General features: G+C 33.3%; 5 protein-coding genes across 6 annotated transcripts in view; all 5 read right to left on the minus strand.

Annotated features, from left to right (window-relative positions):
- Nucleotides 1-7,618, minus strand: part of LOC132760401 (uncharacterized) — a 7,950-nt gene extending 332 nt beyond the window's left edge. Inside the window, exons 1-4 of the mRNA XM_060752375.1 lie at nucleotides 7,386-7,618; nucleotides 1,976-2,136; nucleotides 1,086-1,174; nucleotides 1-322 (exon numbers count right to left, since the gene is read on the minus strand). The exon at nucleotides 1-322 is cut by the window's left edge and continues 332 nt beyond it. Coding sequence (XP_060608358.1) covers nucleotides 124-322; nucleotides 1,086-1,174; nucleotides 1,976-2,110 — 423 coding nt within the window. The 5' untranslated portion in view covers nucleotides 2,111-2,136; nucleotides 7,386-7,618 and the 3' untranslated portion in view covers nucleotides 1-123. The remainder of the gene's footprint in view (nucleotides 323-1,085; nucleotides 1,175-1,975; nucleotides 2,137-7,385) is intronic.
- Nucleotides 7,619-12,507: 4,889 nt separating this feature from the next.
- On the minus strand, nucleotides 12,508-19,091 carry LOC132760403 (calmodulin-like protein 5). The gene is made up of 4 exons (XM_060752377.1): nucleotides 18,934-19,091; nucleotides 15,027-15,188; nucleotides 13,874-13,962; nucleotides 12,508-13,219 (listed from the first exon to the last, which is right to left on the minus strand). Exons 2-4 carry the CDS (start codon nucleotides 15,159-15,161, stop codon nucleotides 13,021-13,023), a joined length of 423 nt encoding a protein of 140 aa, XP_060608360.1. The 5' UTR covers nucleotides 15,162-15,188; nucleotides 18,934-19,091; the 3' UTR covers nucleotides 12,508-13,020.
- Nucleotides 19,092-20,017: 926 nt separating this feature from the next.
- Nucleotides 20,018-25,138, minus strand: LOC132760404 (calmodulin-like protein 5). Its single transcript, XM_060752378.1, has 4 exons — nucleotides 24,985-25,138; nucleotides 22,672-22,831; nucleotides 22,165-22,253; nucleotides 20,018-20,819 (listed from the first exon to the last, which is right to left on the minus strand). The coding sequence occupies exons 2-4, from the start codon at nucleotides 22,807-22,809 to the stop codon at nucleotides 20,621-20,623; spliced, it is 426 nt and encodes a 141-aa protein (XP_060608361.1). The 5' UTR covers nucleotides 22,810-22,831; nucleotides 24,985-25,138; the 3' UTR covers nucleotides 20,018-20,620.
- A 5,061-nt stretch (nucleotides 25,139-30,199) lies between these two features.
- Nucleotides 30,200-41,662, minus strand: LOC132760405 (uncharacterized). 2 transcript variants are annotated; one of them, XM_060752380.1, is made up of 4 exons: nucleotides 41,509-41,662; nucleotides 39,224-39,377; nucleotides 32,410-32,498; nucleotides 30,200-30,949 (listed from the first exon to the last, which is right to left on the minus strand). In XM_060752380.1, the coding sequence occupies exons 2-4, from the start codon at nucleotides 39,356-39,358 to the stop codon at nucleotides 30,748-30,750; spliced, it is 426 nt and encodes a 141-aa protein (XP_060608363.1). In that variant the 5' UTR covers nucleotides 39,359-39,377; nucleotides 41,509-41,662; the 3' UTR covers nucleotides 30,200-30,747. The 2 variants fall into 2 exon arrangements, with proteins under 2 accessions (XP_060608363.1, XP_060608362.1); XM_060752379.1 differs by lacking the exon at nucleotides 41,509-41,662 and adding an exon at nucleotides 41,332-41,488.
- Nucleotides 41,663-58,858: 17,196 nt separating this feature from the next.
- Nucleotides 58,859-59,613, minus strand: LOC132760406 (sarcoplasmic calcium-binding protein-like). Its single transcript, XM_060752381.1, has 2 exons — nucleotides 59,504-59,613; nucleotides 58,859-59,327 (listed from the first exon to the last, which is right to left on the minus strand). The coding sequence occupies exons 1-2, from the start codon at nucleotides 59,602-59,604 to the stop codon at nucleotides 58,865-58,867; spliced, it is 564 nt and encodes a 187-aa protein (XP_060608364.1). The 5' UTR covers nucleotides 59,605-59,613; the 3' UTR covers nucleotides 58,859-58,864.
- Between the last annotated feature and the right edge of the window lie 2,458 nt (nucleotides 59,614-62,071).

A 62,071-nucleotide genomic window follows, 5' to 3' on the forward strand; every position in this document is an offset into this window, starting at 1 on the left:
AAACAGATGCATTTGCATACACTAATATGAAAAAGCTAAGCCTGTGGGAAGTTAAACAAATTCCAAGTATCCGAACACTCCTCACTTTTAATGAAATCTATCCGAATATATCTGTCCGAATTTTTACCCGAAAAACTCTTTGAATTCATTATAGGTGATGACTCCGTCGCCATTCTTATCACTGTAATTGAGAAATTCACCGACGACAGAATTCACTCTGTCCTCTTTGAAAGAGTCCTTTATTAACTGGATGAACTCCCCTCTGCTCAGCGTGTTACTATTGTCTTTGTCATATTTCTTGAAAAGCCTTTCCATAGCGGCCCTGAAACAATATTACATAAAATGTATGATACAGCATCATTGATCTCTGAAATATGATTTACGTTTTCTCTGTTTACACCTCTGAATTCCGGTTATCTTATAAGCCCTTTTATAGCTAGTCATATATATACCAAGTCAATTCAAGTCAATTCATGAGATCTTTAGTCGTAAACAAGTAACGAGACGGATTTTTGTCATTGCGAAATCCATTCTAGAGTTATGGGTCTTGGTCAATGAGCTACAGTTAACGTGCTGAAGACATTGGTGAAGATTCGAATAAATACCTTGATAAAACTTGCTTGCAAAGCCAAAACCAGAAATTATCAAGTTTCAAAAGGGAGATTATTCTGTAAGTCAGGGCTATAGAGTGATATGCCTTAATCAGTGGCCAACAGTTACGTTCCCTGACAGGTAACGTGCTGAAGATTCAAGAAAGTGCCTTCCGTAGTCATATACCTATTACATGATGAATTTTATAATTTCACTATGGACTACAACTCAGTAATTAATCGTGCTAGAGTCTTGAACATTAACTTGATCAATGAGATCTATGTAATTGACACAAAAAGCCATTGCTCAGCATTGCCACAACAACTCAAGTGACGTCGGGATGTGAAGATAGACGCATTCATGAACTTTCATGACTTTGTCTATAAAATGCTCTGCTTCTGTACATCTTAAATAAAGGTTTTACATTTGGTATATTTGAAAGTTAATATTTAATAACATGTGTTGATTATAAAAGAGTTGAAGAAATCACTTACGATCGTTTTTCTCTTTCGTTCATGTCATTGTAGAACTCATTTTTGGATATAGTCTTGCTCTGATCTTTATCAACGCCACAAAACATACCCTGTATTAAAACAATAACAAACAAAAGTTAAATGGACTTTATTATTTCTGCAGCTTTCAAAATTACGGGTAAAGAAGTTAATGAGCGCCGTTGTGACTAAGAGCAACAGAAAGTCTTGTTAATATGACGCTTTCCATGTGGATAATAGACACGCGGAAAATGACGATCTTTATCGGAGTTACTTAAGCCTTTCAAATGTGTATGGTAAAGTTACATAAAGACATATTGCCCAAGTGAAAACTTAATAATAAACTTTGAATTTTTAAGAATGTGTTAACAGAAACATTTTAAGCAAGATAGGGGGTGGGGTAACCGAACTTGTTTTCGAATTATCTGCCCTTGAGTTTATAATTTTTGCTCATATTCAAGGGAAGATAATTTATAATGTCTGACAACTTATAAAGTTATGGTGTATAGTAAGAACTGGTAAAGAATTATCTGCCCTTAAAATTACATAAAAATGGCAAGAAAAAAGAAACCAAATGATAACGTGGCCATCGATATCCTATTTTCTTTCTTTTTTTGTTTTTGTTTTTCAATTTACATATAATTCATTAATTGGTCAAAATGGGTACTTTACTATGACAGTATAAGACGGCGCGGTTGTAAGAGAAAGAGGTCTAAGAATATCAAAACATCGAGTTCGTGTTCGATTCCCGGTCGAGGTACTAGTATTCAGAAATGACTTTCGCAGACGACAATATGTCGAACTTTATTTATCTTCCATTAAAAGTATTCATTTGAGAAAAAAACATCTGTAACAGGTATACAGTGAATAGACAACGACAACAAAATACTCACAGCAATAGCAGCGTCTGAGACATTTTTGTCATACTTTCTGACAGCGCGTGCAAGCTCCTGAACTGTCAGTTTGCCATCATTGTTTGCATCAGCTAAACGCCAGAACTCATCTATTTGTTTCGTGGTCAATGCCATCTTTCTTTATCAGCAATATCTATTCCCTGTAAACACAAAAGATGAATGACTAAATTATGACAATATTTAGTTCATAGAACAAACGTGGACGGGTGTATGTCGAAGGAAGACTGTGGGGTGGAGATGGCAAAAAAGAAGGTATGAGGCAAATATAAGATGACAAGAGTCGAGCTTTGGGTTTAATGACGCTTGATAAAAAGATTTTGATATATCAATCACATTATTAAAAAGAAATAATAAAAAGATTTCGATATATCATGTTTAAACTATTAAAAAACGAAGATGGCTGGACACTTTTTAGCATTAACGGTCGTCAGTTGTTAACGGAAAGAGCCGGGTGCTGTCCATTAGAAATAATAACGGTAAAGTCATCGTATTCAACACTTTTAGAGCTTAGAACAAGTAGTTATAGTCTGTGAATAACTTATAAATGTTTTGATAGATATGGAAGGATTATCAAATAAATGTCATGAGTAGACAGCCATGATAAGTAAGTTTATGATTTACATACATATCGATAACATGTATATATTATCATACAATTAACTAAATGACGATAAAGGCGTTCCATAGAAACGACGTAGAACTTGAACTTGCTTAATGATGCGTTATAAAAAAACGAAAACGAGATATACAGTTTACACCATCGCTAATGCATTAAAGTTAACGGACCGATAAATAAATCATAAAAATGTCAGTAGTCTCCTACAAATAAATCAAGACTGTGTCAGTAAACAGAAATGAAAACAAACATTTTAAACCCTTCCCACTCTTATCTTGTAACTATTTCTCAATCTGGATGATACGCGTACCATTTAGCATTTTAAGAGAAAATTTGAAAATAAGTATTAACTGAATACCGACCAGCTCAGGCCTTGATCAGATGGCATGAACGTGCCTGCTAATCTGGGTAGATTTGGGCTAAAAGTTCAGAAGTAAACTTTAAGTTCAAGAACAGAACAGAACAGATATTTTATTAAGACTTGTACAAAGTACATCATCTACAATACATTATATTCCTATATGTAATAGCTGCATGAAAATAAACAAACAAAATCAGGATATTACATTTTACGTATACAATAGCTTCCTGACAACAAACAAACATGCAATCAATCAATCAATCAATCAATCAATCAATCAATCAATCAATCAAACAAAAAACATGTAGCTATGGAAAAATGTGCATTTAATTTCTACTTTCATAAATGAGATGCTTTATGGATATTTTTGGAATCAAAACAAAACATTTGGAGAATAAACATTAATTGTTATCAGACAGTATCAGATGAAAGTGCATGGAAAGAGCTTCTTTAACAAATTTAGATAAACGTATAAGCTCATTTTTATTTTTCGAGTTTAACAGTTGAGTGAATTTGTAAACTGATGGATTTCTGTAATAGTAGGCTTTTAAATGTTGTTTTCTTATAACATCATAGCATTTACATATACAGTTAAAATGGTACTCGTCTTCAATATCTAAGTCATTGCAAAACAAACAATATCTTTCTTCACTTTTTACTAAATCTTCCTGTTTGAATTCTTAAAGGAAGGCCATTCATTCTTAATCTACAAAAATAAAATCTAAAACACCTAGGTAGTATACTTAAATAATATTCATATTCAAAACAAGATGTAACATTTCTATATATTCATAAAGGCCGATAATGACTGACGTATGAACTAGAATGGAACCAAACCACTCTTCGCCTCATTGTCACTTACAGTTTCAGCCGCTTAATCATATAAATTACTGTATCGTCTTGTAAATGAAACAAGTACGGTACCAAAATTGGATGCAAGAAAATTAATACAATTCCCTTAAAGTATTTAAAAAAAAATATTTAATCTATTTTCCCAGGTTAAAACTTTAAGATAATAAAGTTTATTTGATAAGATATGGTGCCTGATTTGGAACGCCTTTGTGCCAAACGGCGCGTTGTCGGACTTTCGTCTTGTCGTCCTAGCGCGTTGTCGTGCGGCGTGTTGTCGCGATGTCACATTGTTGCAAGATTCAAATCGAAGGATTAGCTTATAAGCCAAGCGACAGGGCGACATCGGAACAACGCGCCGCACAACAATGCGCCGTTTGGCGTGCTTCGCTAGCGACAGGACGGCAAGACACAGCGCGACAACGCGCCGTTTGGCGCTTTGTCCTGTTGTCGCTAGTGACAAGACGAAAAGGCGATAATGATATAGGTTGATAGCTAATGTAAAGTACATTGTTATCGCTAGACTGTATATAATTAGCTACAATTTCCCCGTTTATGCAAGATAACAAATTGTCGTCTGCATAATATTTAGAAAGTAATCGGACGCCAGATTCGTTCCAAAGCTTGCACAAATAGTTATAGTTAAATACAAAAAAAATATGTTACATAAAACCAACGAATATAATTCTGACAACAGATTAACAATCAAAGTGCTGCAGCACTGAATGCGACGGACATGCAACCGAAGAGACATATTAAGGCTTCTTTTAGAAAAAAAAAACAAAAAAAAACAACACAAAATATATAACAGAGAAAATTTGTTCCATACAAGTTCGAGATTTGTAGAGCAATATATTTTGTGTCCCAAATTGATATAATTCAGATTTTCTACTTTCAAGCACTTAAATACAGAATGAAATTTATGCCTAAAAACTCTGGTCAAACTTGTAAATCAGTGTCCTTATCGATTTATTCTAAGAAATGATATGTAAATAGAAAAAAAAAAACGAAATATTTCTAGAATAAATCCAGGCAAATAAACTTCAAACATAATACATTATACATTTGAGAATGCTATTTAGAATTGCTTCGTGTTATATCATAGTGGGCATACAGACAATAAAATATAAGTCATTTGTATTTTTATTTCTCTTGAATATGTCTCATTAAAAAAAATTGGTTAAACATCATCAGCAATTAATAGTGTATTCCTTAGATTTTTTTATATTTACAAGGTAAAGATGTAGAGGCCAGAGCACATCGTTTTTATTTTAATTTAAATGTCACTTAAGCACTACAGTGTTTAGTTGTCCTTTTCAACTTCACACTAAAATTCCATTTTCAACTTGTTTGCTTCTTACAATTGTATAGCATTTCTAAAAGTATTGCATTACAATCCGCTGGTTTATTAACTACATGTTTAATGTGTACTTCCTAATCGCCTGTCAAAAATCAGAAAAGGTGATGCAGAATCTATTTTTAGAATAGCGAAGGTTTAACTCATATCGTGACCTAGTTAAATATGTAAACAAACCACAAGAATCGGAAGTAGAACTGATATTATAACTTCCTTACCATGAAAGATACATGGCGGTAAAGTGTCTTACATGCATTTTCAAAAATAGATATTTATACTAGCCATTGTACTGTATCTAATATATTAATAACTGCTGAATATTCAGCTAAACCCGCGGTATGAGTCACGAAAATAGTTCTTCTTTTATTAATGCGCGAGATATCCTAGAGTCACGAAAAAACTTTTGATTTGTTAATAATAATGTTTTTGTATAATGTAGAAATATTTATTTCCTACTAATAATGTCTTGGAACTCAGAGGTTACACCTTTATTGTAGTATAATTTGCTGTCCTACTTTTTCGACAGCGGTAAATCGTTTCAGCAGTAATTTGCATATTGCGCAATAATACTACGGGACTACAACGTTTTTATCAATAATATACGTTCATATTTTAACTTGGATAACTTAATTTGAAATTGAAAAGGCTAAATATGGAAGACATTAAGATATCCAGACAAAGTATGGGAGTTTTGAAGGATCAAATTCATGTACTATTTCTTGGGCTGTTAATTGGTTTAGGACACATTGCGCGAGTGTAGCCAACGAAATCCCATGTGTAGATGACTTAGCTCTGAACGCGCCTGAGGGCGCGTCCGTCGCAAAAACATGTGTCCTTGAATCGACAGTTTCCGTCATTTTCCGTGGGAGTTAAATATAAGAAACGTCTGTATGACTTTAACGGCGCAATATAATTAAAATGAATTATTCTTAAATTTTCATTCATTTTGCACGGTTACGCGAAATAAATTGTCATTAGATTTGCTGATATTTCATGAAAGGTTTACGTGCATGTGTTCGGTAAGCAAGAGGGCATTTTTAGCGGTATACTAGAATACCATTGTTTCTAAGTGCTTCTAAGCCATAAAAGTTCGACTTTATTTGCAGATTCATAGATAGTTTGTTTCCCTGTACAGGAGTGTAAAGAAATATTTTCTAAAATTTCTTAAATAAAAAGTGAAATACTCCTTCAATTGTTCCGTCACTAAAATCTAAATCTATAATCTCTCTACGTTACTGTCGGTTTTATGTGGCAATTTTTGTTAGGGGCATTCTTGTTATAAAATCTCTTCTTTTCTTCTGAAAACTACATTAATTGAAAGAAGAAATGTTGTTATTCTATTGTACAAAATAACCGTATTAAGATATTAAAATGTAATTGTCCGTAACATAAGTGCACAACCAGTAATCCTGTGATTACCTTGGGGTGGCATGAATGGAACTTCCAATAATCTTAATTTTGTTTTTAAAAAACGGTACACATTACATTGTGTTTCGGTCAATAACATATATTTTCAATAAAAAATAATAATACGTCAGTTGAAAATGTGTATTCAAAACCACTAAAGAATGGAACATGGTTTAAATTACAGTAGTGTGGATTTTGTCAGACCTTGAATCTAGACATGAATATTGCGCCCAAAAACTGTGATCCTCGGCCTGTCTATATCCCGAAAGCTTAGTACCGTGAGTAGAAATGACTAAAAGACAGTATCCGCTATGCAACCTTCATTCTTTAGGTAGCCAATTTAAGCAAAGGAAGTACAGATTCTACTAAAGATGTCATACTTATCTTAAGTTATAGAAATAAGAAATATATACTCTGAAAACTGACTGGTATTGAAATGTAAAAAAATGTTATTTTATACAAGATTTGTTTCAATGAAAGCAACAATAGCGTTATTCCTGCGGGAAGGAAGTGGCAATGAAAAAAAAACCTCAAACTTCTTCAAAGACACCTTCTTTACCCTTAAAAAGATTGAATTTTTGTCTTCTTCTTTGAAAGTGAATTCAATAATGAAAGAAAGAATAAAATATATACAATTTGATGACTGGGTATTTGTAGAGAGAGAGTTGCATTACTGCTTGAAATCTGCATTTTGATTCAAACTAGAGCTTTTATTACGCTGTTAAATAACGCTGCATCATGAAAAAAATACCCATTAATGAATTATTCATAAATATTTTGTTACAAAACTAAAACTCACTGTTTTCCCTTTTCTAGCTCCGCACCGTCGTTTCAAATTGTAAGTCCGTCACAGCTTGCTAAATCAACTGAAGTCAATTGCACAAAAATCAGGCCGCGGATGGAAATTTATGTTTATTTCTAGTTATAAAGTGTATTAAATACCACTTTTTTTCTTGTGCTCACTCAAGTGAAGAGCTTACTTTGATACCTATGTGAAAGTAAACCGTCCACAAACTTAAAGTAACGATTTTTTCTCAAGGTAATTGAATACTTGATAGTGGTTAACCCTGGTTGACTTTAGGCTATATACAGTTGTTATTATAGTAAAACGGAAAGGTCGAACATGGTGTTTATGTCCTTATGTCAATAGGTAAAAAAATGCCAAAGGCGGAAAAGAAGAATCAAAATTAAATAAAGCACACAGCAGCCTCACAGAGGGGAGGGTGAAGGATGACCTACATAAAATACTTTTTCAATTCATTACAAAGTTTTAGTACTAATTGATTCCGATTTGTTGTTGGTAATCAGAAGATTATGGTAAAAAAACGTTAATGACAAGCATAAGTTCGCTATATACGGCCTGTTTCCGTGTCTTATAAAGCTTCAATAAGACAAATACAAAGACCAATATCGACGCATTCTGATGCACCAGTCATTTGTGATAAGGTGAGTTGTATTTTAATATTCCCGCTTGTGGGGACACTACCGAGTGAACGCACAAAAAAGCTGGAGATATAGCTTTATCCGCAAGATGGGCGTGGTTACGGGATTTTAGCACGGATATGACGTGGTCACTATCTCCCCAGGGATAAAATTTGCATTAACCAAAATTCAATGTTGTTAGTACAATATTTGTTGTTGTTGTTATTTTTTTTTTCAGTGCTAAATTTTGCAAAGTTACCTCATGGTTGTATGCTTTGTAAAACTAATCATTGTACATATAGATACCCCTTGGCGTTAAATAAAGACATAAAACATTAAATGTCTCTTATTATGTAATACCTTACAAATGAGAATGTGTTTCTTTACTTGTTTAAGCTGACCTGAACCTTTACCTGACTGGAACCACCCTTATAGAAGCCAGGCAAGCCTTCATAACCTAGCAATCTCACAAGCTCTGTACTGTTGGCGGTCTAAATAAAAAACTTTCATATTATTATCCCCAATATTAGTCATGGACAATTCCGAAAATGCAAGCAGGACAAGTCCATGTTATAAATAAAGCAGGATAAGGTTTAAGAAACTGTAATTTTCAAAATGACGTCAGCTTAAAACAACCTTTTGTTGATGCACAAAAACTGAGTGGGTCATACACGGTTGATACGTTTTACATACACGAATATTATGGCAGTTAAAGCTGAAAAAAAAATTCTTTAGTTTTACTTAAAATACTGTTGTTAAAGCAATACAATTCCTTTCACCATGAAAACGCTTTCCGTACAGGTTGTAGAAATATGTCAAAGCACGCCTCTACACTGCTGCTCACCTCCGAGCGTTAAAGAGACTCCCCGGTCAGCCTTAAACGATGAGCCAATCTCACTCAGGCTTCGGTCAGTGGAATATTTATGAACTAATTTGTGGGTTCCTATAATGTATGCTATGATGCCCTCGGTAGTGATTACTATTTCTGAAATGTTATGCTTTTATAATATCTACTGTACACGTACATATCAACTAACTTGCCGACTCTTTATTTTCAGTACATTTCATTTGAAATCGGCTGTTTCCGATTTACCTTGTATTTTTCGACATTCGACAAAGACGCGTTGCATTGCCTAAAACCAACAGAAACTTGTTTTACAAGGACATTTAATGTTGCTTTTTAGAATGAATCATTTCAGTTAAGTTTTTTTATATCAAATACTTGTTGTTTTTATGTTATTTCTTTTTTTCCAAAATAATATTAAACAGCGTTACCACGCACAATACTGGCTCTTCCTCGCTACGCCCTAGTAAATATAATCTATATGAAAGACATTAAAGTGTCTCATAAAAATATACAGCCATTATCATAACAATTACTGACAATTGCTGGATGTAGTCTCGCGTAAATTTATATGATGTTCAACCATGTAAAGCAAATATTATAAATGAGCCGCGTCACGACAAAACCAACATAGTGGGTTTGCGACCAGCATGAATCCAGACCAGCCGGATGCGCAGTCTGATCAGGATCCATGCTGTTCGCTTACAAACCCTATTACAAGTAGAGAAACTGATAGCGAACAGCATGGATCCTGATCAGACTGCGCGGATGCGCAGGCTGGTCTGGATCCATGCTGGTCGCAAACCCACTATGTTGGTTTTGTCGTGACGCGGCTCAAATATAGCCTGTTCCCATAACCTTCATATTTAATCTAGAACATTACATACATTTTATTTCGGTGTATCTTGCTGAAAACTTGTTTAGCTTGTTTTGATCCAACGACATTGAATTATTTAACATTAGAACATTAAAATAGATGTTAAATAAAACCAGCAGCTTTGACTTATTCACGAATAAAATACAAGCCGAACACTCGCCTTTTTTTGTTTATTCGTTTTCCTTAATGATAGATTTTTCATCCGTCTGTTTCAGATGATATTTGTGGATATGTAGTAGTTATTGAGGAGGTGAACAATTAGCTATCGCAACTTTCCGGCCCTTTTCGTCAATCTTTGTTAAGTAGTATGAACAATCGACGAGGTGATCTGAAAGCTGTCATAATGTAGTTATTGATGGTAAGTTTATTTACTCTCGGTGCCGGAATAAACCATACGTCCGAGACGTTCAGTGTCATTTCTGGCTCTTTCTACGTATAGGTGGTAGCAGGAGATGGGAACAACATCAGGGCAACTTTTAAGGACCACACCCTTCCGAGTTAGTCTCCATGCAATTGCAACGGAGTATTAGACAAAGATATGAATTTTGTGCCAAAAGAAGATCACTGTACGGCGATTAATAAGAACCTAAATGTACAGTAACATGAGACAATATCAAAAGAAAGTAGGTGCCAAGAAAATTGGCCTGCCTTTCAAGTTGTCACTCTCTATGCAAGGGGCTCTCGCACACTTTCGTCGTCACTGCCACCTTTGTAGGGCCACTCCCCTCGGCTTTAGTTAAGATATCGGCAGCTGGTCTCCAGTCGTAGACGAAGTAGACGTGTATTGGAGTACTTGTAGTTTATAGATGTCTACCCGCCAAGCCGATGAACTGCGCTTTCTCTGCAAGAGAACGAGATGGCGACCCTCACTGATGTATAAGATCAGGGGAGATAACTTATGAATATTACTTATGACTTATGAGACAAGTTAATATGTTTCATTTTGTTGTAAGACACTGTCAAATTCATGAAAACTATGACGACTTTCTAGCATCACTGATAGAAGAGAAACTTCCGCGAGCTAGCTGGGTAGCTTCCTGACGGGATTCAAGCTCAGAGCGAGGGGTTGGGGGAGGGGGAGGAGGCGGGGTGGTAGTGATTTGAAGTCAGCAACTCGGTCGCAGAGACATGTTAATTAATGCTAAATGCTAAAAAATGGTCATCAAGTAGCTTGGATTTAAATTCTTTTGAAATGATGTTCTAAACTGGCCTGTGGTAACTCGCATTTTGTGAACTTTGTTTTTATCACATTAATTTAGGCTCATTTTATAATACGCTGTCATTCTTAATTATTAAACCGTCTTGTGAAAATGAGACCTATCTTTAACTTGGCTTGGTATTGTATCAGGGGATTATAGATAATCTTCAAACTTGATAACTAGAGGAGTTATCTCAATATCAATCTGTAATGATATAGTTTATATTTATTATACATGCACCTAACATGTTACCATAGTAACCTATAGAATACATTGGAATGAACATCAAATTTTGGAGAACGTTTGATTAATATATTCAATTTGTTGAAGTGATAAGTTATAGATGAGCAGTGGTGACACATTCAAGGTCATATTATGAGTTTCAAGATTAACAGGGACGCCGCCAGATTTGACCCCGTATGTGACACGGATGGACGGTCATTTAAATAGTATAATTTCTGACGACTTCAAAGAAAGTTATGAAGCCTTTTTACTCTAATTTTGTTTTAAGCTATGTGCAGCCAAAGATTTATTATACTTAACAAATGGTCATGGGTTCTGTTCCAGTGCTTCCGCAGCTTACCGAATTTATCTAAATTAAACAATGGAGAAATGTAATAGCATCGATCACAGCGTCATTAAAAAGATTTAACCCGTTGTAATCTAAAACATAGTTCTGGAGCATTTTGAAGTGCAAGACCTTAAGTTATCACTAGTTTGATATTGGTCATATTTTAAGTGTATTCATTATATTTATGTAGCTTTTGTGTTATGTGATGACTTTAAAAAAGATAATTTATGTATACATGTAGTATCAAGGACCTCGTTTCTGGGCGGAAGGAAAAAAGATGTACTACCCCCAGCAGACAAAACTTTTCAAAGTGGGCAATTTAAACTGTGTCACAATAAATTGAAAATTTATGAAATAAAAAGATGGTTAACATATATCTTTGACCTCTTTTGAATTTGATAGTGTTGACGTTATAAGTTAAAAACAGTATTCATCTCATTAATGAGTGGGAAATCAGAATTAAGCCTCAAATTTATATAACTGGTTAACTATAATATAAAATTCGAACTTTAACCATGTCGAATCAAGTCACGGCTTGCAGACTACATTGTACTAGGAATTACAAAAAGTCACATTAAAGCAACATTCTCGCTTACTTGCTAACTTTGTTGAGAAAGTTAGTAACGCTATATCGTATGGAATACCTTTTGTAAACAACAACTATTACTTTCTTGATACATTTTCTTTTATTATATTATAGTATAAACAAGATAATTGCTGAGTAAATATTGCATCCATATTTGAATCTATAAGTAGTAAGTACTTAAAAGTCCTATGTTGGGAAAAGGGTCTCCGTTCATGGTACATTTCTTGGCGTCATTTTATTGTATCCTACAGCAATGTAAGGTGACCACATAGAACCACGTTCAAAATAATACATCTATAAAGATAATCAACCGAAGTTATGTTATTAAATCTTTTTTCTAGTCATACATGTACCTAGCTACTTTTTTAGTTATAACTGCCTAATTTTATCATTGTTTGACAGATCGATTAGCCACCATTGTGGACAGGTCCATTTGCAAACACTGTGTGCGGTTCTATTTGCCACCAGTGTGGACGGGTTCATTTCGGATACTCAGCATGATGAGGTTGAATTTTTTACATGTTTAGATGAATGTTTATCACATATATTTTCTTCATAGCTATTGTTGTCAAGAGATATGCCCATATGGGCATAGTTGTAAAATAAAATCTTAACAATCTTGATATCCTTACCTTAGTAAAGAACTTGCAGTCATTTTTTTTTAAATATATCATACCGGTACTTTTAAACATACTTGAGTTGCTGTTATTAATGACAGTTATAAAAGGACCTGCTCTACGATCTCGCTATCATATGTTCATGTATTTACAAAACATAGCAGATTCAAAGCACGTAATGCTTCAATATTTTGAAAACATTTATGCTTAATATTTCTTTTAAGATAGCGATTATGAATATGCATGCATCATTTTAAATTTCTTGTAGCACCTTTTTATATGTCGGTATATAGTAATTAACTGCCAGCTTCACAAAAGTTAGCCAAAAAAGCTTTCAAACTCATCATAGGTGATTACTCCATCATTACTGGTATCAGCATACTTCAGAAAATCATCCAAAACTTCTTTTGGGTCTTTAGCTTTGTAGGACTCTGCAAGCAGCTTAGCAACTTCATCTCGGCTCAGTTTACCGTCACCACTGGCATCATATTTCTTAAACAACTTGCACATAGCATCTCTAAAATAAACATTATAATGGTATCAATTAAAAAATGATCACGGAAAATGAAAATATGGTGAATCTGTATTTATTCTAATAAGTTCAATGTAGAGAATTTTGTGTCCTCGGATTTTTGCTCAAAAGAATTGTCAGCAATTATTTTTTTAAAGCGGGAATTAACTTTAATCTTCTAAAGTGATCTTCCTTTCATCCTTGTAAATGAGAAAAACAATTAAGTGATCACCGTATGCAGTTAACTTGTTTTAATATTTTACGATATCTGCTTGCATGGGAGACATAAATTTGTCGTATTTCTGAAAGTTTCATCTATGGTTCTTTGTTTTTTTTCCAGTTAATTTTGTTGCTTTTAATTTATTTTTAGTCACACCAAAATGTCATGGTCTATGGCTAACCTCGGGTGTTGCAAACTTAAAGCAACACCAAGGATCAATCAAGCTCACCTGCTGGAGCTAAGAGATGCAGCGGCCCAAGGAATTCGAACCCAGTTAGTCGCCTCGTACGGTCACAAAGGGATTAACGGTGGCTGAAATGATGATGCCTCAACCCGTAAAGGCAACCACTCAGCCACTTTTCATTTATTTATTTATTAGTTTATTTATTTACTTTTAGGAATTTACAAATAAAGAACATTTGCCATTCAAATTGACTTACCCTCGGTTGACTTTATTTACCATTTCGTCTACGAACTCTTTCTTAGTAATAATGTCGTCGCCACTTTTATCAATGTCGCAAAACATTTTCTAAAAATAAAATTACTAAAAATACATGTATAAGATAAACCTATGGAATAAATAATATTGAATAGATTATATAATCATACAACAAATGTCATTTTTAAAAGCTATTTTTCTGTATTTTTCTTTACATGTAATTTAAGAGTATCGAGACATGGAACAAAGTTTTGATGTCGTATAAGAAAGAAGTGTTGTTGCTATGAATAGCTGCACAAGTTTTTTTATTAACAATTTCTAAAACTAACGACAAATCAATGTCACCGAAAGTCTGTTAACAAAAAATTATTATGGTCATAGTTTCACAATTAAATAGATAGTTAAAAAAATCAAATAATTTAAATGGGATCGTTAGTCATGGTTTGAGAGGATATCACTGGCGAAAACTGATGACAAAATAAAAAGATTTATTTTTGACGTTTTTTCTTTTAACTGAATAGAATATATATAAACCGCTTTCCATTTACCAATCGAAATGCTTTGTACAGTATTTATCACAATGTATCTACTGCCCTACTGCATGACATTAAGGTCTACTTTTGCATATTGTGTACTCTTTTTTGGTAATTTACGTGGATTGTATTTGGCGTTTATAATGTATAAATTATTTCTTTGTTCATTTCACAATAATTTTTCGTTTACTCTACTAGGTGCGAGCGGGATAATAATCCCCCACTGTGGTATATACTAGGTTTATCCCTTAGGCTCCGACGAGTTGTTCAATATGTACATGTAAGAAGATATTCAAGATATTGCAAACATGAATAAAAACTAGATATAATGTTATATCGAACTTCCTGTGTAAACTTACGGAAGACCGGTGGGGACATTTCAACTTCACGAATTCACGATTTCATCTCTCTGAATTCTCTGAATTCACAATTTTAACTTCGTCAATTCAGGTTTTAACATACGGAATTTCACGATTTCAGCTTCACGATTTCAATCTCATGAGTTCACGATTTCAACGCGCGAATTCATGTTTTGAGCTCTACGATACGAAATTCCTATAAATCCAAGAATTCAAGAAATTGAAATGTCACCACAGCTCTTTCGTATATTTATAAACTAACCGCGAGTTCCTTATCCGAAATTTTTGCACCGCATTTTTTCAGTGCCATATGGAGTTCGTTGATCTGCATCTGGCCATTTCCATCAGCGTCGGCAATGTTCCAAAATTCGTCAGCTTGTTTCTGTGTCAATTGCATGGTTTTGATATAAGTTGATACGAACACCTAAACAAATATACAATGTATATTATACACACGTAAAGAACTTGTTTTTATGTGTTGTTTCTGTCTTAGTTTGTGAATACTGTAAGTAGACAGGGTCTTGTTGTCTCCAGAGTGATTGGGAGAATTAGGAATACAAATTAACGAAAATTATAGAAGTAAATAAATGAGTTTAGATTGCATGTCAAAAAATGAAAATCAATCCAGTAACTTTATCATTTCGAGTCAAATTAATTAAATGAACTTGACAATTTTTTAAAATAAGATTTCGTTTTGCCTTTTTGGGGGAAATTCATTGAACAAAAACGTAATAAATTTCATGGAAATATTCTTTCTTGATTTTTAAGTGGTGACACTGTTAAATACTATACAGAGTGGTATTGATGACGTCAATGTTCAATGTTATTGCACACAGTTTCTCTCTGTACACCATTGTTCATATACGAATATCGTACACCTATGAGGGTTCTCCTCCAACAGTAAAGCTGGAAAGTCGCCATATGACCTCTACTGCGTTGGTGCTACGTAATATCCGAACCCCAAAAATATATCACCCTGAATATCACACACTTTTCACTACCCACAACACCTTGAATTTCACCCACTTACCATTACACTCATCACCCTCCATTTCACTCATTTGCTATTACAAACATCACTCTTAATTTCACTCACCATTACTCGCATGACCTTCTATATCACTCACTGAGCGCTCACACTATTACCCTGAATATAATTCATTCACCATTACTTATCACCATCACCTCTCACATTACCTTGAATATCATTCACTTATACTCACATCACCTTAATATCACTCACTCACTACTACTCACATCACCTGAATATCACTCTCTCACTCCTACTCACATCACTCTGAATATCACTCTCTCACTAATACTCACATAATCCTGGATATCACTCTCTCACTACTATACACATCACTCTGAATATCACTTACTCACTACTACTCACATCACCTTAATATCACTCACTCACTACTACTCACATCACCTTAATATCACTCATTCACTTCTACTCACATCACCCTAAATATCACTCATTCATTTCTACTCACATCACCCAGAATATTTGTTATAATTTTCGGAATCCTGAATATCACTAAACACTACTCACATCAACCCGAGTATCACTCACTTCGCTTGACTGACGTTAAGCTGCAGTCTCACTTACATCCTGGCAGAGCCCCGGAAGACGTCCGGGGTGATCCGGGTACGACCGGGAACAACCGGAGTACGGGATGATCCGGGAAATCCCGCATTCGACCCCGGATGAAATAAAATATTTAATATCACCGGGGTGGTCCGGGGTGATCTGGGAAGTATAGCTTTGCCGGCTTCATCCTTAGCTCTGCCGGGAACGACCGGGGTTACACCGGGGAAGCATTGTAGCTCTGCAGGCACAAACCGGGGATGATCCGAGGTATGATATAGCCGGTAGAGCCCCGGTAAATGCCGGCAGAGCCCCGGTGATTGACGGCAGAGCCCCGAAGGATGCCGACAGAGCCCCGGAGGATGACGATGGAGCTACGGTTGATCCAGGTAGAGCTCCGGCAAAGCCCGGTTCATTTAAGAGAATAATGACAATTTGCGATGCTTGCACTTGTTTGTATTAAAACCCTTCCCATTTCCCTTCCAATATCATCATGAATTACTGCTCTCTGGAAAAATAGATATTAAATATTATATATTATTATATTTTATAAATTGAAATTTATGTGTCAATGTAATCATTTTCGCGCGTTTTCAATCCATGGGGGTTCTACGGGGCTCTGCCGGGATTGTCCTGGGCTCTGTCTGGATCGACCGGGTCTCTCCCTGGGTCAAGCGTCATCCGGGAACGACCGGGGAAGCAACGGCATGAACCATAGCTTCACCTGGGCTCTGCCTGTATGGTCCAGAGCGCATCCTGGGTGGTTAGTTGGGAATTTCCGTAGTGGTACAGGAGTAAGTGTTACCGCAACAATAGTTTCATCCCGGATCGTCTCGGATCATCCCAGTAACTTACCGGGTGGTCCTGGGCACTGCCGGGAGTAAGTGAGAACGCAGCTTTACCTGTTTACTATAATATTCACGAAACGAGATAGGACAGTCAGTCAATGTGTATTGATTCAAATCTTTAAACCTATAATTTAAAGGTTATTTGCATATAACTTCATTTTATATTTGGTTCTAAGATGTTCGATTGATACAGTTTGAGTTCACACAACTTTGATCACTGATAAAATATTTCACCTGCCTTAAACCGGTTTATAGGTATATGCCTTTACGGGGTACTTTTAAGTTTACGTTTCATTTAGCAAAAGAAAATTCGAATATGGGCATTTGCCAAGCGTATATCAAATTTATCAAGGTATTAACTATCAAAGACACGTTGTGTTTTGAACGACGTAGAAAAGCGGACAGAAATGATGCGGAATTCATTATCTTGGTTCGGATCACGTAATTAGTTGTGCATTCCATATCTTTAGCCTTTTATACAAAAGTTTTTGTTCCGTTAAAATAAACTGATTACAAAGTACCTTAATTATCTTGGTATTTATACTAGAAAATAATTAAAGTCAGAAACAAATAGTTTTTTTTACTTCTTTAGAAAAGGCAAAATGATCTTAGAAAACAAATGTTAGATGCTTGTTGCCTGAAAAAGTAGTAATAAATGTAAAGTTATTTAACTAAAATTTGAGAATGCTTAGTATCAAACCCCCTATAAAGTGACAAAAACATGTATTTGTTTTAAGATTTAAAAAAAACGTATTAAATAATTAAAATCTAAAAGGAATGACAAATTAGCAGTGGTATTCTGTTTGTTTGAGGGAAGTCGCAATTCAGTAGGAATGTCCCATAAACATTGTAACATTTTTGTCATAAAAGGAATGTAGTTGTTCTAAAAAATGGAGTATTTCGTATTTCGTTTTTTATATTAGTTTAATAGAGGTGGGAAGTGAACAAAATCGTTCTATTTATTATTATGAATTTGATATTGTATCGTTTTGATTGATTTATGAACACTTCATATGTATCAATAAAATTGTACAATTTACACAAAATAATACACTTAAAAAGTAACATTAAAATTTATTGTTTACATGTAGATGACTATCTGTTTTTAAAACTGATAGAAAGAAAAGAGTTTTTTTTTCCCTTGTTTTTTTCCCAAGAGGATCTGAGCCTGCTAGTCTTGAGACCAGTTACGCAAAATCACTGTCCGCTTGATTGATTAGACATATTCGTAAGAACATCTTCATAGCAGGGTTTCAACTAAAAGAAACGGCAAACTGTGTTTTTGAAGTAAACTATCATAGAAAGAACACTATCATAGAAGTACAATATCTTGAGTTCACCTCGACCCATGCATATATACGTTCGGTTTGAGTCCATTCACTCTCTGGCTCAGGTTCATTACATTGGTTTATACAGAATTTATTTTAGTTCGATTGTGTAGGAAGCTATAAGCTTATAGACACACGTTCGAATCCGTTCCTGGAACCAACCAGGTTCATTACATTGACTTACATCAATCGATGGCTTAGACTACTACAGGAATTCTTGCATTATGTTTCTTTTTAGGAAGGAAATAGAAACAGTTCCATCTGTTTAAAAGCGCAAACATTTATTTTCAATGACATCACTTCACATTAACATAATTTTCATTAATTACATAAAGCCGTTCATACTGATGTTCTAATATTATCTAATTTTTAAAAATAAATATGAAAAAATAAACTTACCGATGTATTTGTATATACTCAAAAATATGAACTGGCGACTGATCAATAATAACACCTCACTCAAAACTGTGTCGACTTGCAAATAAACGGCAATATTACGATGGTGTTTATAAATGATGCAATTACGTGCTGGATTTATATTTCTTTTGATTTTTGAATATTTTACTGACAGGTAGTGAAATCGTGCAGCCATGTGTGAGTCGAAAAATATATAGCTGATATCTAGGCCTATAACTTGTCAACACTTGTTTGCGATGTAAGCATATTTCCGTCCAGGTGTTTTAGAACGAGGTAATTATTCCAGAATGAATATGTCCTTCTTGGATTGAATACATTTTTTCGAGTTAAAACTTCTGTATTATCGAATACATGTACATGTACTGTATATTCTGATGCACGTAACATTTGATAACTGAACATAAGAATCAGTTACCCCTTTTTTGATGAATCTTCCACATTTTACTGTCCATAAAATTGATTCTCGCAATATTCCTCTGACACTCAAATTTCATCATGGTAATTGGTTTTCTTAATTGATAATGATTTTTTTTAAGTCTTCACCATAAAAAGGGCGTACTAGAAGAACCTAGTCCTAGATGCTGCGTGGAAGCGGAAGGGTAACCCATTATTCCCCGTTGTAATGTCACGCTGCTAGTCATCACCGTTGTCTAATGTATACATAAGAGAATGATTTTTATCGTTTCTAGCAGGCAAGAATGTCAAAGACAAAACGTTCATCATTTTAGACGTAATCAGGAAAAATACGATTTTACATACAGTTATACGTTAAGTACTAGATGCTTATTTTTAAAGGGCTAGAAATAAACAAGGAACTGTAGGTTTATTGCTAATGTGACGATTTTGATATTAAAATGTTTCTAATAAGGCAGATGGGTGTGTAGACTGGATCCGGGTCTAAACTAGAAAAGCAGACAAATAATCATATCCGTTAAACTGTACTTAAACAACAAGATATTAAAAAAGCAATGCAAGTTACTGTTACATTCTACATGTATATAAAAGCATATACATGTAACTTGCGTCATCATTAAAGCTTTGGAAAATAAACAACAACAAACAATACTGTTGTTTCAATGTTTAATAAATATTATATGCTCCTTAACATAATAGAACATGAAATATGACAAAGATTGATCGTAAAAAGGTCTAGTAGATTTAATCATTTACAGAACTGAACAAGAATATAATATAACCCCTGCTTTAAGTGGAAGTTTTTTTTTTTATATTGTCTGCTTTGTCTCTTTTTTGATACTTATTTGCCTCAAACATAAGTAAAATGTAAGTTTCTAAATAATGATAATTTTACATCATATCTATTCAGTGTTCATCTATAAATAAATTCAAACCGAATCCGAAAATGACCAGCGTGAAATTGTTTTCCACTCTGTTAACGATATTTCGATTTCTTAAATTGGAGTATTTTTAACCAATGTGTGTAAGAAGAACGCAAGTTTTACATTGTGCGTATTTAATGATATCAATGACAAAAAAAGAAGATTTTACAAACTACTAATATTTCAATAATCATCAATATTATTTTTTCTAGTCTATTTATTTCATATATATATTAAAGTGCTTTTAAAGCTTGTGATATTCTTTCTAAATCTAAATTTTAAATAAATTCAATTAATATTATAATATGGAACTAGAATGAATGACACATCAATTAGCGGAAGAAAGCTTCGAATTCTTCATAAGTGATAACACCATCTTTACTAGTGTCAGCATACTGTAGGAATTCTTCCAAAATCTCTTCAGGATCTCTTTCCTTGAAGAACCTAGCGAGCAGTTTGCCTACTTCAGCCTTAGAGAGTTGACCGTCTCCACTAACGTCGAACTCTTTGAACAACTTGCACAAACCGTCTCTGAAAAGATACAGTAAGATATATTGTGAGAAAATAAAGTCTACCTAATATGAAAGAATATATAGAGGATATTTGTTTGTTTGTGCATGTGTAAGATGAAATTTTATTTCATCGAGTGGGCTTTAAAAACAGTATTCTCACGAGTGGGGTCTTGTCAATTTATTGGTGATTCTATTCGTCGTCTGGTCATTTTATTGGTGATTCTACTAGTTTTGTCGATTTATTTGAGATATTACTGGCTTTTAGTTCATTTCAGTGTAATACTTAAGTAAAGGTCAGGTTAACTCAAATGTTATTCTTGTCGTTCGGTTTATTAATCCGAGGGCTGGCATATTTATAAGCCCAAACAAATCTGTAACATTCCTTTATAGTTGTTATCAGAAGAAAAATCAAACACCAAAAACATTAAATATAAAACCTCAGGGTAAGATGTATATCTTTTATGTATATCCTACAATACAGAGTAAATTATTGAAACGCTTTGATAAGTCAATTGAACATTTCGTAACAAACACATCTTGTTAATCCCCTGACGCGTTGCGGGGAGTGAATATAGGAATGATCTTCGTTTGTCGGTATATCCGTTTGTCAGTCTGTCCGTGCGGCCTCAAGTAATATTATGGGGTGAATATCCATTTCTACTCCGTACATACCTTTAACTTGCTGCTTACGGGATGCAAATTCGTTGCTTATGGGGTTTTAGAGATCAAAGAAGATGAAAGAAAAAATAAACAATAATGTCAACTCAGAAAGAACGCCCGTTCGTCCGTAACATTTTCATCAGAAGTAACATTTTCATCTGAATAAAAGTTTTATGATAACTTGGCACACATGATCAACATTATGAGACAAGGTGCAGAGTGCAACAACAAGGTCAAATGTAAAATGTCCACATTTTATGTCCACTCAATAACATTTTTAAACTAACGAAAAAATTTAAAAATTACTTGTCACAAATGATCACTATTAAGAGCGCAATAACCTGGTTGCTGCCACAATGTCATGGTCGCTCTTAAAGGTCAGACGTAGAAAGTCTCTCAGTCGTAGCATTTGTTTTGATGTACTGTATTTTTCTTGCAGAAAAGCAACAATTATAATAAGACCAACATCAAATTTGACATATCAAATTTTGGCTGACATGCTAGAAGTTGATTGTTGACCTAACTGTTGGCTGTTTGACTGTAAGTGTTCGTTTTATAAATAATAAAGATAGGCAGTTTTTAGCTTAGTGTAGACGGTTGGTCCCAGGAACAGATTCAAAAGTGTTTCAATCAGCTTATAGCTATCAAAACAATAGAACTTATAGTATAAATTCGTATAAACAAATGAGACTGCTTCAACTTACGAGCGTGAAACTTTGTTGACCATCTCGTCCATGAACTCTTCCTTAGTGATAACAGAATCACCACTCTTATCAATGTCGCAAAATATTTTCTGAAAAAAAAAAAGATTTTAACATAATCTCGAGTTATAGAAAGGTCTCCAAGTAGTTACACTAAATGTTTGTTATTTGTGTAGTACATAACATTTTTAAAACAAAAGACGTACATTGTATTCGGTTACACTGGCAAAATTGAAAAAAAAAAGAAAAAAAAGTCACTGTCGTATCATTTAAGCAAACTTGTTCTTGCCTTTTCCTCGTGTTATTTGAGGCATTCTCAGAAGAAAAAAAGAAATGTCTATCTAAAAATGTCAAAATGTCTTATTTATGTTTGTAGAGAAAATTTATGTTTCAAAAACATTTTTGCTTTGGCAAGGCCATACCTGTATATGGGATCAAAAGGAAAAATAGTATAAAAACGTCAAATATCAAATACTTATTAAAATGTACAAAATGATCTTATTAACTTACTGCAACGTCAGCATCGCTGAGATTTGCATTGTATTTTGTAGTCATGGCAGCCTTCAGCTCCTTAATAGTCATTTTACCGTTGCCATCGCAGTCGGCACATGACCAAAACTCTTCAGCTTGCTGTGGTGTCAAAGGCATAATTCGGCTTAAAATTGATAATCTGGAATATACGAAAATAACACACCTGGTAAGCTTGTCTTATTAATGAGCGAAACAATTGCCACACGTTGTCATTTTAATTGAAGTTACAAACATGATCATTGCTTGTTGGAAGCGCATGCGCTATAACATAGTTCCGATTCCGGTGCTTAAAATGAAAAGTATTTCGTCAAAATTCAATCAAACATGAAACATTGTTATAATTGTCAAAGTCTTTAAATAAAATAGTTGTTGGATTTACCCCAGGTTCCTTTCTTTTACATACTTTATTATAAATCCCGTTAAAACATGTTCACTCTAAATTGTCCTTAGACTGCTGTCGGCAACAGATTTTATCTTCGTGACCAGTGCCGACCAAGATCAACTGGCACATTCTAGCCTTCAGATCATGGTCTGCACTGTTCTCTGTACAGTCAGTATTTGAGCCGTGTCACGACAAAACCAACATAGTGCGTTTGCGACCAGCATGGATCCAGACCAGCCTGCGCATCCGCGCAGTCTAATCAGGATCCATGCTGTTCGCTTACAAACCCTATAACAAGTAAAGAAACTGATAGCGAACAGCATGGATCCTGTAAGCGAACAGCATGGATCCTGATCAGACTGCGCGGATGCGCAGGCTGGTCTGGATCCATGCTGGTCGCATACCCATTTTGTTGGTTTTGTCGTGACACGGCTCATTTATATTTTTTGAAAATTTCCCTTATAATGATGAATGGGTTTATCCAGATTTAAAGATGGAAAAGTTCATTCAACATATTTGTTTGAAAACCTCTGAGCGAGCTGCTTTAAATATGCAAATACGATATTTATTTTCTCGTATAAAAGTGTGTGTTTGCCTATCGTAAAAATTAACATAAAAAGATAAACAACCAAACTGATTTTACGACACAATTTTAAAGGAAACATATGATAAAGGGGAGTTACCAAACGTTTTGAAAATTAATCTTGTACTGTTTTATCATCAGGGCGTTAAGAATAAAGGTAGATAATTTATTACAATGATTAATATATTGCAATATCATTGTCAACTTGCCATTTACACAAAATGATAAGATAGTAATAAAACGAGATCAGGTAATAAGGAAAAGTAACGTGGTGGACTGGCGGGGGGTTCTAACCCCCCTCCCTTCCCTCTCCGCCCTAATAATACTTTTGGTGTTTGGAAAGATAAGTTAAGACCCGAGGTCTAGTGTATGGATGTTCAACACAGGGCATTTAAAAGAACCATGGTCGCCTCTTGAACAGAGCATGAGCTCTTTGGTTGGGGCATCACAATAGTAAATAAACCAAAAGAAAAAAAAATAACTTATTAAATGGTGAAAAAAAGAAGTCAAATTGAATCACGGTCCACATTGCTTCCGGTATGTTACAATTGATGAAATCTTATCAGGAGACCAAGTAGGTTTTGAACCCGCAGTCCCTGGATAAAAAGAAACAAACAAGGCCAACTCCCGCTAAAATTATTGGCCAAGTAATAGACGCTTAGTAGTTTGGCGTTAATTCAATGTGCTTTATGGCATTAGATTTGCATAGAACAATTTATTAATATAATATGTAGGTATATTCAGTCACAGCAATGATTCACATTTAACGCTTATATTCTGAAACCACTGTATTCTTTATCACTTGCTCATAAGCAAAGCCTATTTTGAATCAACGTTGACCAGACTATGGTGAATTCATGGTAACCTGTAACCTATGTAGGTTTGTTAAATGTGATAAATGAACACCGTCTGCCTAAGTCCACCACTTTCACGCAATTAAGCTTAACCGATTTAGATCTAATTTTCTTATTTTTGAACACACTAAAAATGATAGCAAGATAATATGTATCGATCATTTTTTTCTAGATAAAATATTCAATCAAGGTATGTAAACATTGAATAAATCTTAAAGTAAATTTGATGAATTTAAAGAAAATGATAACAGAAAGAAGATAATATCTCTCACCGATGTTTGTTGTAAAATCCAAAAACCCTCTACAGAAAATGATAAAGTACGTATTTCAATATTTGTGTGAGATTTCATCAATTTCATCTCACAACACAATTATCTAAGATTTAATTATATGATAAATCCTTATTTCTTTTAAATCTATATCTACGTCTAAGTACAAGTAAATCTTCTTCAAAAAGATTTAAACCCACCAACCTGTTAGAAATTCCGGTCAGTCGAAGTTCAGACACTCGCTCTTGTTTCGCTAAATCACAAGTGTTTGCTCCTGAAGAGATTACAACAATGTTGTTAAATTTAAGTCGTATGAATCATTCGACTCGTCCCACAAATATGTCCGCTATTTTGGCGGGAATCATAAATCAAATGACCTGAGGGAGGTTGTCTGCTTTTACAAATAACGCGTGTTCAAATTGTTTTCTCATCATCAATTACCGTACGTTATGTGACAATCCAAAGTATGTTTCGTGTCATTAATAATTTATTTGTCTCAACATCTTTTGTAGTCTAATTCAACTTCTGGAGTAAACTCATAAGTGTCATTGCAGACGACTCAGGAAGGCCTCAGGGCTTCCGGTTTGAATTTAGGTCCAGTTCACTATCCTCACCCCCCCCCCCCCCCCAAAAAAAAAAAGAGGATTGTTTAAAAGCATCTCCCAAGTAGGTAGGAAAACAATTATCATAGATGTTAATTTCTATTAATGACCCGGACAGTTATTTATCAATATCCTTTCATCTTTAAGGTCACATTTTGTTGGTAAAGTTGTTGGCTAAATGAGCATTTTTAATTAATCACCATTAATATGCCAGATTGAGAAATATAATTCTTTTCTGGGTTGACTTTTATTTAAAAAGATTTCCCCCATTCGCCTCTCATAAGTAACTTGTTAAACAAGAAATTTGTTAAGCACATGTTTTGTTTATTACAAATACCAGTATACACATGTAAACGGTCTACACGCAAATGTAACGCTTTATTACTCGTAATTAAAATAAAGATATAAGCATTAATTTTCACCATTAGATAAAGTATGCTAAATATTGTACTTTCATTCAAAGTTCGTTCAATATAAGTTTTTATGTAACCGACTGATTACCTTTTGCAACTAGCTGCATGTCTGTATAATATTGTGGGATACTCAATTTGAGTATTTTGAAATTGAAATTCCATTTATTTCAAATAGAATTTGCCGAATATTTAAAGCAGGACAAATCCGTTATACAAAGTCATCAGGTTAAAAATGAATAAATTTTATGTTTTTCCCCGAATCAGTCGAAAAGTTCATACCCCGTATGTAAGGGCCCCGTATGTAGGAGACTATTACCAGAACAGAACATAGTTTTAATTTGGATTTGTACATAGTACATCGTCACTGCACTATGTTTATTTACCGCACTCGGATTTCTTAAGATTTTTTTTGGGGGGTGGTGGGGGCTGGGAGAGAAAGAGGGGAAAAATGGCAATGTTACAGTCCCACTGTGAAAAACACATCTACTTATTGTGGTCGCAAAAGTATATAAATGAATGATACAGTGATTGGAAGATGCTTGTAATCACAATAGCCCATAGATATTAGATTGTTTATAAAAAAAAATGATGGAATAATAAACAAATGACTAATCTTTTATATTTGTCAACAAATTTCGACAACAACATCTATGAATAGCTGTTATGAGCATTTAAAAAGTGTTATATTTTTCCTTAATCAGTTCATACCATGGCTGTGCCAAAGCTCTTTAACAACGACATACCGTTACAAGTATTTGTGGTAACGTAGACGACAATCATGAACGTTACCGTGACTGTAACATTCGTCATGTCATATAAATACAGGTAACATATTGTCATCTAGGTACACTATATAGCTACCTTTTTATATTGTATTTGACACACCATTAAACAAATTTTGACAACTGATTTATGTAGATGCGCTTTGGAAAGTAAATTGTTTTTATTTTTACAATGTAGATGTGTGTACAGCAAATTAAATTGCGTTATATCTTGTATACTTAAAAGGCATTTTGTTATTGTTTATTGTTTGTTTATATTGTTATAGTTTTTGTTTGCTCTAAGCAGTGTATATATCCAATGATTTGTGGTACAAGAGTACATCTCGAGTGTTACTAGACAGGTTCTATGCATTTTCAAGATTCGAAAGCGCGTGTGAAGTAGCTCTTACCAGTACATATTTATGGTTTATATGCTTTTTATATGTTCTGAAGGATCGAGCTACCGACCTCCTCTTCTCAAAACTGACTCTTTATTACCGTCTGGCTCCACAATCGGAACGCCTCGGCTATTATCCATAATACTCTTTATTACCATCTGGGCTCCACAATCGGAACGCCTCGGCTATTATCCATAATATTAGTCTAACTGGCGGCAGGGGCCAAAAGTTGCTACTGGTGACCCGTGTTTGATAAGATATAACGAAAAGGATCAAAATTGAAAACTGTAATACTCTACATTGTTTATCCTCAGATTTAATATTCTAAATAAAAGTGGTCTTGAAATAGTATGTCTTTGAATTTAAGATTTATTTTATTATGACTTAACAATATACATGTACATTGTATTTTCATTTAACAGTTTATATTTATACAGTTTATACAAATATTGATCTTGATCCTAAACTTCATCCTTATTTTGATCCAATTATTCTTGTATTTGTATTTTCTTCCTCAATTTTATCTAAAAATAGGGTTATTTCTTTGCAAATCAGCAATTCTTTACATTTTAATCCTTCAAGGATCAATTTTAGTTTCATGGAATAATGAAAATAAAATCAGAATCATTTGACCCTAGCCTTTATAGTGGACACGAGGCGCACACGTTCACAGCGTTTCCAGTACTGTATGCTAAAAACCCTAGGGTTCCTAGCCGAGTGTGATCCGTTCTTTGCTAAATACAAGTAATGTATCAAGATTATCTTATAATAACCTTTTTTTGTAAGAAAGAACCGCCTAGAGGTTAGGTTTAAGTTTCATTTATATACAATGTAGTTTATGCTAAATGAGGGTCTGTCCGCTCGTTGAGGTACAAAATGCAGATTTCTCTGTCTAGTACGGACCTCGGAAATGTCACCAGTCATACCATTTTATCATGCAACTGCTATGGTAACTGCCCGATAACACTTGCCTGATAATTATTTTTGATATCAGGTCAGTAACCTGATATCAAAAATAAGCCCCGCCCATTTTAACGGACTTTTTTCAATTGCTTATATTCTTATTTTCACCAGCATGTGAATTCTACAATGTACATGTAATCTCATACCTTACAAGTCTTGAATCAAGATGCGATATTTTTTATTTATTATTTCGATTTCAATTACGAATAAATTAGATAGCGAATAGTTTTAGCACCAACTAAATGAAGTGACGTCATAATTTATATTGCAAATGACATCATCGATGTTCACGTCATACTATACATGTAATCATAACAAACAGGCTGGACGATTTTCTTTGAGAACTTGTAACTGTTTACTTAATTTCGCCTGATTATTATTTAATAAGTGAACAAATTGTTTTGTTTAAAAAATAAGACGCATGTTTGTGTACAGTAGCTTGTGTTTGATTGCCGATTTGACTTTTCTATGATGAACTTTTGAATTTGACAATTCAAGACAAATATTGCAGTAAAGTTTAGTTTATGTGATTCTAAGTGGATTTTTGGATCAATGTTTAAATTAAAGGTAAGAATTTTATCGTATTAGGCCTACATTCTTTTGCATCTTTTATCCGAGTCGAAAGAGAAAATGGCGGCCATTTACTGAAAATTCTATGTTTCAGGGGCGGAGGAATTTGCTTTCAAGAATTATTTCTTTGAACAAAAATCCCCCTTTTTAAAGAAATTCGCTATTTAAAAGTAGATAATTTTGTTATTTTGACAGTTATTATGTAATACATGATAAATAGAAAAACATGCTACTGTCTTTTGATATCAATTTTATCAGGCTCGGCTGATATGGGCAGAAAGGGCTCGGCAAGCCTCGCCCTTTCTAGCCCATATCAGCCTCGCCTGATAAAATTGATATCAAAAGACAGTAGCATGTTATTCTCTATAAAAGCGTTTATTTTAAGGCTAATGGTGATAATTTTCCTCCATACAATTTCCACATTAGCCAATGAAATGAATCAGCCTAAAGTAGATCACTGTTAAACGGTCAATAATAACCTAACCGTACAGTAACCAGTGACAATAAAGAAGAAGGTTAGCCCTGATGAATGCTGTTGTTGCCAGTAATGGACGCCACGTTCACACACCCAAATTCCCCTAAATGGTATATGTTTTATAAAGTTTTGACATTAACCATTTGACTCTATTATATTCTTATTTGTAATACGTACTTTGTATGCATGGGATGCATTTTGCAACTCTCTAAACTAGGGGCTCACGCACCCCACGTCGTCCCTGTCTACTCTATAGGACCACTCCCGTCAGAATATTGACAGGATTAGTTTGTTTTCAGATACTGCCCAAGCTATATGTATACAAAATCGATGTTCGGATCTTAACGAGTCAACATGTCCAAGCTGTATATCTTCTAACGATGTCCCGTGCTTTCTCTACGACCTGCTCGTACCGACGCGAAGAGAAAGAGAAATTTTAAGGTAGTCCCTGGCGCTTTAAGTTAGTAGTGGTTACATTTCGAACATTGTGCTGATAACCCATGATCCGAATAAACTAACTGAAGGTTGAGATTGGTTTCGACGTCAGCATGGTCATGGAAAGTGCCTACAGTCATATATAGAAGTCATCAGCGTCAGTGTAGCAAAGAATCAGCGCAGATTATATATTTTTTAATACTTGATTAACCACGTGTAAGATTTTTATCGAAGGCAAATTTGTTGAAATATAGCAATATATTATATACTGTTAAAAGCTGCATTCCCCCAGGCTAACCAAAAAATTTCAACAAAATGACTTGATCAACTTGATCAAAACGTATTAAGTCTTTAAGAAAAGTAAAAATAATCAAGATTCAAGTTATAATTTACGTAATTATATGTTCTAGGTCGTTACAATATGCAAAATTGTTTTAAGTTACCAGTAAGTCATTTTTCTACCAATGGAATCCAGGTTGCCATAACAGCTTTATGGTATAAGGCCTCTTTCATCGAGGGAGCCATTTGAAAGAGAGAAAAATGCCATGCTGTATGTAGACGCGGAATCATATTACCCCAAGCGTCTGTGAATGTAGTTACTTTGATATTATTAATCAGGACCGACAGTCCAATATAGGATTATGTTACTGTACATCAAAGTATAGTGCGAACCTTTTTGTTTCATATTTTGTATTGATTTTGTATTATTGATAAAAAAATATGTCAAAACAGTTAGAAGGGAGGCAACTGTTTTATAATGGTGTCTTATTGATCCGTCTCTTTCATAAAACAAGAATTGAAATTATTTAATACAAATATTTATTATATTTAAACTATGCGAACGGAACAGCATTGTATTTACAGTTACAATTGAAACATGTTCAATTAATACACTGTCTTTCAATATCCAACAAATCATTATTATAATATGTTCTATGTAATTTATATGTGCGGTTACAAAAAAATAAGGACATAATACAATTATAAATTCCTGTCAACATTAAACAAATCATTGTTATTCTGTGTCTGATCAGCTAATGAAGAATTGGGCACTGGGGATGGAAGTGATGATTCAGTCAGATTTTGTTCATGCATTAAACATTGTTGCTGATCTCACATTTGTAAAAATAGCTTTTATTTATTTTACATGAATTGTTAAGAACAAACAACAGAGAATTGTTCATGTGTTTTATAAAATCTATGTGAATATGGAATTCTGTTATGTTAATGAATCCGAAGCCGAACATTATGTGCCGTGCCTTTATAAATGATAAAATAATAATTACAGGACATACAGCGGTGACTGGATATATAAAAGATAAACGGCAACATGAGAATAGTAAGTAATATCTATCCAAAGAAATCTTTGAACTCTTCCCATGAAATGACGCCGTCTCCGCTCGTGTCGGAATATTGCATGAAGGTTTCAACAATTTCATCTGGTTTCTTGTTTTGCTTGAAACATTCTCGTATCAGTTGGCTAACTTCGTTCTTGGTCAGGGTGCCGCTCCCATCTTTATCATACTTTTTAAACAGTTGAAGGAGTGTTTCTCTGTAAATAAAAAAGTTAAAAGAATAAATATAAATAAAATCAACCATAACTGTACAATATAAATTTAAAAAATCAAAAGAGTGTTTTCTTTTTTTAAAGTAAAAATTTAAAAGTGTTATTGTCGTTAATATAAATCTTGATTTAATCAAAGGGCTGCAGCTCTATGGTATTTTCTGATCTTTGCAATCTAAATCATACTGACTATCTGTATGTACTTTCCTGTATAAGTTTATTTTTATATACTATAATTCGTCTTACGCAGCGACAGCGTTTTGATTTTCTTCTATAACAGTTTGAGATTGATACATATGGAATTTTGCATGAAAAAAAAATAAAAATAGAATTGCCTCGACTAGGATTTGAACCATAGGCCTCTCACACCCTCAACGAGACCGCTTACCTCTGCACCACGGCAAAGTAATACATATGTACCTTGAATAAAAACGAATACATTATGTAATTCTAAATTGAGAATTTCCCTTTCGTGTTTTGTTCACGATAAACCTGTTGTTTAACACTGATGGGAAAATCTTCTCGCCAAAACAGTCCGACATGTATATATTCCACTACTCGACAGTCAGATTTATTTGTGTACTACGCTCTATCGACATAGCTAAAAATAGCATTTTCAATTATTAAAATGATATTCATGATAATCCGAAGCTTTACGGAAATAGCCGAACATTTTTCATTGGGTAAAAAAGATATTCATCCGCGAAATTTGTGATTGTAACCTCATATTTCTATTGACTAATCTAAACTTTTAATGCACTGTAATTTGTTAAATGCCTACATTAAAAATTATTCTTTCTTTTAAATTGCTGGTTTTTAAGCAGTTTTGAGTGAGAACTACTTTGCGTTGTTAGGACTGTAAGGAAATTTTGTGTTAGACCGTGGATGTTAGCTATGTATTTACTGATCTTACGATCAGAAAATACAAAAAGCATACAGTTAACAGAAAAAGATTTTCACCATAAAAAAGAAACAATAAGTGGACAGTGTTTTTTTTTTGTAAAAAGAAGAGTGTCTCGGTGTCAACAGTTTCGGTATAAAAACAGTTAAAAAGAGTGTTTTGCTACATTTTAAGGATGTTTCGCTGTAAAAAAACGGTTAAAAAGAGTGTTTCAATCAACTATAACTGAACAATGTTAGTTTATGAAAGCTACTTGTCATAAAAATGTAGGTAACGACAACAATGAAAATAATCTGTATCTTTATGTTAGTACCCGCAGATTATTCTTTTCCTGAATTTGGCTTGGGTTGAAGTTGTAATAATTCATTCAATGTCTAAAGGGTTTCAATATCACAATACAAATACATTTTGTATTAAATGAAAACTGAGCTACCATCAGTTAGGAAAGTCTGATCATATTGCACGGAAATGCAAGGTAGCCTTGTACTTAACCGGAACACTTCCGGTTCTAGCTGATTAAGGGTTATATGCTGGTTATAATACTCACGAGCGTTTTGGCTTGTCCCTCATCTCGGCCAGAAATTCCTGCTTGGTAATTGAACCATCTCCATTCTTGTCTATACCACAAAACATGCACTGAAAAAATATAACATAATAATTTATTAAGTGTAAGAATAGGTCCTGCACCATGAATGTAGTAAGTCACGTAACATAATGATATATTAAATATGGTCTTTATTATCTCTGTTTATTATCCTTCTGGTAAAACAGTTCATATAATAAATATTGTTACGTATTAAATTTTATTTGATCAATTATGAAACCAAGTTTTTTATTTGCGTATATTTGATATAACCTAAGGAGTTGGGGCGCAAGGTATCAGGGATTGGAAGGTTAAAGTAAGTTGGGAAATGATGTTAGAAAACTTCCTCTGTCCCCGCACTGTCAGGTGAATGGTGAATGTGCAGGTGATTGTGGTGGTTCTGTTTTCTTGACAAAACAATTTACGGCGAATATTGCATTAGTCGCAGTACGTGAAAATCAGAGAGAGAGAATCTCGCAGGTCTTCAAGTTGATGCCCACTTTTAATTAATTAACACTTATCACTCAAATAGCGTGCATAACTATCAAAGCAACATGTCTCAAAATTCATGCTAACTTTCATGAAAATTTTGAAAATGTATTCAAAAGTAAAATACTGCGAAGTGAACGTAGAAAGTAATTTGCAGATTGTAAACATAATTGTACAACCAAATAAGGTAAAAATAAGCAAAAAAAGCCTTTATTACGTTAGTGACGAAGTAGAAATATAGTGATAAACATCGCAAAGACAGTCATTAGTCGCATATTATTTGTATATTATTAATTTCAATCTGGAAAATCGTTTAACTTTCCCTAAAATCTTAATTCAATTTTCTAAAATTTGATTTTCTTGAAATATTTTGGTCCATCTGGGGACATGCAGCCATAAAATGTGTAAAAACAAAAATTACGTGCAGTTCAATGGAACATTGTTTTAGAGCATAAACTAAATTCTGGAGATATAAAATAGTGATGGTCAGTGTGAAACTTTTCTAATGTACAGTAAAAACCCGCTTTACGACCACCCCGTTTTCAAGACCAACCCGCTAATACAAACGATTTTTTAAAGGTACTCCACTGAGGTACGGCCGAATGTCACAAAAAAAAGTAAAATTTCACGAACCGATAATTTTTTATTACCTGCGAGTTAGGGACATTCAAACAGAATCAGTGATACATTGACATGTGTTCTTTGGATTGGCAAGTCGTTTGAAATACATATTTTCTCCAATTTTGTGGGAAAAGCGTTTAAACACCTTTCAGTTTGCAAATCTGAATAAAAACAACGGTCACGTGATGATTTTCGGGATGACTAAAAAGCGAAACGGAGAATTTTTTGTGTATCGGCAGCAACAAAAGTGCGAAACCGGAATATACCAACAATCCATAAATTTAAAAGCAAATAATGGGTTTGTTTGTTAAATTTCTTGTTGTTCACATATGTTCTTGTGAGAAAAATCTTTCAAAAGCAATTTCAATATATTTAAAGCATTACATTGTTGTAATCATGTTTTTTCTCCATTACAATGACGAATTTAGCTAAACGTACGGAGTTGGAAACTGACATACACAAATTTTACAAATATTCTATGTTAATTTGAGAGCTTTCGTGTAATTATTAAATATTATGTATTAACTTTGTAATGGTTAAAATATCATGATATCTAGGCTAAGAAAATTTACTTTGTCAATCAGTGTAATGGGTCCTATTTCAAAGGTCACTTTGGTTTATCTGACACCCGTTCAGGAAAAAAAAACTTCGTAATACCTTTTATACAACGAACATGAACTTGAGTATTGTAAGCATAAAAAAGTCACACGCACACACAGAATGTTATCCCAGAGATTTCTCTTTAACTCTGATCAAAGCACTGAAGCACTGGCTTAATAGAGAATGAATCCGGCCTCATTATAGGACATTTAGGCTTCAACTTTATTAGATAATATTTCTAATGTATGTCTAGTGCACATAATTAAAATTCTTTAAAGAAAAATCGATCTCCTTTGCTAGATAGATCTGAAATTTAATATTTATCATTTTACATACATACTTGCATATTTATCCGCATTGGATGTAAACTTTGTTGATGAGAAGATTACTACGTTTTGATATAGACATTCAAAACTATAGGTAATTGATACCTGTTTCATGCACATGGTAAACATTATCAAGAAGGTCGGAAAAGAGTTACAATCTGGCTCTATTAATATTGTTATTATCACTATTGATTTAGCAGATATCCTGATAAATTTCTTTCTTATTGGAAGGCCTCCGTATTAGTGATGGGTCAATTGAGCTGTGCTTTAATGTTCCAATATATTGAAAGCTTCCCGGTGGAAAAGAAATTGAGAGCGTTATAAGAGTAAAAAAGGAAAAACTGGAATAAACACAATCAAGGCGACGGCAACGTTCACATGACGCAGCCCCCGACATAGTAAAAGCTTCCACAGCAGGGTTATTGCCGTGACTAGTGAAATAACTTAAAACTGATTATATAGTTGTTGTTCTTTAAACCCAACTTTCTTTCAAATTAAACGAAACAAACAAAATCATGATACAGCAAGACAAATGTGAAGGGCAGGTAAGTAAAAGTAACTTTAAGAATTCAGTAAGATATTATTAACCTCACCTCATACAACATTCATTGCTTAAACTATGTTTTATAATACTTCCCAACTCCTAGACGATAAAGGGCAATGCATATCTAAACCATTGTTTTTACTCCTTATAGCCTGTTTATCATGGCATACTCATTGTTAATCAGTTTTGTAAATGTTTTGATAAAAAATGTCAGGTTCATTTCCCGACTATTTTGAAAACACGAGTGACTGGTTTCAAAAACTACAATGGCTAAATATTGATCGGATGCATTCATTGCATAAATAAGTTAGGGAGAGAACGCTGCTTTTCTTGCTTTATAGCACTAAAACCTTTTTTTTTCTCTACTTTTGTCTCTTCTTTCTTCCTGTTTTTCATTTTTGTTGTTTTCTTTTTATTTACCACTTGAAAGCCTGAAATTAATGTTTTCATTGATAATTTAGCTGTGGTCATGTGTTGCTTGGTCGTGTGGGTGTTGTATTCATTGAATGTTACCATTCCTTTTTGTATTTCTGATCGAAGATCAGGAAATACAAAGCTAACATTCAATCTCTGACACAGCGGTTTCACGACAAAACTAACATCAAACAGTTCTTAAAACAGCTGAAAACTACCGATTTAAAAGAAAGAAATATTTTCATTTTGTAATAAGTATCCAACAAATTACAACGCATTCAAAGTTTAAAAGTAGCTTTGGCTTATAGAATTGTCAAATGAATGCACATTCACAACAAATTACGCGGATGAATATCATTTTAATCAATGAAAATGCTATTTTTAAGCGATGTCGAGAGCTTATTTTCACACAAATAAATCTGACTGTCGAGTAGTGGAATATATACATGTCGGACTGTTTTGGCGAGAAGATTTTTGTTTAATTATTTACATCAATGTGTTAAAGAACAGGTTTATCTTGAACAAAAAAACCTCGAAAATTAACCCGAAATGCAGTGAAAAATCTAAATTTAGTATTACTTGATTTTATTCAGGCATTGTTCATATATCTTCTCCGTGGTGCAAGGGTAACGCGCTCGTTTAGTGTGTCTGGGGTTCAAATCCAATTCAAGACAATTATTTTTTATAAAGTTTCTTTGTTAAGGAAATAGCCACGATATGCAAGGATAAAGTGTGGCTGTCATAAAAATGAACATAAATGATTTTTTGATGCAACTCTAGTCCTGCAAAATTCCATATGTATCAAACTCTGGTACCAAGCAAGAAGAATTATAGTACATAAAAAAACTTATACAGGAAAATAATACAGTTATACAGTGTGATTTATATTGCAAAGATCAGAAAATACCACAGAGCTTTGCAGCCTTTTGATTTATCTTGTTTTTTCGTATGTATTTCTGGAGATTAGGTGGGTGGTTCTCGTAATACTTTAAGATTTATAAGATTGTGTATTAAAAGCCTTTGTAAATTGTTTCGGAAATACTGGATATCGTTTTGAAAATTTTTAGAGCTACTTAAGTATTTTAAAACATGTGAACGAAAAATTTCACAGTAACAGGAATTAAAATTAATTCCTAAGTATTTCGGTTATAGTGATTATACCGTAATCAAACGTTAAAGGTCTCCTAAGAAATGTTCTTTGGAATTAAAAACTAAGTGTAAGCACTAGAACATAAACCACCAGATTGCTTGCAAAATCTTTATCGGCAGGATAAATTGGTTCACAAAACATGATTTTTCACAGTCAAGATCAAATGAACAGACTGTCATTTTCTTCCTGTTACGAAAGATAGAAACAGACTGTCATTTTCTTCCTGTTACCGAAAATACGCACCAGGAAGATTTCAAGTAGAAGAACACGTCACTGACAGAATGTTCTTAATATTTGAATAGAAAAGAATTTGCTAAAGCCAATTTATGAAAGAGAAATCGGGGATGCTACTTATTAAATTATTTGCCCATAAAAGAGGATTTATTTTACTCGTTTAGATTATTTTCAAAAACAAAAGTCTCAAAAAGCAAAGGTTAGCTGATATTAAGATGTAAACCGCAATATAAAATTAATTTACCTGTTAAACTGGAGTAAAAATGTGATAGTTTATCCGGTTTTTTCTTCAGTGCCTTCAGCACTTTGATCTTATCTGTAGTACAAGTAAACTATATCGTTTTCACCAAAAATCATTAAATTCTAAACAAGTTTCTAATAGAATCATAAACATTTATTGTATCATAGTTTGAAGACTTTTCTGTTGAAAACGTGTCAGAGTTAAATCGAATTCATATACATGCACAGTGCGTAACTGGAGTGCAGGTAATAAATAACCAACACTCCAGAAGCATGCCCATCTGATGTACTCATTCTTTTTTTTTTTTGGGGGGGGGGGGTGCTTTTATGGAATAACGATAGAAATGCCACATTCAGAAGCTGTTTTTTTTCTGGGGTTTCATATTGTTACAACAGGAAACGTGCATTTAATTTTGCCTATGGTATGAATATGATGTAATTGTGTGTGGAACGTGTATGTACGATCCTATCAAGATAGCCTACGAAACGTCACTCATTACATACACAGATGCCAGTTTGTGCCAGAAACAATTTTGCAAAGGGGGCACCTGAGTTCTTTCTCCACCAGTAAAACTGAAGAGTCGCCAAAATGACCTACACAGTTTTGTGTGACGTAACCCCCACTCCATCCCCAAAACGAACAATCAAATCAAATGAGACATGTCATTAACTGTATTTGATTTAAATACGTTATAAGATAGCGTTAAATACTTTTATTAGTGTGAGTACACTGTGCTCGTTTTAGTATAAATATCACCGATGCATTATGTTTGCCTTAGAATATTGAAATTGAAACTGAAATGTCAATGAAAATAATCGTACATGTATATAATATCTTTCCGTTTTGTCTAGAAAATGTCCGCTTCGCTTGCGTTTGATTTTTCAAGACAACGAAATTGCTACCTTGATTATCTTTTATACAGTTTTTCTTCAAGTTATATAAACATGATAGGTTAGAGAGTTGAGAAAAAATCAATAGACTTTTTTACCCCCATTTACTCTGTTGTTCCAAAAATGTCCGTTGCGTATTTTAGTTATACCCGATGAATTGTGGGTAACTTCTGTACATGTCTGGGAAAACCAACTTTCATTTTTGCATCAAAAGCTAATGTGAATATGCATTTTCTAGCATAATTGTTGTTAGAGGGTTGGTTAAAGTGTAAGTTATTGTTATTTTAGTCATAATATTGTGATTTGTGGGGAAATTTGTATACATTTTTTTTGGACACCAAATTACCCGTCAGACCTCAGTGTAGCCCCTTTAAAGACCCGATTTTTTTATTCTTTATTGTAATGGTCGCTAACCCCGATTTTGAGACCACCCCGTTATTCCGTAATACGACCAGTAAATTCAGTCCCATTTGTTAAATTCTGTACATTTGGAAACCCATAAATACGACCGCGGGCACTTTCTCACCTTGATATTGACATGCATATATATTGCTGAAATCTTTTTGACACGTGATGTAAACAATAGTTGTCCTAGTTTTACGACATTTAACGACATCCAATTTACGGCAGAGGTCAAGGTTACTTTGTATCAAACCCGGAAATGATCAATAATATTGTCGATAATTTCTTAATTTCACACCTTTAATGTCATAACTGGAGGATTAAAACAACAAAATATTGAACAGAAAACTTTCAATAAGTTTTTAAGAGGTGTTGCTGCTATCATTATCTCTTTCGTTCCATAATTTTAAACAAACATAAACATGATACGATTAGGTTTTTGAAGTTGTTATCGGCGATGAAAACTGTAAAAATAATTAGAGGTTAATTGTTCGGTGTGCTTTGTAGTAAAATGGTGATTTAATTGAGTAAGTCGTGTCATTCTTTTAACAAGAATGTAAAAATATGTTTGTGTTTAAAGACATTCATAATATAGTTTGTACCTCTAAAGAAGTTTAAAAATTTTATAATGTTAAAAAGTAAAAGAAAATAAATGAAAAAAAAGTAATAGTGTATGCTTTATTTCTTCTCATTTGAAATAGGTTAGCCCAGAATTAAACATGTGTACAGTTCATGGTATCCCTTAATATATTGCCTGGTTTTCTGTTTGACCAAACTCATTAATGAGACCAACCAGCTATTAAGACCAGATTTGTAAAGTCCCTTCATTGGTCTCATTAGCGAGTTTTTACTGTATTTCACACTTACTGTACAGTCTTTGTCGGAGATCCCAGGCCGATATTTTCTGGCGGCGGCTGCTAGTTCCTGTATTGACAAAACACCATCCCCGTTTCTATCAGCTATACGCCAGAAATCCTCGCACTGTTCCGGAGTTAGGGACATGTCTAATTAATGGGTAAAACTGAAATAAAACAAAAATGTTTACAAATGCAATACGATTGAGAAAAATCTAAAACTCTACTGTATATATAAGTTTTCACCGATAGTGCTAAGAAATAGCTTTCCGGAAAGAATGAAGTAATACATCTTTACACGGGCAAAATGAGATAGCTAGACAGTATTTAAAGTTACCAGCTGTTGTTGGTGGTGTTTATGTTGTTTAGAAATGGCTGTTATAAGATGTAAGAGACACACTAATCAAACAGACAATACACAACAATTAGAGTCAACTTAAGTCATGAAAACATACATCAAAGAGTGTGTCTTGTTGTGTTCTGTTTAATGCTTCAAACACTGTTTTGAAGTCATAAATCAAAGGCTGTGAAATATTTGCCAAGTTTTCTATATTCTAAACGGTCATGATCATTATACTCAAATAGTAGAGAGGGAGAGCATCTTGTTTACAGACTTGACTTTCAAGGTGTTCAAATCTAGGGCGCGGCACATACTCTCCACTGTGTTGTTCGGATATAGAAAGTCTTATGTCATTCATTTTTAGTTTATGATTTGATTCGAGATTTACTACAGCCATGAGCAAGATTTATCTTATGATATCAGTACTAAGCGGACTCAAAAGTGATTTATATCAGTTGCATGAACTAGTCTTACAATCACTGTTTCGTCGAGTTTCAAGCAAACTGTTGATTCATAAATGGTCTGTAAAAACAATTATGCTTGAACGACCCTGACTCAAAAAGAAAATGATAACGTGGAGCAGGAGAGTGCATTGTCATTAATCGGCTGAAACCGGAAGTGATCTGCCTTTGCCACTAGTAAAGAGCTAGGCCATACAGTATGACAAGGCCCTGGCTAACTATAAATATCTATCTTGATTCCCCAATGTTGATAAAGGATCGTTCAAAGCATATAAACTTGTGAAGTCCATTTTGTAAAAAATCAGCTGATTGATCGTAGAACCAGGGAGCATTACTTAAAACACTGTTTTATTTTGAACTTTCCATACTACTTTTTAAGAGCAAATATGGAAAATTAAATCTAAAAGTATTTTAAAAACCTTGATAAAAGAATAAGCACTATATGCTCAGGTATGTTTCAGTCAGAAGTTTTAATCCATGTGTTATTTTAAATAACATTGACAAAGATATTAAAATCATGTTATAATGTCATGCTGGGCCTTTAAAATTACACTGATCCGAGCTTAAGCAGTGCACCTTAAATATGTCACTTTAGTCTTTTATCTTTACCGATTAAAATCACGTAGGAGTGTGAATGTCGTTTATTTGTACAGAACAGAATGATTTGTTTATGAAAGGTGGTCTCTTATGCAGATTGTTTACAAATAATACAACACAATAATAAGCAAAATGATGACATCTAGCAACAGGTTGTCGTAATTAGAAAGTTACACTGTAACAGATTTGTATTGATTCATATCTAATTTAACCTAAGGGTTGTTTGTTTTTTTCAAACCAGATTACGATGATATGAGAGGTAGCTTCTCAAAAATTGCTGAACAAGTTTAATGAACGTCCCGATTTAAATTAGAAACCAACCATTGAATGTTTGAGGGATCTCAGTATCAAACAAATCCTAGCACATGGACTGGTCAGCAAGATTCTGACCCAAAACAAAAATACTCCAGAACCTGCTTAAGACGTTGTTTATTATCTGCTAAATGCCAACGAAGACATTTTCCGCTATTTTTGTTTGCGCCATATTGACGCAGCACCGCTGGGACGGACGGGCGGACGGCATATTTCCCTGGAACTCCTCCTCGGGTGGGGCGGAAGTACAACGGACTGGTATATTATTGCACGACTAAAAATAATAAATAAAGTAAAGAGTGTGCAATTTTATCCAGCCATATTTAAATAATTTAACTCGTCATTATGTGTTTTAGCATACGCATTTGTATTTGCATATCATATATTAAACATATATTTAAAGGTTCTTACCAGATTGTTTTTCAAATCCTTGTAAATGTTCCAAATGTTTCAATGTTAAAATTTAGTTCAAGGTACAGTTGCTTTAATGCATACTTTAACCACTTATGACACGTTTAATACAATATTCGCCCAAGCATTTAGCGAAAATATTCACCTATAATCTAAATGAAAAAATCTTAAACTTACCTGTTTACACGATGATGATTTTCTTACGATCCGCTCCTTTTATAACAAAGTGTCGTCTGCTTCACTCATAAAACGCACAACGTAATTAAGGCGAGTAATTTATCTTCAGTGCCTGTAGCCTAGGATGAACGCAACTAGTCATGAATTCATGACTAAATGGACCTCGAAAAACTTTGCTGGTCGGTTAATTACAAAATGTACAATGTCATTGATCATTTTGGCTGACCATAAATGGACTGTTAATCATATTCTTTTCATACTCTTTATGTCTGTTGACAACATGGCTCAGCTTGTCCGTATCTTGATAATCACTCCTCGCTGGCCTTTAAACTGTCTGTCGTCGTAATTATAATTCAGGCGTCCCTGGTTCGATACTTAGCCGAGGCGTAATATGTCCGTTGCATTGATCCTATATTAATGGTCATTGTCTTTCAACGCTGACTGGATTAGAAAATTGGTAATTACTGTTAAGTTAATTATGTGGCTCGACCGCCGAAGTATGACCAACAATTGTGTTAAAATCGGCTGTTACATCAACCAAATTAAGAGAACCGCTATGGTGTTCACTATAAAGCAATATTACCAGAAAAATTCATTCAGTAGTTTTGTCAATAATTGAATGAGAAGAGAGGTAACTCTGTAAGTTATATTTAAAATCCTTGCAGTCTGGATTAGGAGTTGCCTCCCTTCCACTGTCTATAGAATGGCCGATAAAAAATTATTTTATGAATGAGAAATAACTAACGATCATATATAAACTTAGAAACGACGATAAGTATTTGTTTTCTTTAATTAATCCATTTTGAAGTAACAAAAGTAAACAACACTTCAATGAATTAAATCGTAAATTAATAATTAATTCATTCAGTTAATTAAGGCTTTATGATAACATCTGTATAGTTTAGAATTAAACCGTCTTATGTTTCAGATAAATACTTTTTAAAGTTTAAGTGCAACAAAACAATTTCACGAATTTTACTTTATTTCAGATATTCCTTTGCTTCTTTTTATACAACGGAAAGTATTTCTGAAGACATATAAATACACTTAAGATAAACTCTTTTCATTCGCATTCAAATATAGTGATGACTATTTCTATAGAATAGTCTCTGTTATTTGGGGAACAACTTATACCCTGCCCTGGTTATGACGTAGGTACTGTATCTACGTCATTTCCTTTTAACGCTGGCGTCGAATATTGTAACAAGGAAGAAATGAATTGTTGAAAAAAAAAAATGGAAAAAATCGCTGATCAAAACAGCAATCGATAGTAATATCTTCTAGATATGAATCGATAAGACGTCGGTGGTTTTCTGTGTGCCCTATAAGCAGCAATTTTGTTGATATTTTCCACGATTAAAGCGGATTTGTTCTTGATGTCTTTGGTGGGAACATGGAACACTGAATCAAGCAGGATATTATATGGACAGAGAAGTTTTCTTATTCAATTCAGATTTAGATCTTCAAAAGATTGTTAAATTTAAATTATTTATATTCATTGAATCATTGTTTTGTGAATTGTACTTTGTCTAGCTTTATGCTGACTTATGTTGGATAAGAAGGGGTTAAAATCACATTAAATGGAAATTGATAAATTAATAATGCACAAATAATTAAAAGATACAGACTTCAATGCAACATCAGTCACATGATTAAGATATTAGATAATAATAATTATAGAAAATTAATAAAGTTTACATTATATAAAAATAAAATAATAACAATAAATTAATAGTAATAATAATAATAATGAATTGAATTGATAATAATAATAATAATAATAATAATAATAAATTATTAATGATGATGATTAATATAATAATAATAAATTAGTAATAATAATAATGAATTGATAATAGTAATAATAATAATGATGATGTGATCTAATGATAATAATAAGACAATCATGAATTCATAATCATAATAATAATAATAAATTATTAATAAAAATAAATTAATAATTATAATAATAATAATTTTAAATAGACTATGTTGTTTATAATTCATGGTGTAGGCTACATTACAGTACAGATTTATAACAAATTATATTTGTCACACAATTTATTGCAATTTTGAGTTGACAAGTTGTGGTTCACTTTTCATTGTAAAATTTATTTTCCATTGCACCTTTTATTTACTTTACACAACATAAAAAGATAAATATTTTAATATAATAAATGGATAGCTAATTTATTATATACTTATAAATGAAATATTGAGAAATATTGATGAAATAAAATGCATATTTTCATTTTTCGTATTTTCACTGTAAAAATTTATTTTTCACTGCAGTGAAACATATTTTCCGTATTTTCACTGGTGTCTTGCCGGACTACTTTCTTTTAAATTCTGCCAGTACACAAAATTTAAGGGAAAGTCTTTCAAATTTTAGTGTCAAAAAAGAGAAAAAATGTATATAATAAACAGAAAATTCAAGTTTTTTCTATAAATACATGATTTATTTTCATCTTGTGGCATGAAAGTACCATATTTCACTCGTGGCTACCGCCCGACTCATGAAATATTTATTTTCATACCACTCGATGAAAATAAATCATGTATTTATAGAAAAAACTTGAATATCCTCTATTTATTAAATGATTATGAACCTCTTTTGATGATTTAGTCATAGTGAACACCATCCAAATATAAAACTTTAAATTTGAAAGTATATCATTTACTTTTTATTTTTTCTTATAGTTTGACAATAGATCTACACATAATTAAACTTAAAACTTTAATTTAGAGGGTAGTAGTTTTAAATTTAGAGGTTAAAAGTTTTCCATTTCTTTAGGATTTCTTGTAATCTCATGCTATATGATAGGTACTCATTCCCCTAAGCTAGTGATAAAAGTGAACACGCTTCTTAAATTTTAGTGTTAAACACTGTTGATAATATTTACAAAAAAAAAAAGGCATTCAACGTTTAACTTTTCTTTGTTGAATGTTGTTCAAAGGAAAATCATTCAAGAAAATTTTCTCTTGGCTTTAGTATAATACCCAACTTTGGTTAAATTGCAAGACCAATTTTTATGTAAACTAATAGAGGATGTGAGGTTTGATATTTAAAAAGTTAATTTAAATCGTCTTACTTTAATTTCGATGTTGAAACAATATTTTATTGTGAAAAAGTACACCCTATTAAATTTCAAAATAACATGGTTATGATATTAAAATGACATTGTGCCTATTTTGTCATGGTCAAGTTATGCTGAATTGTCTTTATGTTTCAAGTAATTGACTGAAAAAGGTTATTGACCTACAGCTGATATTTTAAAATGTTAAGGATAAAATATAAGTATAATGTATGCCTAAAATATAAAAAGACTGTCCCAAACTTTTTAAAAATTGAACATTTTGGGTAATTTCCAATGGCATTGATTTATCGTTCATAAATGGAAAGTACATAATATTGTCATTATAAAATATGAAAGGAATTATGGCAAGATTTAAACTTATTTGACTTTCACCTGTTCACTCAATACACTCATTATAATTAAAGCCTTGGATGGGCATTATGCATTATGTCAAAAATATCTATTACATACTGTTTAATACTGTTTACATTCTTTTAGTGTCAATTAACTGTACAAATATTTTTATAATTTTGTAATAAATTATTATGCACTTCAGAGTCCATCTAAGCTCTTGATATTTATATAATTTTTGTTCTTAAAATGATTGCCTTTTAATCTTCATGGTAATTATTAATAAACTTTGTTGATTTCTGTCTGGATTATTCTATTAACAATAAACATAATAAGGCACATGAAAAACACTAACTTTACAATGTTTAAATAAAATGATGCAAACACTTTGGCAATGTTCTAAGGTTTCACTTTGTTCAAAACTTAAATTACCATATTATTAGGCTATTATTTTTTTTCAGCAGCTACTTAATTTGATAATCAAAAATGTCTTGGCTGAAAATCAGCAAATGCTTGGCTGAAAATCAGCAAATGCTTTCTGTATTGCAGATAGAATGAATGTGGCTTTCAATTAAAATAAAATGTAATTGTCTTAATGTTCGTCTTCTGCCTTGCTTCGTCGGGCCCTTGTAGGTGATTTTCTTGTTGCTCTGTCTTCCTTTAGGACATTGAGTACTTTTGTTATGGTCATTGGGTTTACTTTTATATGTTTCTACATGATCATTTAAGTGTTTTACTTATTTAACCTTTTGTAACCATGACAACTGTTAGAATTTCACTTGGCGAGGATTCATTTTATTTACACTGTCTCGTTTATAGAAACATGGTGGGGCTAAGAGCGAGGTTTGGTGCACCATTAACCGGTTTAAACTCCCCAGCAGTCATTACTATGCTGCTGACCGTTCCAAGGCGGCGTCCCACTGTGTTCCTCAGATGTATGTCTATGTTGTTTCATATTGTTTTGATGACACTTTTGCTTGTGTCCCTTGTTGTTTTCTCGTCTACGGTAAGTATCTTCCCCATTGCCTCTAGTTTTTATTTCTTTGATTAAACCCCCCCCCCCCTTCCCCCGGTCTCCTGTCCCCTTCCCCTTTGTGGGCCTATTATTATTTTCTTTGAATTCCTAATCAGTTACAAATTATTTATCATTTAATGATTAACGTGTCGTTGCCCTGTCCTTTTTATGTTTGGGGTCCGCCTGGGCTCCTTGCTATTGGTTCTTGTTGCTGGGTCATATGGGGGTTGCGTTCATTGAACGCCGCCTTTCCTTGTTGATCTTGTTTATCATATTTTATTATAATCAATGTTTATTTAAGTCTATTAATTGGTTGAATTGACTAATAACCAATACAGAATCAAACAACTTTTAACTGACAGTATAGCTGGATGCTGCAAACTGACGAGTGAAAGAATATTTTGTGTAATTGCTGATAACACTGGCAGTAGAATTTATGTCCAACAAAAAGCTTAAACCATTTAGTATGTTTTTGGCCAATAAAGATATTTTATTAGTAAATATTCCATGAAATCTATTAATTGTTTCAAATCTTTTTACAGCTCAGTTAAGTATATTAGTATAAGTACCTATTTTAAATAAGCGCTTCACACAGTTGTAAGAAAGACTGACCAGGATGGGTGGTGTGAAATGCTGCAAATTGAAAAATATAGCTCGAACCTATGTTCAATTGTGGCAACCTATGTACAAGTGTGGGGTAAAAAATTAGGACAATTTCTAACACGTTAATATTGCATGCTATTCTAATGACAATAGCTGCTAAGCATACTAAAATGTAATGCCAGTGTTCTGCCTTGTCGAAGATATGATGAATTAAATTGTTGCTAGTTTTCTTTACGCATGGAGCGTAAGTGTTTACATCATGCGATTTAACCTGATTAATGTAACATTATTAAACATGTTGGTTGAATTGGAAGGATTCGAACCCATGGAGTGCAATTGGAAATATCTGCTCTCAGAGTCATGCAGGTCTCACGATCTTGATGGTCACTATTGTATTGGGCATATGTTTTCGGCGCGTTGGTTGGTGGCTGCCCCCGGGGGACCCTCGCCCACTTTGCGGCCCTCCAACCTTTCAGAACCATAATATTGAAAATTGGTAAAAAAAACGTTGGGGTTATGGAGTTCAATTATTATTAAGATGAGTGCTGAAAAATGTGCAGCGGGTTGCATACCTTTACTAAATATGTATATATAAATCATTTTTAACCAGGTTTTCAATTTTGAAAATCCTGGTTATTAGATTGGGGTATGGCGGGCGGATGGGCGGATGGGCGGATGGGCGGCTGGGCGGATGGGCGGGCGTCAAACGAAATTGTGTCCGCTCTGTAACTCTTCAACCCTTTGAAGAATTTTGATGAAACTTCAGACAAATGTTTACCACATCAAGATGACGTGCAGAACGCATGTTCCGCATGGCTGGCTCCAAGGTCAAGGTCACAGTGACATTAACATTGAAAATCCTGTCCGCTCTGTAACTCTTCAACCCTTTGAAGAATTTTGATGAAACTTCAGACAAATGTTTACCACATCAAGATGACGTGCAGAACGCATGTTCCGCATGGCTGGCTCCAAGGTCAAGGTCACAGTGACATTAACATTGAAAATCCTGTCCGCTCTGTAACTCTTCAACCCTTTGAAGAATTTTGATGAAACTTCAGACAAATGTTTACCACATCAAGATGACGTGCAGAACGCATGTTCCGCATGGCTGGCTCCAAGGTCAAGGTCACAGTGACATTAACATTGAAAATCCTGTTTATCATACTTTAATTTTGTCCGGGCCATTTCTCTTCAACTAAAAAAGCTATGGACTTGAAACTTCATAGGATGATAGATCTCATTAAGAAGAAGTGCAGTGCACAAGAACAGGTACTCTGCACTTCCTAATTTTTGAGTTATTGCCCTTTGTTAATTTTCATACTTTATTTTTGTCCGGGCCATTTCTCCTAATGTATAAAAGCCATGGACTTGAAACTTCATAGGATGATAGGTCTCATTAAGAAGAAGTGCAGTGCACAAGAACAGGTACTCTGCATTTATTATTTTTTGAGTTACTGCCCTTTGTTTATTTTCATACTTTAATTTTGTCCTTGTCATTTCTCCTCAAGTATGAAAGCTATGGACTTGAAACATCATAGAATGATAGATCTTATTGATAAGAAGTGCAGTGCACAGAAACTGCTGCTCTGCACTTATTATTTTTTTAGTTATTGCCCTTTGTTATTTTTCATATTTCATTTTTGTCCTGGCCATTTCTCCTAAACTACATTGTTCACAAGGCGACACATCCGACTCGCGGAGTTCTTAAGTTTCCTTATACAGAATATAATTATAGTGAACACTTCCTCTGTGGCAATTCCTCCTACATTATTCATGTTTTACATTGCACATAGTTACATTGTTTGTTGCTTGTATTTGTATTTCAAATACAACATATTTATCTACAATGGTGATAATTGAAAACCTGGTTTCATGGCATTGCCATGTTTCTTGTTTTATTTTTTGTGGGAAATGAAGGTAATTGAATTAAAAGCATATACCAAATATTAAAACATGTTTCAAATGAAAAATACTGCAGTTTACATGGTTTTGGGGGTGGAAGGGTTGTGGGGTGGGTGGCTGATCAGCGCGCCGAACACCTATGGCATAGAGTGGTTCAGGAAATGTATATTTGAAAAGTTGATGTGTTGATGCATAATGTATAGTTCAGTTGATTAAATGCACTTATTGTATACATGTATCTAGCACATATTTGAAGCAGTTTGAACGTTATTGCTAAATTAATATCTCGAAAAAATGCACTGTCAAATGTATATACATTTAGCTAGCACATATTTGGAGCAGTTTGAATGCTTTTGCTAAATTCATGTCAAGAGAAATGGCACTGAACTCGAGAGATCTTGATGGTTACTACCGAAATTATTGTGTTTCAGATAGTGTCATATTTGATTATGAGCGCTAGTATATGCATATTTGTTGGAATGCTGCTTTATTTGCTAAGTTGAATTACCTTCATGGCAGTGTTGTATTATAAATCATAGAATGGCTGGGCACGACTAATTTTTTTTAAGTATTCAATTCGCCGGAGCCAATAATAGTATGATATTGGCGAAGCCAATATTATATGTTATTGGCGGAGCCTTCGACTGGAAAACGGGAAATCTCCCGTTCACCATCCGAAGTCTAGTGGCGGCCGGCGAATAGACATTTTGTGATACTGGCGATACTGGTTTCTGCTTCCCAGAACCAATTTCGCGCAACAGTGTCAATGCTGTGTTGTTGCTCATATACATTTGTGAAAATTGACTATTTTGTGAATGAAGAATTGAAAGACTAGTATTGCTTTGATCAATTATTTTCTAGAACATACTGTTCCAAAAAGCTAACACTGATTCTCATAAGAATTGTGAAATTGACAGATCAAAAGTCGAAAAAATCGATCTCCTTAATAGGGCCTATTTTCGAAGATTTCGAAAAGTAGAACCCTTAAATGAGACAATTGTGAAATTTTTTGAACATCAACCAAATACTTTGCGAGTACTACTCTCTGAAAGAAGCAACCCTAGTTGTCAAATTTATCCTATTGTAATGTACGCTACTATCAGTTTATTAATTAAAACATTCCGAATTTCATAAGAAATATTAAACATATCCACTTCAGAGAACTTTATTTTTGCCATGTATTTATTACATTTATAAAATAACAAAATATTTCACTATGAAACGCTTGAAATATGTTTTTCTTGAGCTTGCAAAGTTATCGCGATAAAACACAATTCTACAAAAGTACGTTTATTTAAAATGCGGAATTTTTGATGATTGATTTCATTTGTATGATTCCATTTATTTGTTCTTATGTTTTGTTTAAACATTACTTCAATAATGATAATGTGACGGAAAAAACTTTGCAAACAAAATACATGACTAAAATTTTGTGGTAGAGTCTGTTTGACAGAACATCAATTGTCTCGGACATTACGTAATCCAGTAAAAATATTCGTTGTGGGTAATAGTAATAGTTATTATTATCATCATTTTATTATACAATCATTTTTTAAGTTTAGACTTTAATATTATTAAGTGTGTTCATTTAAGCTTGAGTTAATAGCATGGGTAAATAATATTGCACAAACGAATTAAATTACGAGTATAACTATGTATCCGGCATACAAAAGAAGTTATATACCTGTCCTTAATATTAATATCAATGTCATAAAACATATTTACTGAGATCGTGCATATATGCAGCGTACAGAATAACAATACATATATTACAATTCATGCCTTTGATATTTATTAAGGCTACATCAAATTTTAAGATTTGAACAGAACATTTCAAAATAGACACCTTACTAGCCAATATTGAGATAAAAATGTATTTTAATTGTTAATTATTTTGTGCTTCCTACGTAGTTTAAAATATTTCAATTACAAAGAGCCAACATTGTCTTTTCCTCTTCTACACTTGTAAGTGCAATTACTACTTATTTCTAATACATATTTCACCATATTTTGACTGTAGAGATGAAGAAATTTTTCAAGATCTGCGTGTAATGTTCGATACTAATATTGTAATGTTTGATACATCGTTGGTATATGTTGTAGACGCTATCATGTGTATAATATTGTATATGATATATTTTAAACATGTCAGCAACTATGTTTATAGTATCTGATAATATTTTCAGTTATTATATGTATGTTTATAATAGTAGTTTTTTTTACTAACGCGGTGAAACGTTATTAGGGTTTGAAACTGATTTAGATGATAATCAACAATGTTGCCTTATATATATTTACGCATTTAAATTACAAACACCTATTTACTTTATTTAAACAATATATAATTATGGAATATTTCCTCAAAACAAAAGCAAAATCGCTGAAAACATTAACAAATGTATAGATTGCCATCAGAATAATTCAGTAATGTTCGATACGAAATGTAGTGAACATTACAATACCTATTATGAAAGGCATATCACTTATAATCTATATCTAAACAATTTCAGTAAGAAAACCTTGCATACAGGTTCTAGCTTTAGAAGAAAATAAATATTAAACGCATTACATCTTTGTTTTTGTAGTTACTAGAATCTGATATTCAGTTACTAGATTCTAAAGCCTTACTTATACAAAATTAAGAAAATTTGATTATAACTGTAAAAAATACAAGGATGTATACATTTATGCTGCATCTATGATTAAGTATAACACAAAAATGACTAGTTTAAGTCCTGGTTATTTGAAAATTAAGTATACTAAAGCCATGTTACATTTTTATTGTATTGAACATTACAGTCGCGTATATTACAGACATATGTGTATATAGATATATTAAAAGATTCATGGGTACAATTCTTTAAGATTTGGTTATTATATATCCCTCCAAATGTAAATCATTTATTAAAAATTCCTTATTTGGGAAATGGTGCATAGAACGTACTAATTTTTAAGTAGCGAACATTACATGCTTAAGTCATCATCTGGCACAGGCTGTCAAAGTAATAGAATCTCGGTTAATTCTTAGAATTTATCATAAGAAAGATAAGTCTGGCTATAGTAGCATAAGTATTTAATTGTAAATAAACATATAAACGACTTTAGATTACTAAGTTATTTTCAGTTTATGTGCGGCACTTAATTTACAAGTCGCGTACATTACCGATGCCAGTAAATTTTGGCGACAGTTCAAAAACATTCTACATTTGACAAAGATCAGTCTTTTCAAGTGGGTCAAGCTTCGAAAACAGATAAGAAGACATACATACTCCTGCACAAATTAATTTTTTGCCGGAATTGTATAGGTTTTTGGGGTTACACTAGCTCAAACACGAATAATCCAAAATGGCGACAGTCTCGAACATTACATTTCCAATAGCTTCCCTCATAAAATTTTGGTATCGAATGTGTTATCAATGAAGTCTATGGATCAAAAAATTCCCTTATATACTTTTTGCACGTTAGCTATCAAAAAGCAAGTTTTTCTGAATCGATTATGTTCAGAGTGTGCAGCGACATCAATTTCACAATTCGCGTGAGAATTAGTGAATACAGTTTGTTCCATTTGCTTGTTTTGATTTTGTGTCATTTGTTTGCTTTGCTATGGATGCCCTAACAGGGTTTTGTATGCCCGGTATCCAAACCTTTTGGCTTTTATTAATGGAGTCGTGCCCATAAAATGCCAAAGATAAACTAAGACATTACTCAGTGAGATAAATTACATATGCCACTATGTATGACTATAAAATAAAATTAGTTAAAGTATGATATTGTTTTGTTGTTGTCCCAAATAATGATGACTATTTCTATAGAATAGTCTCTGTTATTTGGGGAACAACTTATACCCTGCCCTGGTTATGACGTAGGTACTGTATCTACGTCATATCCTTTTAACGCTGGCGTCGAATATTGTAACAAGGAAGAAATGAATTGTTGAAAAAACCCACCCGCCCTCCTCGGTCAATTATGAGTGTGAAGTGTCAAAGATTTGAGCTTAAATTTAATACTAGTGTCATGCTTGTTTTGTTGTTTCTGTCCTCTTTTGATATGTTTTCAGATTAGCCAACATAAGCGACGTGTTTCAAGACAGCTAGCCCTACTAAATACCACGGAAGAGGTATCTTTTAGGAAAACTGCTTGGGCCAAAACCACCAGCAGAGAGAATTCAACAACGGTGCGACTCCAGAGATGTGTTCTATGAACTTTCAAATACTAGATTTCACATGTTGTGTCTGCTAAATTTGCATTTTGCGGCCGGCGAATAGACATTTTGTGATACTGGCGATACTGGTTTCTGCTTCCCAGAACCAATTTCGCGCAACAGTGTCAATGCTGTGTTGTTGCTCATATACATTTGTGAAAATTGACTATTTTGTGAATGAAGAATTGAAAGACTAGTATTGCTTTGATCAATTATTTTCTAGAACATACTGTTCCAAAAAGCTATACAGTTTGTTCCATTTGCTTGTTTTGATTTTGTGTCATTTGTTTGCTTTGCTATGGATGCCCTAACAGGGTTTTGTATGCCCGGTATCCAAACCTTTTGGCTTTTATTAATGGAGTCGTGCCCATAAAATGCCAAAGATAAACTAAGACATTACTCAGTGAGATAAATTACATATGCCACTATGTATGACTATAAAATAAAATTAGTTAAAGTATGATATTGTTTTGTTGTTGTCCCAAATAATCCGGCTACTGTGGATAATAAATAAATAAATAAATACTTTGACAATTATATTTTTATCAATTTCACTGTCTACTGAATAGCGTGTCTGCCTCTCATTCTGTTTTAGAATGTCTTTTTATGTATATTATGTTTGTATTTTATGTTTTATATATATTTATATGTATACATGTAAAGATGAGACTTGAATGAATGAATGAATGAATGAATGAAAGAATGAATGAATGAATGAATGAATTCCGGATAAGGTGTTGATATGTAAAGCACAAACATATCAGGAGAACATAAAAAAGAGAAAAAGAAATAGAGAATATTTTGACACTGTTTTACTTGAAGACTGTTATCAAGTTTTGATAAATTCAACTTTGCATTGCTCATTTTCAAGCTATTTTATATTTTTTATATTTAAGTTGTTCGTTTTTAGTTCTTATGCTACAATGTATCAGCAGTGACAATAAAAAAAAAATAACAGGTAGATTTCTGTTCTTAGTATGTGATTTGTGAAATATAGAGTTAATCTTCCCTTTTCCAAAACTAGAATAAAAGAAGCGACTCTCATACATTTTCATTTCATTCACTTATGTATAACTCTTGCAACTTTGAGAAAAAATGTATTTTGCACGAGAATCACGAAATTATTCAAAAATAAATATTTTTTTTTTATATTTTAAACGTGTGTTGTTGAGGCGAAAGCGAAATGCATATTCTTTCTAAAAATATAAAACTCACTGTGCATATCCAGTAACGCCGGAATGTGAAATCAACGCACGATTCGTGCAATAAGTAACGCAGAATTGTGCAATAAATGGCGGATACCTGACAGGATATCCAACGCTGTAAGAAAACTGGCCAATACAGTATATTTTTTATTTAACCGAACTGAAAAACATCAATAACTGCATACGGTTGCGAAGACATAACTCTACATTATTTATTTAATTCATTTTTCTTTTATATAAGGATCAAAAGATATTTTACTTAGAAACTTTAATGTCCAAAGCTTGTAAAAGCATAACTTTTTTGTCCTCTGCTAAAATCAAATAAATTATAACCCTTAAGGTAACGATTTACCCTACTGTGAGGGTTTCTTATTATATGTTTATTTGTATGGGAAAATCACATGAATCTACCGTAAGAGTTTATGCTAGGCATTACTATAGACGTTTACAAAACTAACAGGACTAATGACCGTAAAAAAGGCCACCAGTACAGATCACATCTATAAAGAGTGACCATTTGTTCACTCAGGTAGTTCAATTGATAGTTATATTTCAGACTTTGAATGAACTGTTCCAAGTTCACAGCTGAGCAAATCCATTTCATAAATTTACCAGGTAAAAGGTCACATAGACTAAAGATAGGTTGAATATATTTTGGTTTCTTAACTCAATGTACATGTATATGCGACCTACTAGAGATGTGTTTGTGGAAGATTTATCTATCCATGCCATGAAGGTCTGTCTAAAAGTGGACTTCTTCATGTCAAATAATTAATAAAGAGTGCGAACAATGAAAAGTTCTATTATTAACAAAGCCCATTTTCATAACTACCATCTCAATAGATATTGAGGAATTGCTACCCCGTTGTTTCTTTGAGTAAGAAATTGTTCATGCATTGCTTCGAACTCACTTCAACAAAGACTTATATTACGAACCTTATAGCTCTGTTGTTTCAGAGACTGATTCGAAACTGTGTCTTTTTTCTACGCAATCAAACTAAAGAATAAATTCTGTATAAAATGAATTTAAGTCCACCCCCCCCCCCCACCGACAAAATATATTTGAAAAGTGCTGATACTCGCCGATTAATGGCGTTAAACCTGTGTAACAGTTCAGTACCATATATGAAAAAATCACATTTTCCGGCGTTACCGCGAAGCACTATTCACGTACATCGGCGTTACCTCATAAAAACGACTTGAATCCCATTTTATCAGCTTATTTCAATTTTCTATATCACCAGAAGTTTAGTAAATGTCACTTGCCTACCGAAAATCGAAATTATACGGTATAATATGCATTGTTGTACTTATAAGAGTCGACAAAAAGCCAAAATCTCGCTCAAAACGGTAGTCAAGTCATCATTTTCACGAATGATCTTGAAAAGTAAACAATTTCGTGGAAATAATCTTGATGAGGGATAAAGAGTAATGTCTTTGCAGCCGTATGCAGCTAATGATTTTTTTCAGTTCTGCGTTACTTATTGCACGAATCGTGCGTTATTTTCACATTCAGGCGTTACTGGATATACACGGTGAAACTATAGAAAGTATTTACAGGGCCGGTAATCTTTAGGAAGTGTAAGGTGTATGTAAATTGCATTCGCACGGAATTTTTGTGCACTTCAGTCGGACAGATTTGGCTTTTCATTAACAAACAATATTTCTGCGTGTAAATAGAGGTCAAACGAGTTCAATACAGCAATGGAACATCTGAACATGTATTGCACACCGTACAATCAAATCGGCAAACAGCAGTTTAAGCGTTGACAGCTGTACCGGTATATACATGTCGGCGCAGGAAACACAATTGACGGACGGTAAGTATTCATCTATTTTTAACATATCCCAACTGTGTTTGAGTAAATCAATGTTATGGATCCATAGTCAACATCCGAAGGAGCATGCTAACAAATTTCTGGCCCTTCGCAAGTTTTACTTCACGTGAATTTTGACTGAAAATAACCTCACTATCTGTTGAGATGCGGCTTTTTTTAAGTCACAAAACCTTATATTTTCTTATGATAATAAATCCTTTTATCATACGATTCGTAAACGTCAACATTTCGTCATTTAATATTCCAAACCATACCTTCAAAACTGCTTTTCTGTTAAAGTGATAGGGTATTTAAGTTTGAGTGTCATCACAATTTTAGTAACGTCATCAGCCGTTCGCCTCTTTAATGAAAACATCGACAGCCATTCATCAGCAGGAATTAATAACGCTGAAAGCCATTCTAGGAAACAATTTTCAGCGCTTTTGTGCTACAGTAACTAAGAAACAGTTAAACTTGTTTTGTTCATCTAAAATATTACTTGATTCATGATATTCGATCATTTATTATGACCATCTGATCATGCAGTATGTTTTTTCGATAATTTAGTATGACCTTCTGATCATGCAGTATGGCTTTTCGATCATTTATTATGACCATCTGATCATGCAGTATGGTTTTTCGATCATTTATTATGACCATCTGATCATGCAGTATGGTTTTCCGATTATTTAGTATGACCATGTGATCACGCAGTATGGCTTTTCGATAATTTAGTATGACTATCTGATCATGCAGTATGGTTTTTCGATCATTTATTATGACCATCTGCTCATGCAGTATGGTTTTTCGATCATTTATTATGACCATGTGATTATGCAGTATGGTTTTTCGATCATTCATTATGACCATCTAATCATGCAGTATGGTTTTTCGATTATTTACTATGACCATGTGATCATGCAGTATGGTTTTCGATTATTTAGTATGACCATCTGATCATGCAGTATGGTTTTGCACTCATTCAGTGTGACCAACATATCATACAGTATAACATTGACCTGCGATCGTACAAAATAACCTTTTGATCATGTGGTACCAATTACTTTATGATCATCAATTATAACCATGTCTTTAAATAGTGTGAATTTGCTATCATCCGTTAAGAACATGAGATCATGCAATATGACTTTGCTATCATTCCGTGGGAGCTTGTAATCCTACAGTATTGCATTGGGATCATTCAATGACAACTCTACCTATCGATAGTTTAAATCTCGGTTAGCTACAGACAGTTACATAGTCCATTATTTGTATACGTAAATAAGAAAACATTGTCTTTCAATTTGAAGAAAATGGAAATAAAAATGTTTTGCAACAAAGCCAGAAATTTAGAAATGGTCTTGAAGTGTAAAGCTGATGTTTGTGGATGTTTTTATATGCATTTGTATTTTTATTGACGAATCGCAAAATAAATCTTTGTATTCGGCAGTAAATCATGCGTCTTATTCAAAATCCGCACGTTCGTCCGTCTGTCACACTTTCGTATTTTTTCATACATCGAAAGATTTTGTAAATACTTGCCAGAAATAGTCAGTATAATAAGACAATGTGTCATGCACAACACCTGCATCCCTACCTCCAAGTTCAAGGTCACACTTAGAGGTAAACATTAACATTGTCTGTTTTAGTGTATATTTTTATTTTTTGTCCGATCAAGAACTTCTTCGGGATTTCAAAATAACCAGGCACAAATAGTCACAAAAAGAAGACGATATGTCAAGTACAACACTTGCACATCTACCTCCAAGGTCAAGGTCACACTTAGAGGTCAAAGATTTACATAGTCTGTTATAGAGTATATTTTGTGTCAGATCTTTTTCATATTCAAGGGATTTTGAAAATACTTGGCACAAATAGTTACAATAATAAGACGATGCATAACACGTGCACCCCTACCTCGAAGGTCAAGGTCACAGTTAGATCCGTTCGAACGAGATCCGTTCCTCAATCTTTTGAAAAAGAAAAAATTTATGCTTCGTATAAAAATTCCCCGAGGCGGGGGATGTTGGTAACTCTGCTATAAATTCTTGTTATTATTATTATTATTATTTTCATTATTATTATTATTATTATTATTATTATTATTTGTGAATGCAGACAGAACTTGTACCAAGCATTTCTCTGTTTATCTTTAACATAGGTATATAACACTAGTATCATTTCCTTTAAACCTTTCCCTCCTGAGCATATTGAGAAAAATGGCCGTTTCATTAAAAAGCCTCCTGTTACAAGTTCAAACTGCTATGAAACTATGAAAAACTATGAAAAATGCTTCAATACTAATCAAACTTGGCACAAATGTTGACTGGACCATTGCCTTTGTAACGACATGCTCAGTGTTATATTTCACGTTACCATGGCAACGAGGGGACATCTCAAAATTACCCCCCAAAAAAAAACAACAACACTATTTTGCGTTGATTTTTTCCATCAAAATTTTTCAAAGTGCTGCAACTTCTCAATGGATTGAGTCAAAGGCTTTTCAGCGTTGGTTACACATAACCTTATGATCGACCTTGTGTTACTTTTAGCCTCTCACAAGTCCAAAATTTTCTTGGCGATGAGGGTGACTGCCGCTCCCCTTCAACCCCCCCCCCTCTTAAACAGAATAGGGCTCATCCCCCTTCTAGCAACCCCCGATGTACCTTTTTATAATGGGCGGCGCCGAAAAAAGTGATCACGTTAACAGCGTTTGGGGCCTAAAATAGGGTAATTATTCAATGTTTGAGGCCTCAACAAGGGGGGTCGAAAAGCCCTAAAAACACGTCTATATGAAGTTAAGGGTTAACAAAAGAGATGAAAACCCTTGGAATTACCCAAAATCAAGTTTTCCATGTTAACATGTAGCTTTAACATAATTTTGTAGAAAGTGTTGTTTTGTAGCATTCTTATTTTTTTTTTAAATAGCAAAAAAATGATGAAAAACCTTGAAATTACCCAAAATATAGTTTTTTCATGATAACGTGTGGCCTTTCACCTTATTTTGGTGAAAAATTGTTGTTTTGTAGCATTTTTTAATTTTTCTAATTAAATGATCACTTAACAGTAAAGTTTTGTTTACCAAATTAAAAAAAAAAACACAAAAAAATAACAACAACAAAAAAACAACAAACAAAAAAAAAAAAAAAAAAAAAAAAAAAAAAAAACGCGAATATGTAGATGTTTTATTGAATGGAAGATTTACATCCTAAAATACCACCTTCAATAGCTTCTTTGATAAGGTCTTTCTTCGAACTATCATCACATGACGTGAATTGCACCCAGGAATCAACGAGGGCATTACATGCAATCTTGCCATCAACAGGGTTGTAATCCTCGAAGAATTTTTTATTTAAAGCATTGTTGTTGTGACTACATGCCTTCATCATGTTTACGAACTCCTCCTCGGAAATAGAACCTTCTCCACTGACATCGACAAGATTAAAGAACGCAGTATACGCTTTTCTCACTTCCTCAACAAATTTTTGTTTGTTTGTCGTGTAATCCTGGATGTTCATTGCAACAAAAGTTTGCTCGTTAATCGGTTCTTTTCCTCGGAACACTATATCGTCCCATATTTTGTCAAGGTTTACTTGCAATTGCTTACGCCTGTCATCATCTAAATGACTCAATGTAGCCAAGGTGTCCCTGCAAATAAATCATTCAATTATTTATAAAAAGAAGTGGAGGTTTAAAAAAGCAAATGGTTTACCAGAGGTAAAAGTAATTTAAAATAAGCTCAAAATTATACCCTAATTACAACTTAAAACGCTGAATGCCACTGAGAGAATTGAAGTATATTATAAATAAATCAGTAAATTTACTCTTCTTGTTTGACGTCGGCTCTAGAGATCGTTCCCTTACGGTTTATATCAATAGATCGGAACCAAAGTTTCCATTTGTTGATTATATAATCGTTAGCCATTTTGTCTGAAAATATAACAAACAATTTGTTTTTAATCTCTATTTTGTTAACCTTTAATATGTCTATATTGAATTATTTCATTTATTGTTTTTAATCGATTAATATAAAGTCAGAAATGTTTTGTTTTTTTCCGAAAATATTTTTTTTTCTTTAAAGGAACTGTAAATATACATAATTTATCATATATTCGAGTAAAGGTTTTGTTTATCATACAGGCTAATCATGTATGCTTGATGATGAAGTAAAGGTATAAATAAATAATGAAATACAAAAAAAATGCAATTCTATTATTTATCTTATATCACATACACTGCCTCACCAGTCTTTTTAAATAATAGGGTGTATTTAATCATGGCTGGCTTTCGAATCTGAAAAGGCCTGAAGTGGGCGGGACGGTGGCGGTTGTCACGCGCTTAAACTGAACAGGTCCAATGCCGACTATAAGAGTGGTTAAACACTTTGCGTCAGATATGGCCGGTGATTCATATTTGATTATCTTTGTACGATCGACGATATCGGTGATTAAGAGCTTGCAGGTGTTAAATACGTTGTCTCTAGGTTCACTCCATAATTTGGCTTAAAAAACTACCGATCAATCACCGATGGCTCTGTGACATATATATGATGCACAGCTTTATTTGCTTGAGAGGCAAGCGATTTTCTAGCACTAAGAAAATACCCGAGGACGAAAATACAACTCCCAAATATTTATACTCTTTAACAGTTTCAAGGGTTTTATCATCAATAGTGAAGAGGAAATTATCATGTTTGTTCGAGCTTAAAACCATAACCTTTGACTTAGTCATATTTATTTCAAGTTTCCATGCTTTACAATAGTTAGAAAAATCATTTAGTGTTGATTGAAATGATATTTTGTCCTCGCTAACAATAATGGTGTCATCTGCATATAACAATACAAAAAGTTTAAATACACATCAAATTCATTACTCTGGTAATGCAACCTTGGGGTTGATTTGCTCTAGATAACTTTCAAGATCGTTTGAAAATATAGGACACAAAATCGGAGAAAGGTTTATTCTCTTTATTACGAGAAGAAAGGCGAAATAACATTAGTAGAGGACACACGTGATTTAAATCTGCGTACATGTTACGTATTACTTGAAATATTTTCTCACTTATATGTGTTTTAATAAGCTTAATACCATAAGTCCGCCAAACTTTATCAAAAACAGACGAAATGTCATTTACGATACAAAAAGATTTTTCTTCTGTTAACCTAATTCAAAAATCAAAACTTTACTAGTAAATACATGGTCTGATGTTGAGTATACTTTGCTCTGATTCCAGCTTGATTTTCAAGCAAAATGTTCTAAACGTTTAAAAAATTCGTAATTCTATTATTTAAAACAGAGGTAAAACGTTTTCCAGGACAACTTAGTATTGTTAAAGGCCGATAGTTTCCGGGTTTTAATGGGGGAATCTTTCTTAAAAATGGGTTTTATTGTGCCGATAAGCCATGTTTCTGGAATGAGACAAGTGTCAAGGATAATATTGAAAACAATACAATAAATGTGGGTTATGTGACTTTTGGATCTTTTAATATACTCATTATCAATAAAATCATATGGTGAGGCAGGTTTTCCAGAGTTTAGGATTTAAGTTGCTTTATTTATTTAACTTTCAGTAACATTTAGTAATTCATTTGAATAATCTGTATCAAAATTCATTTCTGGTAAATTAGGCTGTTCAGTTTCTAGATGGGTGTTCAATTATTTTGAAATGTTCATAAAATGTATTATTTTCGAGCAATAAACGAGACGACTACTGTTTTACACGAATAATCTCTCGGTTTATTCCTGCTTATTTCACACAATTGTCGTTCATAACTAAATTTATGCTTATTGGTATTCACTGTTCACTTGTAAAACCTTGCTCTTGTAAGTTCTTGTTTATACAAGTCATTTTTATGTAAATAATATTTCTTGCGGCTGAATTGTGCTTCGCAGTGAGGCCCAAATCAGGGTATGTTTATTAAAGAATTGTTTGAGTGTAATAAATTGCTATTTTTGGATGGAATATGGAAATGTATCAAAAGCAGCCTCATTAAAGACACTTGATATTTTCTGAGCAATACTATTGATTGCTTTGTGGGTCACATTGCTTGTATTGTCCAACAACATTGACCTGGCACTCTAACATGTCTTACATTTGACCATGTAGTCGGTATATTCCGTTAACGTTACTAACTTCCTGTAAATCGATATGAATGTAAATATCGAATTGTTAAAATGGTGTGAATTAAAAGTCCATCTAAGCGCAGTTGGTAAATTGTTTTAACTTCACTTGAAAAATGCAGACGCAGGTTTAGTTGACTTGAAAAAATTTCATATTTTGTTTAAAGGAAGAGTAACTGATGTTTTTAAACAAAAATGGGAACGTAAGTTATGTACCAGTGAAGTATCGTATGGATATATTAAAAATATTTTTGAATTTTAATCTTATATAG

This window comes from Ruditapes philippinarum, unplaced genomic scaffold, assembly GCF_026571515.1.
Source record: "Ruditapes philippinarum isolate M1 unplaced genomic scaffold, ASM2657151v2 ctg5660_1_1_1_1, whole genome shotgun sequence".
NCBI classification, from domain to species: Eukaryota; Metazoa; Mollusca; class Bivalvia; order Venerida; family Veneridae; genus Ruditapes; species Ruditapes philippinarum.

Bases quoted from the DNA above. Each gene is read 5' to 3' on its own strand.
- LOC132760403 (XM_060752377.1), bottom strand. From the start codon at position 15,161: ATGCAATTGACACAGAAACAAGCTGACGAATTTTGGAACATTGCCGAC. The intron at 13,963-15,026 runs GTTAGTTTATAA...TTTTATTTTTAG, and splicing joins TTTCGGATAAGGAACTCGCG to AAAATGTTTTGCGACATTGA. The intron at 13,220-13,873 runs GTAAGTCAATTT...TGTTTATTTTAG, and splicing joins GTAAATAAAGTCAACCGAGG to AGATGCTATGTGCAAGTTGT.
- LOC132760406 (XM_060752381.1), bottom strand. From the start codon at position 59,604: ATGGCTAACGATTATATAATCAACAAATGGAAACTTTGGTTCCGATCT. The intron at 59,328-59,503 runs GTAAATTTACTG...ATTTATTTGCAG, and splicing joins GCCGACGTCAAACAAGAAGA to GGACACCTTGGCTACATTGA.
- LOC132760404 (XM_060752378.1), bottom strand. From the start codon at position 22,809: ATGCCTTTGACACCACAGCAAGCTGAAGAGTTTTGGTCATGTGCCGAC. The intron at 22,254-22,671 runs GTAAGTTAATAA...TTTTTTTTTCAG, and splicing joins TCAGCGATGCTGACGTTGCA to AAAATATTTTGCGACATTGA. The intron at 20,820-22,164 runs GTAAGTTGAAGC...GTATCTTTTCAG, and splicing joins GTCAACAAAGTTTCACGCTC to AGACGGTTTGTGCAAGTTGT.
- LOC132760405 (XM_060752380.1), bottom strand. From the start codon at position 39,358: ATGTCCCTAACTCCGGAACAGTGCGAGGATTTCTGGCGTATAGCTGAT. The intron at 32,499-39,223 runs GTAAGTGTGAAA...ATATTTTTTCAG, and splicing joins TCTCCGACAAAGACTGTACA to TGCATGTTTTGTGGTATAGA. The intron at 30,950-32,409 runs GTGAGTATTATA...TTTTATTTACAG, and splicing joins AGGGACAAGCCAAAACGCTC to AGAAACACTCCTTCAACTGT.